This window comes from Leptidea sinapis, chromosome 3 (assembly GCF_905404315.1).
Source record: "Leptidea sinapis chromosome 3, ilLepSina1.1, whole genome shotgun sequence".
Lineage (NCBI taxonomy): Eukaryota > Metazoa > Arthropoda > Insecta > Lepidoptera > Pieridae > Leptidea > Leptidea sinapis.
Window position 1 is genome coordinate 2,841,986 of NC_066267.1, and position 72,089 is coordinate 2,914,074.

General features: G+C 35.1%; 1 protein-coding gene across 2 annotated transcripts; it reads left to right on the forward strand.

The window, feature by feature from the left end:
- The first annotated feature begins 3,171 nt into the window (after positions 1–3,171).
- Positions 3,172–32,147, forward strand: LOC126979375 (neuroligin-4, Y-linked-like). Of its 2 annotated transcripts, XM_050828624.1 has the most exons (12): positions 3,172–3,721; positions 6,157–6,348; positions 12,393–12,539; positions 15,193–15,381; positions 15,578–15,728; positions 17,457–17,588; positions 18,566–18,733; positions 19,758–19,947; positions 24,716–24,867; positions 26,669–26,784; positions 28,809–28,964; positions 29,612–32,147. In XM_050828624.1, the coding sequence occupies exons 1-12, from the start codon at positions 3,442–3,444 to the stop codon at positions 32,044–32,046; spliced, it is 4,308 nt and encodes a 1,435-aa protein (XP_050684581.1). In that variant the 5' UTR covers positions 3,172–3,441; the 3' UTR covers positions 32,047–32,147. The 2 variants fall into 2 exon arrangements, with proteins under 2 accessions (XP_050684581.1, XP_050684582.1); XM_050828625.1 differs by lacking the exons at positions 26,669–26,784; positions 28,809–28,964; positions 29,612–32,147 and having other exon boundaries at positions 24,716–25,333.
- The last annotated feature ends 39,942 nt before the right edge of the window (positions 32,148–72,089 follow it).

Below are 72,089 nucleotides of genomic sequence, written 5' to 3' on the forward strand. Positions count from 1 at the left end.
ATGTTTTAAATTATATTAATCTATTGTATTATATAAATAATAAAATTGGTCTTAATGCCAGTAGCATGGAGTAAATTGAGAAAGTTTTCACTTGATCGGTCATAGCAAGAGAACTTTTTATGATTATTGAATTACGACGTATTAAGTTATGCATAATTAAGTAACTGATTTATTACTCTTAAAAGTGTATTTTGTCATCACTACATATTATAAAACAAAGTCCTTCACCGCGTCTGTCTGTCTGTCTGTTCATGATAAACTCAAAAACGACCGCATCGATTTTCATTCTGTTTTCACCAACGGATAGCGTGGTTCTCAAGTAAGGCTTAATTATACAATTTGTTAAATTTTTGAATATATTCAACGGTATTTGTTGGAGGGTCAGTGATTTTTGAACCCTTTGAGATATAACAAAATAATGTATAGTGGAATTGTATATCTTATATAGGTCTACAGATAAGTCCGCGATCTTTAAAGATAACATACTATATCCATGTAAATACTTTAGTAAATTGGCAAAATCACTTGATGCTTGCCTATTCCTACAATCAAGGAACGGTTGTACCTTATAGAATACCCTTCAGTATGATCAGAAATACGTATTTGTTGATTTTTAAGTAATTACATAATATGATTACACATTTACGATGCCATTTTTTCAAATTATTCCCGAATACTTACATCATTTTTTTTTATTGACAGAACAGCGTCTGTCGGTCAGCTAGTTTATCATATTATACAGTCGTTTAGGTGAACTAAGCCAATAATTCTCAACGTGGATTACGGTAGGCGGGGCAAGTTTGCTCCTTTTGCCCCATACCCTTGATGGGGCAAAAGGAGCAAATACCTAGCCAAACAAAGGATTATAATGTTTACCAGACATCAAATAAGACTTTTTGACAGTTAACTGTCTCGTGCCATAGGCGAGTCAACATATCCTGAGCATGCCTCGTGCAGAAGCGTAACCCGTGTCGAATTGTTTAAAGACAATTATTGGCGGAATTAACACTTAAGAAAACTTAAAACTTGAATAATTATGAATTTCCGCAAAGTAACTCATTCTTCAATATTTGTTTTAATTAACTGCTACTTAAAATAACAATGAAATTGACATTTGTTTCGATGATTTAAAATAATCAATGATTTTCTTAGCAAGATGAAATAGAAAATGGTTTCACATAGTTCTGTCCAGGTATCCAGACTAGATGAACTTAAGACTAAAACTACAGTAATAATTACTGCTAATTAATAATTGCTCATATTCTTTTCAAACGAATCACATTTAACAATGAAATTACTCAAAATATTATCTTTAATTTGCAAAGTTGAATAACCCTTAACTATACTAACTCATGGTGATTTGGGAGGTCATTATAAATGTTGTGATATTCACCATTAAGATGTTCCCTCGCTTAGAGCCAACTTTGAACGCAATAGCCACGGCATGATTATAAAAAAAATATTCAATAACACAAGAAATTTGTACTTTTGTCTTATGAAGAGTTTCTGAGATGAGATGAGACTGAGTTCTATTTTTTTATGATAGATGAGGACAAACAAGCATACGTGTCACCTGGTGTAAAGTGATCACCGCTGCCCATACTCTAATAGGAATCACAGGAAATATATATATTTTTTTATACTTAAAGTAATATAACATTACCAAATTTCTGTAGCTGTTCGGGTTGATTCCAGTGGCCGTATTCCACCTCCGGACATTACGTGCAAAGTACCACCCACATCACGTTGACGTCTGGTATTCTACAACCGCGCGTTTTGGAGAAATTTCTTGGCTCACACAGCCACGTTGTGGAATCTAGTACCGGCTGCAGTTCCCGAACCAATACGACTAAGGTACCTTCAAGAAAAGAGCATACCCCCACCCAAAGGCCGGCAATGCATTTTTTGACACCTGTTGTTGCGAATGTCTATGGGTGGTTGCCTCACCCCATCCCGTGATCTTCTTGCCCGTTTGGCCCCTCTTATATAAAACATGAACATAATTATAATTGTGCATAAATTACCCTGGTATATCTTTCTCTATTAAATAACTCTATCTTAGTCGTCTCGATTATCCGATATAGCGTTACACAACAGAGCATGACAGCTCAATCTCAATATTCACAAAATAATATGTACTCCTAAAGAACATACTCGTTAAGATTTCATCTCAATTGGCTGAGTGTAACTTAATCAAAATTCAGTTACAAGATTGGACCTAACATAATAAACGAAATAACTTTCTTACCCAGTAAGTCTAATAGAAGCATTCAACTCACTCTACTTTTAACTGGAGAACTCCTACTAGTTGCTAGAAACATTCTTGTATACTTTAAGTTAATTTAAATTGCCAAAATACGTGAGATACCTATCTAGTACATAGTAACGCCTTTAATTAGTTTAAGCTGTAAGTAATTTGTAAAAACGTTATAAACTATTTAATAGTTATTTGTGGAGGCTTTTAAATGGTCCATATTATATAAACATTTTGATATGTATTTGTATTGATGGTTGTTAGCCACCCTATGAAAATAAAATAAAAATGAATGATTATTTATTAATAATAAAATAAAACAAAATCTTATTGTAAGTCACATTATTATAAAATGATGCTTTAGATGATGATTTGTTTTGCCATATAAATAATATCCCGGGCCCGCTCATAGAATGAATTTTCATATGTAATTAAATGTTATTGACTGTATTATATAGGTATTTCTGAGTAAAAAACAACAGGTTCCGGATACGTTATCACTAATATTTCATACACTAAAACCGTCAACGAAACACGCTGCATCTTACCAATGGGAGGCCATTAAGAAATAGGCACCGTTGTGCTACCCATAATCTAGCCGGCATACGGTGCAAAGGAGCCTCCCACTGCTTACTATAAAGTTTTGCAACTTAATTTCCTATAAAAACTTACCTACATAATTCAGTTCGTGGCAAGTCATAACAAACAAATTTTTAGTGCGATACTATTCTAAATGTTATCTAAATTAAATACGAAACTCTTTGCATTGTTGGGACTTTAACTTATAGCATGTGGAACTTGGTGACTCACAAAGCCAGTACGAAAAATACAACTTCAAGATATCCGGGAATTTCTCGCTCGTCTCGCGCGCATTCCTGTATATTTTGGTATTAGAATCGCGCAGGGACAGTTTGGATTTGATCCAGTAACGTGCGGGCGCGGCGTCGTGTCGTTGGTTTTGATTTAAATCAACTCCTAATTTTAGGACAATTATAATACCACTAAATATTTACGTGTTGAATAACAGTGAGGTGATTTTGAGTCCGTTGATAAAAGTAATACAAAGCTGTTAAGTGAAGTGCAGTTAAGTGACAAAAATGTGTCATTGTGGATTTTTGAAGTTTTAGAAATAAAGGAAAGTAAATATGAACTCTTTGCAAAAAGAATAATGATACGAGTAACATAAAATGGCTGGTCGGAATAGATCGCCGTTTGATCGTAATTTGTTTATTTGTATTGCCTTCTCGCTTTTGCTGCCGATGGCAGATGAAGCGAGGGTTTACGATGATGCCCGAAGGTTTCCGAGCGATGAAAAGCGGTTGACCCGGGAGGTGTATTTGCGACAGGGTGTTCTGAGAGGGCTGATAGTGAAACCTGGACGGCAGTACGATCTGCAACCAGTGCAGATGTTTTTGGGTGTACCGTATGCAGCACCACCGGTTGGGAGCCTGAGGTTTATGCCACCAGGTAAACTTTAGCACCTTTAACAGAGGAACTGTTATTACCCGTGGGAGGCTCCTTTTCAAAGGATGCCGACTAGATTATGGGTACCACAACGGCACCTATATCTGCCGTGAAGCAATAATGTGTAAGCATAATTGTGTTTCGTTCTGAAGGGCCGCCGTAGTTAGTAAAATTACTGGGCGAATGGACGAGCGCCATTGTAGCGTCGCTAAGAATTTTTGGTTTTCTCAAGAATCCTGAGCGGCATTGCATAGTTATAGGCAGGGCGAATCAATTAATATTAGCTGAAGGTCTCGCCCCTTACTGTCATAAAAAAATTCATTGGCATTTAGTCTGTAGAACTATCTGAACGTACAGTAGACCCGACTGTACGCTGTTTTTCACTTCTCTTCACGAGATATTTTCCGAAGAGCGGTTTATCTTGATTTCCACCTTCACACAACTAAGATATCATTCTCACTATTCGTATGTGTGGCATTCCTCTACAGTATGGTTTTAAGGTAATTTTCTGACACATACAACCAAAGTGTGGAATGGGTTTTCTTTCACGTTGTTTCTAGAATGATATGACATTGATAACTTCAAAAATAAGTGCGAATACCTTCCTATAAGACCGTCATCCCACCTGTGATTCCTCTGGTTTCACAGGAGGTATCACCTAAGAACATCAGATAACACATTTGCTCGTTTTCCCTCATCATCCATAAAAAAGCTAGTCGTCCACGTCAGTACAGCCACCACATCAATATCTGCCGCAAAACAGAGTTACTAATCCAGCTGTGAATTGCTTTGACGATTGTTTTTTGGAGAGGAGGAAAATACATTTACGTATTGAAGACCCCAAAACAGGGCCCATAATTTATGTCGGACTCGGGTGTAAACACAGGTGGTGTTAACCGACTAAAAACCTCCTCTATGCTGTCAACTCTGAAGGCTTTTCCAGTGACTACGCAACAAAAGTCGCGGGGCGTCTCCTAAGGAGAGACCGGACCTCGGACCGGCTTGTGGGAATTTGAGAAGACAGACATAACGAATCTATAAGGGTTCCGTTTTTTGTCATTTGGCTACGGAACCCTAAAACCAGTCGACTGTGAGTTGGAGTTGTACACGAATGGCTCCGTACCTTCGTACAAGATATAACAGTATGCATTTATTAAATACTTTTGTGATATACCTTTAAATTGATATAATTCACTTGAGAGAATTCAAATAAAAAACTGTGAAAGGTAAATAACTTTTACAATGCAGGTAATTATAATTACTCTGTTTATTTTGACTGATCCGCTCTCGTAGTCGACTGGAGCCGACTTGATTTGTTCGAGTGTTACAGCTAGTATCATTTGCGGGCTTGCTTTATGAGCAAGCAATTAAATATTCCCAAAATAGGTGCTCAGCGCGCCAAAAGAAGTATTGACTTCTAAAATAAATAAAAAAATAAAGCAAAACTCAAAAGAGCCACGAGTGACGTAGATGCAACAGTAGGCTCCGTAATGCTCGCTTAAATGTCATTTCTTGTGGTGACGTCGTGATGCGGATCATTCCTGCCCGTAAAGTAGAGTCGAAGGATTCGATGGTTGGTCCACGCGTCATGCTCGTGAACGGGCGAAACACATCACAGTGGCGTGAATATCCTGTCATCGTAAACTCTGCTTCAGGTTAAAATAAAGTAATTATATATATTAATAAAATACAGTATAAAAATAATAATATTATAAAAGACAAGAATACAGCGACTTTCCCTTAATAGAGACATTAAGAAATGTGTTAATGGAAACATTTTTAGTTTAATCTATCTAGCAGTTTAAGTTAAAATACAATTACTTATTAGCCCAAGTTGAGTTAATTATATTATAATATTCCCTATAGGAGAAAAAAAAATATTTAAATAGTTATACACATTTACTATATGCTCGCATTAATACCTTTATTCATTTATTTACATTGTGTGTGTGGATTGAAGCATCTACTGTCGATACTCAATAATTCTTGTTAATTTTTTATATTAATTTTACATTTTTTTTAACTCACTTATGTCAGTCATTGTAAGTAAAATAATGTGTAATACGATGAAGCTTAAAAATTTTGATTTAAAATAATGGCAATGAGTTTCTTGCCGCTTCGTCGTATTAAAGTTTTTCCGCAGTGGCGGTAAATGGTAAAAAGTACAACTACTATGACAAAGTGTAATTTTCATCTAATTTGACCTAAATAAATAAAGTATTCTTAAAGTTCTTAAAGTTATCCTTGTATACAAGCATGAAAGTGTCGAGAGAAATTTCCAATATGTTTTCAAACACGGACTAGTAAACAATAAGGACTCCGTGTCACCTTATATAACAGTGTAGCACCAAAACAAGCCGATTAACTTGTAAATACATGCCCCACTCACACACTCCCACTAATATAGCTATAGACAAAATTATTCTTTTATTTTCCAGTGAGTGCTCCGCCGTGGTACGGAGTCAAAATGGCGACCCGTTTCGCGCCAGTGTGTCCCCAGTCACTCCCGCAGATCAAGAAAGGAAACCCACCATCGCTCGGCCGTCAGCACTACATTAACAGACTCAAGCCATTCCTGAAGGACGAATCAGAAGACTGCCTATACTTAAACGTCTATCTGCCTTACAGGGGTATGATCTTTCCTACTCAAATTCAAATACAATCTTAAGGGCTTCACACACGCCAGCTAAAATGTACATTAAATTCCGGGATGTACAGCTTTAAATTATCATAGTGTTTCTCACATACAACAGGAGACAATAACCAGTGGGAGGCACCTTTGCACAGGATGCCGGCTCGATTATGGGTACAAAAACGGCGCCTATTTCTGCCGTGAAGCAGTAATGTGTGAGCATTACTGTGTTTCGGTCTGAAGGTCGCCGTAGCTAGTGAAATTACTGGGCAAATGAGACGTAACATCTAATGTCTCGAGGTGACGAGCGCGATTGTAGTGCCGCTCGAAATTTTTGGGTTTTTCAAGAATCCTGTACGGCACTGCATTTTAATGGGCAAGGCGTATCAGTTACCATCAGCTGAACGTCCTTATTTTCATAAAAAAGGAAATATAATAATCGTCTCGATTACCCGAAAAAGCGTTACATAGCCGAGCATGACAGCTCAATCTCAATACTCACTTGTGGTACGCATAATCCCCCACTTATATACTTCAGGCGAGGAAGCCTACAATACAAAAATAAAAATGTTGAATTTGTGTTATTTTCATCATTCCCATTAGCACTTCGATGACCTCTAGTTAACAGAACAGTCACAGTACACAATCGAACTGAATATAAAATCGTAGTAAATAAATAATGGTGTCGGCGCCTGTTACCGGTAACCCCATTCCGCGAATAAACACACGCCAATCAACAGTCGTGTTGAATACTGTATTCTTAAAATACTTCTGTGAAATTAACATCGTTTAAATGAACTTACTAGTACATGTGTAATGGCTACTCTTTGGCTAGATCATTCTGTCCAAATCTCTTTAAGATTAGATTGTCGGGTGGAAATCATTATATTATAATGATGTAATTAATGTTAACGATGGAATTTACGGCTTGATGGAGGAGAGGCAATAAACGGAAAATAAGAAGTAAATACCTAAGATATATATATAGCTAATTTATAAAGAAGTTATTCATAAAAAAATACCTGTTGCATAAAGCAAATTGGAACATAAAGATTTTGTACAGGCCTCTTAATTGTCAAGAAAAAAATTTTTTGTCTAAGATCATGTAACGAGATATAAAGAAGTGAAAATTTCAAGGTAAGTTAAGTAACTACAAAGTTAAATATTGTTTTTATTTAATTAAATCTATTTAAAGTAAAGTAATACATTCAAATTCAATTTCTGTTTGAAATACGATATGATATCACTTATTGGAAGTCAAAACTACCACCCATTCGAAAAAGTATGCCTCAGACCTGGGAAAAACGAGCGCAAAAAACTCTGCTTTTTTTCATAAACAAATGGTTACAATGCAATATCGTATAATTATAGTTATTATTCAACAGCCTGAGGGCGGTCGCTTCATTCCCAATGGTATTATTAAGAAAATTTATATTATAGTAACCACACCACACAAACGATTTTAACAGTTCTTTTGAATTATGTTATATATTTTGTAATGTACATTTTCTGGGATCTTGTTGTAAAGACTTACTAACTCGACTTTGGCTAAGTTGGCATTATAAGTTTATGTTTGTTCCTGGTACTAATATTATGGTTACGATAGTTTCTAGAAAATTCACTTTTGTGCCTATGTACAAACATAACATTATTAAAATATATAATATTAATAATAATATATACATAATTGTAGAATAATAAGACACATATTTACAATACTAAATATGATTACATGAAGTTAAAACTATCACTACTGGGAAGCGTACCAAGAATACTGGCAGCATTTCCACGTCGGATAGCTAGGCTTATCCATTCAATTAAGTGATTATACTAACAACAGACTGAACTCTATATTTTTAACTTAATTATAGTTTAAATCACTAAGTTAAATTTGATGAAACAACAGCGAATATTTGCCATTCCTACAAAAAATAACTTTTACAAATAATATAATATAGATATGTTATACATGTACACAATAAAGTCCAAATAATCTGAGTTCTCGAGTTATTATGAATATAAAATTTGTAACCAAAATTTATGAACGATGCGGGAATCAAACCCGTTCAAAAAGACATAAGAGTTAAACAAGACATACCAAGACTTACGAGCCATGAGTCACTCGAACGTTTGGCTCAGTTGGTAAGAGCTTACATTTTCGATAAATAACATTGGTATTAATATGATAAATTACTGGTTTTGATCTTGTTGTTGTTACAGTACGACTGTAGCACAGTTTCAAATTTAATTTGGCGTCCAAAAACTCAATCAACGGAATTGCTGTATCCAATGGAAAACTTTACAACCTCTAAACTGCATATGAAGTCCTGGTACATGATGCAATCATGACAGATGATTTCAACCGCTATGAAAGACTTTAGTTACTATCACCGTTACCATACTTATGTTCTCCTGGTGTCTGTGTCGGGCTCATGACGTCAGAATATATTTAGGGATACTCGCGCCATACATAAGAGAATGTTTTCTTCAACTATGATCGCCTGGTACCAAAACACTGTATAATACTTCCTATATAATGCTCTCGCCGGCTGAATCCTATATACATTACCTGTTTGTGTCTCTATCACCACGCTATTTCGTTTCATATAGTTCAAATCACTACGAATCTAAACAAGTTTCACTTCAAAGCATCCAGTGTTTGTTATTATGAAGAAATACCCTCTAGCCAGACTGGTGTTGCATTAAAATAGGATTGCTATATACTTTAATCACCATACCAGTGGGAGGCTCCTTTGCACAGGATGCCGGCTAGATTATGGGTAACTATTTCTTATGTGGAGCAGTAATGTGTAAGCATTCCTGTGTTTCGGTCTGAAGGGCGCCGTGGCTAGTATAATTACTGGGCAAATGAGACTTAACATCTTATGTCGGGGTGACCAGCACAATTGTAGTGCCGCTCAGAGTTTTTGGGTTTTGCAAGAATCCTGAAAGGCACTGCATTATAATCAAATCAGTTGCACGTCCTGCTCGTCTCGTCCCGTATTGGTATAAAGAAAAACATGATTTCACTGTGAATGTTTCAAGCAGTAGGTAAACAGTAATCGTATCACGAAAGTTTCCAAGATCCCATCTCAGTGAAACAAGCAATATAAAAAGTACTTCAGAGTCATTATGAGCAGAAACTTCGGGGGCGAATAAAAAATTCATTAGGAATTCACCTTGTTGCTTACTTGCTTCGAATTTACAGAGAAAATACTTTCTACATCTCCCTTACAAACCTTTAGTTGAGTTATAGTTTGTATAACATTTACCCTTACTAAGTTTAAGCAGAATATGTAATAGTACGTCTAGAAGTTTAACGGCCCAATATTCAGTCTATCCCTTACTTGAGATAAAAATCGTAACTATCGTTGACTTTTGTGTCCCATTAAACTTATCGACGGTAAATCACCTTAACCGTACACGCTGTCTGTCAATGGGTAAGCTGACGATAAGAATGACTTATCGGGTATATTGGGACAGCTTCAGGTTATTGACAGCTAATTACTGGCAGTAGAAGGTAGCAATTTATCTCTATCTGTAGATAGAATATTGGGAACGGCCGTTAGAGTGTGTCATTTGATTGGTGTTAACGAATTTACAAGTGATTATGGCCATGATCGGTGCCGGTTAGAGATAAATTACTACCTTCTACTGTCAGTAATTAGCTGTCAATAATCTGAAGCGGTCCCAATATACCCGATAAGTCATTCTTATCGCCTTATATTGGGACGCGTACAAAAAACGGCAAAACTCCGAAAGTGCCGGCAGAAGTGAAAACTTGAACATTAACGCTGTGCATTTTTGAATATTTTCGAATGGTAAGGGAATAATTTCACATGAATTGCTTTAGTTATCAATATAAAAGTACTAGCATTTATGTGATTAAATACAATATTCATTTATTGCGCTATCGTACTCAAAAATGACATTTTATATTTCATAAAAAATTTAACACTTCAGAACTATTACAATTATTTTACATTAAAAAGTTTATCTCTCAGAAAAATCAACTTTACCAACGACTGTCTTACAAATTATCGATCAGGTCACGTGTCCTGACGCTAGTTTAACATTTTATACCCATATCAAGAAAAGTGCACAACACCAGAAGTTTTCACTTCAAAAATTTATTATTTAAATAGCCTGAGGGCGGTCGCTCCATTCCCAATCTATGGAATCATTAAGAAAGTCATTTATGTTATTGTAACCCTTTACATAATCTGTTTCATTGTGAACTGCCAAAATAATGTGCTACTTAATGTTCTAAAGTGATATCCATTGAGAAATACATATCTGCATGTTATTTTTAGATCATTCTAAATACTTACCAAAATAGCCAAGCAGATGTTGTTGTGAACTACGAAATACAGAATCTGTTTAAATTTAAATACATTGAGTGATAATTGCTTAAGTAGCGTTTTGGAAATGCTTGCGAGCGTTGCCCTCGATCGATAATAACTGCATTCAACTAAATAAATAAATTAACTTTAAAATAAACGCCTTAATAGAAAGATTTTCTGTAAATATAAATCTTTTTAAAATCTGATATAAATATTTCAATTGGAATTTTAACATACAAATTACAGAGATTTTAATCAATGGATTTACTAGGTACCTTAAGAGGCATAAAAGGCATTTATTTTCCCAAAATTGATTTCTTTAGAATTCTTTTTGATGTCATTTCTAATATTGCTACCTCTGCGGAAACAAATGGCGCTCTGAGAGAGAAGAAGCGGTGCAAGAAACCTGGGATTCTTTTATTGCGCTCTTTTTAATAAATAATGCAATATTGTACTGTCATTGTTAGATTACAATATAAAAGCGTGTAGACAATGTGTAGAAGAGCGAAGAAATTCTTTAATGGAGTATCTCCATTCCATCAGGACTATATAAAGCCATTATCACATATCAAAAGCAAGCAAAAAATTTGACTGCTAACTGTTAATATATTGGTTCCCCAATTCCAATCTTATCTGTCACTAATGTCAATGTCACACAAGTTGTTTTGAGAAGTATGGCATCCTTTTAAAAATATAAAATAAAATATGATACTCTTTTTTGGAAGTCCGTACTCTTAAATTACCTACTTTGAAATCAGATATACTACTCTATTTCTTCTAGTAAAAGTTGGCGACCGGCAACCCTACTTCAAACCAAAACTCAATAATACTTGCTTATTAATTAACAAATTAAAAAATTATATTTAATTCTCAACTTTCTCTACATAAATAAAACTTTAAATATTTAAGTACATGTTCCTTAAGTTCAGGCGGAGGAAGTCGCGGACAAAAGTTAGCTATAAATATTTTTTAAAACCAAGATTTGCCACAACAGTTTCCTACCTACGTTGATAATGAAATAATTATTCATTTTGATTATTTGGCTTACAAAATAAGAGAAGCTTTTGGAAACAATATTTTTATTATAATCTATATAACAGCGCCATCTATGAATACATCAATCAACTAAAATAATTTCAAATAAACAAACCCTCTAAAGGGTGGGTTGTTCTTGGAGCTTGAACACTTGAGCTAGTTCAAAGTCATACTCATAGATGGCACTGAATTAAACCTAATTTTTTAACATTGTTTCCTACTACTTTTTTAGTGTCAGTACTTTACGGACAATTAATATGAGGCTCACTTGTCGATAGGTGATTAGCCAGGCGGTTAGCTAAATTATTTTTTAATACGATCTAAGCCAATTTTTTTCTCAACATTTAGTACGAGAGGGAGATTTACAAACGTAAGCTACAAGTGCTAGTAATTTTTCACTAAAACATTCCTATCTTCAAAATTCTAATTTATTTAATATATTTATTTAAAATAGGATTTTAAATCACTCATTCGTCAAAATGTCATCAATAACGTTTTCAAGATCATTCAAAAATCACGAGTAGATATAATAGATCACAAAATGTTAAAAGACTATTTATGTGGATATTGCAGATAAAATTAATTAAAGTACCTAGTTTATAATTAACATGCATTTTTTGTGTATAAGTGTGTCAATATTATTATTACTATTATACATTTTCAGAGCAAAAATCAAAGAAGTTTCCTGTGCTGGTGTTTGTGCACGGCGACTCGTTTGAATGGAGTTCTGGGAATCCATACGACGGCAGGATACTGTCTTCCTACGGAAACGTGATGGTGGTCACCATTAACTACCGGCTCGGTATTCTAGGTAACGTATTGAACATCACGGCATTTGTTGATATTTATATACAGAACTAGTAAATTATAATTAAGTTTTTGGATCTATAAAACAAGGAATATGCTTTTTTAAGAAGCACTTTGTCTTTCGATAATCCCTTTGTAACGATCATTTTTCTCAGAAACGTTTAGAGTTATAAAAACTTAAATTATCATTTGATAATACGGTCTTTACATTGTTTTTAAAAGGCACTCAACATCAAAAATCATAGCCACTTTAGGCAGTTCGGAAATAATTTGTGCTATCAGAAAAAAACTGTCGTCCACGTTACGTAAGTAGTACCAGACTTCATAATCTACAGATATAGGATCAAATAATTTGGTGATGGCGAGATTTCTCCATACAATTTAAGAAGAACACGAAAGTCTTTACTTACCTACAGTGAACAGTAGACTCCTAATTCTCATTTGACAGCTGTTACCTACATATGCGGGCTAGGTACTAAATGCTCATTGGACCGGAAATGATTACAACATATCGTAATTGGTCTAATACATGGGGACACTAAAAGTTTTGCACTTCTAACTAATCGGAACTATTTGAATTTCAAATGCTATATTTTTTGAAACGTTGGAACCTTCTTAGTAAGAAAAAAAACCATTGGCGGCAAATCATTTGTCAATGTTTTTTATCACACATCAAAGTTCTACATATGCAACGCGAATGGAATTAAGTCGAAAAGATTTTAGAGCGATGAATTTTTATGATTTTAAAAGTTCTCTCTCTCCGCTAGACTGTGTCACTCGTCTTCAAAATGATTTTAGGAGAGAAGCACCTTGCTTGGAGAGAGGTCGGGTTTCTATACATGACGAATTTCGAGAAGGGCGGCCTTCAACTGCCGTCAACTAAAATAATGTGGCTACTGTTAATCGGCTAATTGAAGAAAACCCGCGGATTACCTATGAGACAATTCGAGGACTATTGGGGATTGGTATGAGTCAAATTCAGAAATTAATTTTATACGAATTATTGAAAGTTCGGAATCTTTCTTTGTAGTTGGATCCCTCATGAACTAACAGCGGAGCAGAAGCGGGCTCGCGTGGAATGGTATTCACAGATGCTAATGAAGTACGGCCACGGACATTCTAATGCTGTTTATGATATTGTCACAGGAGACGAAAGGATTTATTGTTTTTAGCCCAAAAAAAAACAGCAATCTGGTTAATGGGTGCTTGAAAATGAGAACAGACCAAGAAAAGTGAGGCAGGCGTGAAACGTTGGTAAAAAAATGATCGCATTTTGTTCTCAGCTACGGGTCCCATGAGCACAATTCCACTTGAAGATCAAAATAGTGTTAATGCTGAGTGGTATTCTAGCATTTTTTTACCCAGGGTGTTAAAAAAAAGTTCGCGGACGACGACCAAAAAGCCGCGTTCTCCTATATCATGACAACCCTTCTTCACACACGGCCAACAAAACTAAGTCATTTTTAGCTTCCGAAAAAGTACAACTCGTCACCCATTCTGCGCAATGCTCCGACCTAGCAACCTGTGATTTCTGTATTTTCCCCCAAGTCAAAGATTTGATGTGAGGTTTCAATTTTACCAATTCCGAAGAAGCAGTGATAGTGTTCAATTAGCACGTAGAACACATGCTTTCAGATCTGTGGTCCTCCTGTTTTAAAAAATGGTTCGATCGCATGGAAAAATGTTTAAAATGTAAAGGAGAGTATTTTGAAACGCAATAAACATAATATTTAGGTTATAACATGTTTTTTTTAAGTTACGCAATACTTTTAGTGTGACCTACGTAATTTACAAAATGTGAATAATTACTACTGGCTACTATGGATACTTCGAATTGTAAATAAATAATAATAAAGGTAGTGTAATGTAAGAAATTATTGCGTGTAATTTAATTTTAATTCATCGTTTATTTCACGAAAAGGTTATTTTTCAATTAAAATTCTTAAAAAATGAAAACTATTATATTATCGGTCTTCAACTCATATAAACCCACAATTACATCGTATAAACTTCTAATTATTGGTCCTTCAAGGATCATTAGGAAGAAGAATGTTTTAACAAGTAGCCCTTTCAAGAGATAAAGATATCAAGCAGTCTAGAACTATGTTATTGAATGACTCATGTAATGGAATAGAAATAGGGCTTTATATTATAGACAATAATTATAGAATTTGCCTTGTTTTTAATCTCATTTTCCTATTTAGTTCCGATTTGCTTATATAATAATAATAAAACCGAGACCATAAAGCGAATATCGAAACTTTGATGTTGTGAAAAGCTTTTGAATGTGCTCTCCTGTGACCACAAAAGTTTAGATATGTTGCTCACATTTTCTTCATGAAAACTCCAAATGCGCCTTCACTAAGAACTACTGACTGAAGTGAACATTATAAACTTTGGAATGGTAAATATTTTTATACAACTCCAAAAATTTACAAGACAATGTTGTATAAAATATTTCTCTAAATGGGTTTTAGCTATTTACAAAAATACACATAATATAAATCAAAAATTATGTACCTGCAGACACATACATAGGTATATTATAATGTCGCTGAATTATCCACTCTCAAGAGCGTTCATTGCGAAAAGCTTAAACAAGTTTGTAATTTGATGAATATGAAGGAGATCTTCTATAAGACTAATAAAATTTATAGGTTTTATGAAACCCAGCCTTACCGAGCATGTGTACGGGAATAATGGCTTGCTGGATCAGTTAGCTGCCCTGCAGTGGATAAAAGACAATATTGAAGATCTAAATGGAGACCCCACCTCTGTGACACTGATGGGTCATGGTACAGGGGCTGCATGTATAAATTTTCTGATGCTGTCACCTATATCTAATGGTAAGGTTGAATCTATTTGTAAAAAAATACCCGTCAAGGGATTAGCATTATCTACTTTTTAAATACCTACTTTTGTAAATTAATTTCTGTTATGGAATTTTCTCCATCTCGATTTTTTTATGATATCAAGGCACGAGACGAGCAGGACGTTTAACTGATGTTTTCAATAATAATAACATTGGTTGCTATTTGATAGGTTTATTCCACCGTGCAATACTTATGTCTGGGTCTGCGCTATCTGACACCGCAATGACTAAGGACCCGGAGCAATATACTCTTCAGGTTGCCCAGAGCCTCGGATGTAATCCAAGTTCCAAGAATATGATGAGCTGCTTACAGAATAAAACGTGAGTTAAATTTGTAACCAGCGCTTCTAAATTAAAATTAGTTATGACGTTTCTCAAAGACGAAGTCAAATAAACTTTATTCAACTAGGCTTAAACTAAGCGCTTTTGAATAGTCACTATTACTTATATACTTCTTTTAAATAACTGAATCTACTAGATGTTCGGTAAAATTGAGCTCGTGAGAAGAACATCCAATAAACTCAACGGCCACTCTTCAATCAAATGAAGTATTTTACAATGGCTGTAATATACATTACAAATGACGCCGCTCTCGTAAAAAAAAGCTTGAATGAAAGTCTGCAATCAATAAGTTTATAAGCTATCCATTTTAATAAATTTTTGTAGCGATTATCATATATAATACTTGGTAAGATTTGATTTATGTATTATAAAAGAAGTGAGACACTTTTAAAGACACTGTAAAATAAAAACAAGCAAAATAATACTTTTAATCTACCGTATCTATCACGGGGAGGTGTTTGACCTGATTTCTGCCGACGAATTCCATCTTCGCACGATACCCCACGAATTAGGATATCATCCCCACCATCTGCATGTGTGGTTTTCTCCTTCACAGTGCGGTTTCACGGAACTTTCTTCCTCGTACAGTCAAGATGCGGAATACGCTTCCTTATTGTTTCCAGGACGATACGGCATGGGTACCTTCAAAAAAGCGCGTACACCTTCCGGCAACGCTCCTGTGATTCCTCTGGTGCTGCAAGAGAATGTAGGCGGAGGTGATCTCTTAACATCAGGTGACCCGTAGGCGCGTTTGTGCTCTTCTTCCATAAAAAAACATGCTTCCTAACGGGATCCTCATCTTTTACTGCCTTACTGCAACATACTGCAATATATTGCTTGGCTGATTATATGATGCTTGCGGCGGCGTCGTGTGCTGGATCGTCTCCTTCCATCGGGTGCTGCTTGTGGTGTTATTTCGCGTTATTGTCGTAAATTAATCATTGTATTTGTCGGGTGGAATTACTAATTGTGACAGTAATCACAACCATCATGTTCACGAAGCATTGTGAAACAAACAATAATTCAAGCTCTAAAGGTTTATCGCACATTGCAGCCAATATACGATAATTTTTATTTATAATAATAATAATAACAATATTGACACACTCTTACACAAATTATCTTGTCCCAAACTAGGCATAGCCTGTACTATGGGTACAAGACAACGATATATTTAATACAATATACTTACTTAAACATACATAAATACATATAAACATCCATGACTCGGAAACAAACATCCATATTCATCATATAAATGATTGCACCTACCGGGATTCGAACCCGGGACCTCTAGCTTAGTAGTCAGGGTCACTAACCATTCGGCTATATCGGTCGTCATACATTTAATTCTTTATTACTTTTTATGAAATAATTCATATATTGGATGTAGCACCTTACAAACTAATTTGTTATGTATATTACAGAAATTGTAAAATACTCTATTTGATTGAAAAGGGTAGCCGTCGAGTTTCCTGTATGCTTTTCTCACGAGCTCAACTTTTTCCGAACATTATATAGCAACATATTTACAGTGACTATTCGCTGGAAGCGCTGAGTTTAAGTTTGACTTTGAATTTTAATAATAATTTAGAGTGAGAAATTGATGTCATGCATGTAAAATTGTCCTTTATTAATACTTTATTATTTGGATATAGGGAACGTTATAATTGTGTCTTCAACTACACAATCATATCAATATTTCAGATTATCAGAAATAAAGAAAGTTCAGATACTGTCCCGGAAGTTCGAGACTCCGCTTGGGCCGATCGTAGCTGGTTCATTTATACCCAGTGAGCCGGGGAAGACAATGGAATCATTTCCCAATCTGTTGAGCAGGTACGTATGAAATTTTTTTATGATATTAAGGTACGAGATGAGCAGGACTTTCAGCTGATGGTAATTGATACGCCCTGCCCGTTACAATGCTGTGCCGCTCAGGATAATTGAAAAACCCAATTATTCTGAGCGGCACTACAATTGTGCTCATCACCTTGACGCATAAAATGTTACGAGTAAGTCTCATTTGCCCAGTAATTTCACTAGCTACGGCGCCCTTCAGACCGAAATACAGTAATGCTTACAGATTACTATAAGTAGGCACCGTTGTGGTACCCATAATCTAGCCGGCATCCTGTGCAAAGGAGCCTCTCACTGGTTTGTTCACATTAGACCCTGTCCACATACACAGAACGATTGCAATCGGAAGCCAGAGAAGGGACTCTGTTATTTATCACTTGCCTCGCTACACATATTAATTCTATTTTATTCCATACGTTTCTTTATTACCCCGGGAACTATAAAATTACGAGATATACCGTAATTTAGACTTTCCCCGTATCCATGACATATTTTTATGGAAAAGGAGGACAAACTAGCGTACGGTTACCAGATGATAAGTGATCACCGCCGCCCACATTTTTTGCAACACCAGAGAAATCACAGGAGCGTCGCCGGCCTTTTTTAAGGTCTTATCATTCTGGAAACACCTTACAGGGAAAATCATTGCACAGCTTGGTTGTAAGTGGAAGAAAATTCCTTGAAAACCGCACCGTGGATGAACGCGACGCCTCCAGATATCAATCATATGCAAGATGAAAAACTGTTGTTAGTTAAGATTTAAAACTGTAATAAACATACAACCAGTACATTCACCAGTGGGAGGCTCCTTTGTACAGGATGCCGGCTAGGTTATGGGTACCACAATAGCGCCTATTTCTGCCGTGAAGCATTAATGTGTAAACATTACTGTTTTTACAGACCGACATTTGCATCTTTAATATTCGTTAGGACTTAGTGACAATTTATTTTTTTAGATACCAACTCCTTAGCGGAGTCACTGAACTGGAGAGCTACCATGAGTTTGGAGTCATAGAACTTGATCATGGGATATTGGAGACACAGAGGGATGAGTTCATTAGGAAGTATGCAAAAATAGTATACGATGGTGCTGAGGATTTGGCGTTAAAGGAAATCCTTAAGCAGTAAGTAAAATTGTAGAACTTTGATAATGTGTCCAAGTTTCAAAAAAGGGTATGTTCATTTTTTATATAAGAGGTGGCAATCGGGCAATAGACTCTCCTGGTGGGGAGTGATGAGGCAACCGCTCATGGAGATCTGCATTACCAGGTATCAAGAGATGTTTGTCAGCCTTAAATCTAGGATTATGCTTAAGTTTGGAAGTCCCTGGCATATCGGTTCCGGAAAACCGCAGCCGGTAATTGATAACGCATTATGACGCAATGTTAAGTTACCAATAAAGGTGCGATGTCAAATGAAATGCTGAATTGAAAAAAGAATCCAATTACGAAAACGGTTTTGTTTAATCATTTGTTTCAACGTGACTATGCTGCTGCCATCCGCCAGCAACCCAGAAAGCAGAAAGTGCTGAGGACAGAAAATGGAAGCGGGCACGCCCGCAACGAACCCGCTTGTAGAACTGTGTCGAAGCGTCTGACCGACAAGGATGGCTTCATTAAGGTGGAGCGGAAGAAGAAGAGGCCTCCTAGTCATAACCAATGTGGCACAGCATCAATAGGACAGAACCCACTCCTGCGTCCCGTAATCCCAGCGACGTATATCTACGTCTCTCGCTTTCACCACACCACCAATACCTCCCACATTGTTCAGTACTTGGTGGAGAAGACAAGGTTCCGGTTGGGGGTCGAAAAATTGGTGATGCGTCACGCAGTAGACTTCAACTCTTTTGTTGTTCGCGTCCCGACAGAACATATATCGACCTTCCTGGACGTGAAGCTGTGGCCGAAGGGGGTCGTGTTCCGCAAGTATCGCGGACGTCACCGACCGCCGGAAGCTACCGAACCCGCGTCTCACATCGCCGCGAAAATGTGACGTAGATTTAAGTTATATATAATATGTATGTTAGACTATAAGGTATTTATTTTATGGACCTTGTAGCCTGAAATAAAAGAATTTATTATTATTATTATTTGCCATTTTTGGAGATGGTTTATTAAGATTTGTGAAAATATGTTTTTTGGGATGCAGATATTCACCATCAAAGTTAGACCCGCAACGTTGGCCCGTGGAAACCAACAGAGATGTTATATTGAATATGTTCAGCGACGCCAGAACCCTGGCTCCTATGATACGACTCGCTAACTACCAGTCGAAAGCGAACAGGCAGTCATATTTCTATGTGTTTGGACATAACTCTGTTAGCACAGAATATGCGCCGGTGAGTATTATATTCAATCTTGTATTTAATTGATATTTTTTTAAGTGGGTACATCAAGTTTTTTATTACTTCAGTAATATCGTTTGTTTTCAGTTGAGTAATTAATCCCAGAAGTGAAAACCGACTTTAAAACATAACAAATTGTTTAGATTTGCAAGAGCGACATCTCAAGTCAATTTCCTAATATGCAAATATTGGAGTTGAGTAGGTTATCAACAGTAAAGTAAATTCTGTAGATGGAAGCCACAACCTGAGAGTTGAACAAACCATACAAGGTTTCATGAACGATACGTCACTCGAATGGTTGGCTCAGTTGGAAAGAGCGCTTGCACGGAACGCGAGAGGTCACGGGTTCGAGTCTCGCATCGCTCATAAAATTTTGTTTTCAGTTTTATTTGTGTAGTATCAGTTGAGTTTCCGTGGTAGGTCTTGTCATGCTCACTTCAATGTTTTGTGTGCTTATGGCTATGGCGAGGAAAGCGATGGCTGCTCTAAGCTTCATGCTCTTGAACGAGTGCCGCTGGGGGTCACTGGTCCATTCTATCATTACGAACTTTGTTTTTATTGGCAACAAATAGTGAAGATTCACATAATTTATACTACTTATTATGAAATATACTACTATTTTAATACTAGTAACTAAAAACAAATATTTTATACTATAACAATGTTTTTTAATAGCTTAATTTGTTTAGGTAAGCACCGTTATTGTAGATGGGTGGTAGTTTTTCACGTTCAATAAGTGATTTTAAATCCTATTTTGAATAAAAATATATGAATTTGAAAATTTGAATTTGAATTTGTACGCCATTCATAAAACTGTTCAAATATTTCTTTTATTATATGAGTAAACGCTTTTTATTTCGCTTTGATAGTTATTGAGTAAATCCGTTTCAGTACAAGTAAGAATTAAGCTACCATTTTGTACATAGCAGTTATGTAGTTCTTAGAAATTTTAAAGAACCCAAATGATTTTAGTTGTCTTTATTGTTAATTCCACCAATATTTGTCTTTAAACAATTCGACACGTGTTTCGCCTCTACTCGAGGCATCCTCAGGACGTGTTGTCTCGCTAAAATCTGGCAAGAGACATAGTCATCAGTCTCGTCAAAACTAAAATCATTTGGATAATTATGGATTTCCGCAAAGTAAATAAACTTCAATAAATTTTAAAGAAGCCTATTACGGTTACGTTTTTCTCATCCAAAATACCACAGTGTCTGAAGACGAAGGTTTTCAACCAGTGTGTGTTGCCAGTGATAACTTGTACGCAGACGTGGTAGCTTACTATGGGCCTGATGAGAAAGCTCATGGTCGCAGAAATGAGGAGATCCGTATGAGAACCAAAGTCACCGACACAGTCCAAATGATTGCGAAACTAAGGTGGCAATGGGTAGGGCACATAATTCGACGGGCATAAAAGTCCTCGAGTCGTCCACGTACCGGAAGACACAGTGGTAGTAGGCCCATCACAAGATGGACCGACGATCTGGTCACGATCGCCGGATTACCTTGGATGAGGGCAGCGCAGGACCTATCATCGTGGAGATCTTTGGGGGAGGCTTTAGTCCAGGACGGTTACCTAAAGAATCATTCTAGAAAGAAAAGATCATCTAAACATATAAATCGTGCTAAGTACGAACTACGTTTTAACACAAGTTAAACTTTCCAGGTAAAATATTATATTCCAATTGCTACAAGAATTTTTTCAAATGAAAAAAGTTATCCACAGGTGTAGCGCACAATGGCTGCTTTGAAATAGAAAAGTTTTTTACGTTTGAATTTAGATATTTGTGGAAAAGTTTCCGGTTTTGGCTGTAGTATTAAATACATTACTTCGAGCTTACCGTTCGTTTCAAACGTGTTTCGCAGCATTCTAGATATTTGTATTTTAACAGAAAATCTGGGTTCGAGTCCCGGTCTGTCATTAAAAACTATTCTTTGATAAGTGTTTTATGACACTTATAATATGTGTTATAACAATAAGATCAACATATTACATAGTTAAATAAAATGTCAAGTTAACATTCATCAAACTATGTCCATAATAGTATATAGTAGGTATCATGTACTTTCCTCTCAGAAACAAATTCCAATTGATGTTCAATTTTAAGTAATTAATTGTAGGCTGCTGCTTTAGATAAACGAAATCTTATCATGAAATCCTTTTCGTCGTAGTTGTATAAATGCACAATTTTTTCTTTATACCATCATGGACGTTTCAAAATAATGTGGTAATCTTATGCTTTCACTGTTCCATATCATTCTTATCAAACGCTGCATTTCCTACTAATATCTTCCCTTCCTTGGCGCGCGTCCGTGTAGAATGGGATTGGGACAGGCTTGCCCTGCATGTTTCAGTATGACAACTTTCTGTTAATGATTATTCTCATATTAAACATTTTATTGAGATAAAACTACTAATCTATTAATATTTCTTCTGAATTGCAATCAATAGTTGCTGAGTTTGTTCTCACGACTCAGCTGATATATATAATTAGTAATCGTAATTGTAATGGGGATTACTTCATGGAGTGCAGTTTAGTCTTGAGAGATAGGATAGTTTTTATTTCGATTTGGAACCCATAACTTTTTTTATTTCCAATACTAGCTGACCCGGCAAACGTTGTTTTGCCATATAAAGGTAATAAAATATTGCCTATATTATAGCCTGTACATCATTTTGTTCTATTGTCAATAGTTTTTGCAGCGCGCGCAAAAATAGGTTTTCGATTTTACACCTTGTGTTACAAAATAGCAATTTTATTACGGATCCCTAATTTTGAAAAAAAAAAACATAGCCTATAGCCTTCCTCGATAAATGGACTACCCAACACTGAAAGAATCATTAAAATCGGACCAGTAGTACCAGAGATTAGCGCGTTCAAACAAACAAACAAACACTGCAGCTTTATAATATTTTTCCAATATTAGTTGTGTGGACATATTTTCTATGAGAGAATTTATTGACGCACGGTTTGATAGTTCTGCTGTGAAACAACTTCATTATAATAACAGGGATACAGACAGACAGTATTTTATTTATTACGTACAGAACAATGTCTGTCGGGTCAGCTATTAACAATAATATTCTTTTTAAGTAGTGTTTATGTTATCAAAATAACTAAAAATACGTAGAACTCCAAATTTTAATATTAAAAACAAATGATAAAACGTACAAGCTTGATTGAAACCGCTGTTTGATCTCTTTGATTTTAATTAAATTTGATGGTCCACAAGTAAATATTACTCACTCACAGCCTTCGTATTATTTTCCCTTTGATGGAATATCCAGATCAGTCCGGAAATATACCCTTCACGGCTTTCAAATTATTTGTGAGTTTTTCCATTTTATCTCCAAGTACATTGCGAATTTTGCGGTCATCTGGAAGGCAAAGACAAATTAATTTCGTTGAATCTGGGGATCATCTATAAACCTAGACAATACTTCAAGCCGGCTCACATTCTAGTGGTCTACAAAGTGCAGGTCTGGCCACATAGAATTGCTGTCATCTCTAGTCTGACGCACCCCAGTATCAGCTCGATCCATTTGACCGCGTGAAACGCAGATCTGCTTGAATTGTTGGGACCCAGTGCTTTGTGAACGGCTGGATCACTTGGAGGTTTCTGTAGAGCTATTTGACCTGATTCCTGCTACCATTCCCAACATCTTTTACCTGAGGGAGGCTCCATTGCACAGGATGCAGACTAGATTATTGGTACCACAATGGTGCCTATTTCTGCCATGAAGCAGTAATTTTTAAATATTACTGTGTTCCGGTCTGAAAGGCGTCGTAGCTAGTGGAATTACTGGGCAAATGAGACTTAACGTCTTATGTCTTATGGTGTCGAGCGCAATTGTAGTGCCGCTCAGAGATTTTGGTTTTTTCAAGAATCCTTAGCGGCACTGCATTGTAATGGGCAGGGCTTTGCAATTACCATCAGCTGAAAGTTTTGCTCGTCTCGTCCCTTATGTTCATAAACAAAATTTTTGGATGTGTGGCGTTCCTCACCTTCAAGGAACTTTCTGCAACAACCGAAAGTTACATTAAATTACACAAAAATACATTACATACACTAAAAAAAGAAAAATATACATTTCTATTATTGTTTTAGCTAAACCAACGTTATCTAAAATAATACTTCGGGTTAGCTTAAATTATAATTAAAATGTAACTTTTACGCAAAATCTAATGTAAAAAACAGTTACACGCGTTTTAATCCTTTAAAAATTGTTTTATTTAAATGTGTTACACGCGGCAAAGAATGTGTAATAGTAAAAGTCTCGCGGTAATAAATAAAATATAATTTTAAAATTATTTTATATTTTTTTTATGACAGTAAGGGACGAGACGAGACGTTCAGCTGATGGCAATTGATGATGACGATCTGCGTATTACAATGCAGGGTCGATCAAGATTCTTGAAAAAAAAAAAAAAAATCTGCGCACTACAATTTTGGTTGTCTCCTTGAGACATAAGATGTTGTCTCGTTTGCCCTGTAATTTCACTAGCTAGTGAAATTACAGGCCGTAGCTACGGCGCCCTTCAGTCCGAAACACAGTAATGCTTGCACATTACTGCTTCACAGCAGAAATAGGCACCCTTTTTGTACCCACAATCTAGCTGGCAACCTGTGCTAAGGAGCCTCCCACTGGTAGATAAAAATTATACATAAACAGTTTTTAGCAAGGGACCATTTAGATGTAATGTAATTCTTGGTCTGCCACAATAATAAAGCAACATGTGAATATATTCTTGTTTTTCAGCTGAACAAGAGTGTACATGGTGAGGAGATGCCGTATGTTCTTGGAATTCCGCTAGGGGGCGCTCACACACACTTTCACGCAGAGTACACCGAGAGAGAAAAACTTTTAAGCGAAGTTGTGATGAGGCTTTGGACAAATTTTGTGAAAAATGGGTAAAACTCGCTGTTATTATGAAAATTATTGCTTGAATAGGATTTATTATAATATTATCGTTCAAAGAATGTAGGAGAACCTCGATGATTTTTACATATATATGTCAGCAATGTGTTAACAAGCCAACGTCATGAACTGTCATAAGATATCCTAATTAATAATTACATTTATTAAACTACTGTTACTCATTTTTGTATTAATAATACTATTTAATATAATTATCACTGACTAACTATATATAAGAGTATATAATATTCAGATCTTTAGTCCACTTGATTTGTGTAAGTTATTTGGCACTACAGCAGTGCCAACTAACAGTTGGTAGTATCATCACGGTAGACGGCCGTGCCCTATATAAGCCAGAGCGCTAAGTATAGGCATTACTTATAGTGAATTCCTAGGGGTAACGCTGCCCAGATTGTGATTATTAGTGGAAACTGTAAAATACACATATTTCAATTTTGTTACGTGCGTTTACCAACCCCTTCTACATATATAAGGAGGTAACCGTCTTCGCATCTTCGTCTATAGTTTCTATGATGCATTTGAGGTTGATATTTTGGACAAGAAAAAAGAAAAAACAAATTTGTGTGCGTACAAAGTACACATTGAAGTGAAAGCTGCATTGTGCATGAACGTCTTAACTGCATATGATGTCCTGGTAGGATGACACATAATTTCAACCGCCATGAAAGACATTAATATCACTACTATCGTATGGTATTTATGTTCTCCTCGTGTCTATGTAGTAATACTTCATGCACATGATGATCATCTCTTCTTCAACTATGTGCGCCTGGTACCAAAACACTGTTCAATGCTTCCTATCTCATTTTCTTCCACGTTAAATATTATGAATTTATGTGTCTGCCTCTTTTTACTTTTGCACTTTTTCGTTTCATATAACTCTCCTAGGTGGCGCTGCTAACTGTTAACTGTGTCTTTGTCTTGTGTCAACCTAACTCATATTTTGCAAATATTTTATAACTTTTGTATTATAAGCAGTACATAAATAATTTTTTACGCTAATTTTACCTAAAACACGTCAATTTAGGTAAGAAGCAGCGTCTTGCCCTCATTTATTACCTGAATTTTATAAGCTTAAATGAATATATATCTATTCAGTAATAAAGTAGTCGTTCGGGAATAAAGTAGGCTCAACTCTTAACCTATCAAAGTGAATAAGTTAAAACTGAAACAAAAACATATTTCTGAATGATTATATAATATTTTTTTGTAATAAAATGATGTGGATAATATCGTATTTGTGTAAACAGCTTTTACATTACCGCTTTATAATTGCCAATTTCTGAATTAACTAACTAACTCACAATTAACATGGATATTAAGTTTATTAATAAGTTATCCTGATGAGATAGACATATGCCATCACGGACTTTCTGTAGTTACATTATTTTCTTATATCTCAAAGGATTTGGACAGCGTTTTCGTTGTAAGCTCCCAGACGGCTTAATTTTCTCGACACGTCCTACAAATACTGTTAATGTATACAAAAAACGTAACAAATCATATACTTACACCTTTCTCGACAACCACGCTATCTATTGGTGAAAACAGCAAGAAAATCGGTGCAAATCTTTTTGAGTTTATCGCGAACAGACGGACGGTCGCGGAGTATTTTGTTGTATAAAATGTAGTGATTGTCAATGACAGTTTTCTCATTGGTTAAATATTACTGTTAGTAAGAATCGTTTTTACATAGTATCAATAATTATAATATGATTGTATCTGGTACTTTTTCTAATAAATAAAGCTGCTAACAAAGAGATATCTTCACAGATCCCCAAACACACAGAGCGTGAACGAATATCAGACATTAGATAAGAAGGTGTGGAACCAATACAATGTGGAATGGCCCGAATATAATTCGGTTCATCAACCCTACCTAAGAATTGGTAAGAGTTTAATATTATTAATAAAGATATTATACGCATACAATAACTATTAATATAATTTGAAAAGATGTGATTAAACTTGAAAATCTTCTACATAAATGTTCTGTCTATATCTATGATATATTGATTTAATTCAAAATCAAATATATTTATTCAAAATAGGATGTGAAATCACTTATTGAAAGTCAAAAAACTACCACCCAGTCCAAAATGAATGTCTCAGGCTTGAGAAGAATGGGCGCAACAAACTCAGCGGGCTTTTTTTCATCAAAAATATGTTTTACAATTAAAGTAACATTGTACAATTAAACTTATTATTTAATAGCCTGAGGGCGGCCGCTCCATTCCCAATCTGTGGTATCATTAAGAAAGTCATTTATGTTATAGTAACCTTTACCACACAAACGTTTTTTAACAATTCTTTTGAATAACGTAATACTTTTGTTTTGAACATTTTCTGGGATCCTGTTGTATAAGCATATACATCGCCCCACAAAAGACTTGTTAACTCGACTTAGTCGAGTAGTAGGCATTATAAGCTTATGTCTGTTCCTGGTGTTAACATTATGGTTATGACAGTTTCTGGCAAATTCACTTATGTGCCTATGAACATACATTACATTATCAAGTATATATTGAGAAGCAACAGTCAAGATGTTAATTTCTTTGAATTTTGCTCTCAATGATTCCTTGGGGCTTAGGTTATAAATAGCGCGAATAGCCCTCTTCTGCAGCACAAATATTGTTTTAATATCGGCAGCGCTGCCCCACAGCAATATACCATAGGACGTAATACTATGGAAGTAACTAAAGTATACAAGTCACGCCGTATCTATGTCAGTTAATTGTCTAATCTTTTTAACGCGTATGCTGCAGAACTAAGTCTGTTCGCCAATTCTTCAATATGGGGGCCCCATTGTTATTTGGAATCCAAAGTAATTCCAAGAAATTTAGGTAACATTTTTGACATTTGGTACGGTAAATTTTATATATTTCGTTTTCTTGCTATTTAACAACAGGTTATTAGCGCTAAACCAGTACACTATTTTAGATAGAATATCGTTCACTTCGTCATACATGGCTTGGTTTCTTTTCACTTTGAAAATCAGTGAAGTGTCGTCCACAAACAATACTTCCTTATGTTTTTTCTCTATAAGATTAGAAAGATCATTTATATAGATAAGGAAGAGGAACGGAACGAGAATAGACCCTTGCATCCGTTGTTGAACGTCCCCTAGTAAAGCCAAATTGTTTCAAATGAAGTAACTTATTGAACGTCATAAACTATCACCCATTCAAAATAGAGTGCCTCAGACCAAAGAAGAACCGTCAAAAGAAACTCAGGCGGCTTTTTTTTTATAAAATATATGGATTACAATATACAGTGTCACCAACTTATCTGTGAACTGATGTGTATCGCCATTGTCGTTTCAGTGTTGTAATTCCAATGTGCACAAAATTCGGGACATATTTAACGCTTAAAATTCAGAAGTATCGCTATTTTATTTATGTTTTATTAAACACAAGGAACACTCGAAAGTAGTAGACACTGACAGTCGAATGACATTTCAACATGGCGGCCGTAGTTCCTATTTTTGCCACTACACAGATAAGTTGGTATTACTATAATATCGTACAATAAAATATATTTATAATTAAAAAGCCTGACGGTGTCCTCTCCATTCTTGCTGTATGGTATCAATAAGAAAATAATTTATGTTGTAATAATCTTTCCCACACAAACATTTTTAACAATTGTTTTAAATTTCGTAACACATTTGTTTTGTACCTTTTCTGGGATCATATTATTGCATATACATCGCCCAAAAATAACTCAACCGACTAGAAGGCAAAACAAGGTTATGTTTGTTCCTCGTGTTAACATTTTGATTGTCACAGTTTCTAGCAAATTCCTTAATGTGCAAAAATATAGAACATTATCAAGAACATATTGAGATGTATCAGTCAAAATGTTTATTTCTTTAAATTTTTCTCTTAATTATTCTTTTCAAACTATGTTTCAGATATACCACCGTCAATCAAAAGCTTGTATAGATCGAATCACACGAGTTTTTGGATCAACTCGTTGCCGAAAAAGTTGCAACATTTTGTTGTGGATCCGCTTTATGAATTCCCAGTTCCGTCCACGACAAGACCTAAAACGACGCACAGGGCTATTGGTACGTTATTTTTTTATTATTTTACGAGACGAGCAGGACGTTCAGCTGATGGTAATTAATACTTTGTGTCAATTACAATGCAGTGCCGCTCAGGATTCTTGAGAAACCCAAAAATTCTGAGCGGCACCACAATTTTTATTTGGGTACTTTGAGGTTCTCATTTACTATAGACAACCATGTGAATCAGGGTCTTCCTCGTCCTCCGGGTCTGGTTTCTATATCTAGCACTTTTCTGCTCATGTGGTTGTATGGTCGCCTCATAACGTGTCCGTACCAACGCAGACGGTTCTCCTGCAGTTTATCTGGGATAGTTCTGACTTTGAAGGTGCCTCTTATGTGTGTGTTTCTGACCTGATCCAGCCTAGTTACACCATCTGCCCTGCCAATATCTATCAATCTAAAGGGGTTAAATGTATTCGCAGCATCTGCCAATTACAATAATATTGATATTCGTGTATATATCATATCCACAGTTAAATTTACTATGGCTTTTGCTTTTTGTTAAATAAAAAAAAAACTAATGTATCTAAATTACACCATTCCTTCAATAAGTAGGTTCCCAGCTTCTTCAAAATCATTTTTAAAAGTAGAATTAAAATATGTATTAATAATATATTTTACTATGTCACTATATTTTATTGTTACAGATACAGTCAGAAAAATTTGGTCACCGCCGGTAATAAACCAACCTCATTATTCTGAAACAGCGTTTGGCAAGCTTCGACCCTATTCACCCCCACAACATAAAAGTGACACTGACGCGATATATAGAGAAATACAGTCTATAAAAACACCATCTCGTCCAATCCCGCCCAGCTTAATGGAAAAAACCGCTCTCACGACCGCAAAACCTACGATAAATATGGCCATTAAAACGTCCAGCATGACTGTAACTCTCATTATATCGCTCTCAATTTTATTTTTAGCTGTGAACATAAGTATATGCTCAGTACTGTATTTAAGAAAGAAGAAACTGCAAAGAGATCGATCGCTTCAATGTACTCGTCCCTCCCGTGCTGAAATGGGCGAGGTAGATGTAATAGGGCAGAAAAGTTCTAAGGATGACAAAAGCACATTACAAAAACTCAAAAACGGCTGCAGTGTTATTAGAGCTATGAGTAATAAAATGCCAAAGAATAGTAAAAAAGTGAAAACAAAAGAAGTTTGTAAGACACCTAAGTCTGATGATTCCGGAGGCTTTAGAGAGCGATTCCAGTTAAGAAGACATTTGTCGACTAGTACCCTAGATGCTCATACAAAAGTAAAAGATTGGATCGCTAACGAAGTGATGCATAGATGTTCACCCAATATTTTAAGAAAATCATATTCTGAAACACAACAGAAATCCGTTAAACAATATACAAGATCAGAAGAATTGTTAACTGAAAGTCAAAAGTTAAATAAAACCTCGGAGAAGCTCGATAAACAGCCCCTTAATTCACTTTCAAACAAATTTTCCTTAAAAAATAATACATCTGAGAAAACCACATCAACGTCGGCTCTTGATTCACAATCATCAATAATTAGCAACAACAAAACAGAAAAATCAAACGATTCATTGAAAAGTAAAGAAAGTGTAAAGTCAAAAAAAGTATCAGTAGCAGTTGACGCTACGCCGTCAGCTCGTACAAATTCAATATTCTCTCAAGAACCAATAGAGCATTCGAAATCGGTAGATGATGTAGGAATAAATCCAGATTATATTGATGGAAAGATAAAAGATATTGTTAAAAATAACAAAGAAATACCTGTCAGCGTGCATATTTGCAAATCTCAAAGTGATAACGTATTCAAAAATGAATTGACACTTAGTTTAAAACCAGAAACTACTACACTAAAAATTTCCCATAAACATTCCACTTCCGACCCTGTCACTAACGTGAATTATGAACAAGTAAAGCAAAAAATTCAAAACAATTCCGAGACAATCAATATTCTACCACCAGTAACATTCAGGAACGATGTAAACGTGACATCATGTGAAGGTAGAATGCAATGCCAGCCTTTATCTGCAGAAGAAGCATTAATGACAATTAAGCGGAGGAACTTTCCAAAAGTACTTCCTGACTTGCCAAAGTGTCAGAAGAGACTTTCACTACAGCCAACGACTTTACAAACTTTCCGTAGTTATTACGAAAGCTCTGAAAGTCAGACTGAGAAGCCCAAAGTTCCACCTCAACCTCCACCACGAACTACAACTTTAGAGCGTCGCCTCGCTTATAGGAATAGAAAATTGCTATCCTCATTCGAAACTCCAAATAATAAGAACGTGTCGCAAAGTGACGCATGTAGGAATAATAATTACGAAAATATAGACGAAATATCTCCTTATTATGATATCAACAAATTTATATCAAGATCACTAGAAACAAATAAAATTCAATGTAATCAAACAAATATCCCGTCTCCATTAAGAGAATATCCAAAAGTAATAATTGCATCCAGCGATACACCATTCATACCAGAAACAAAAATAATACTGAAACCTTCACCAAGCCACGGAGATATTCCCTTGAACACGCCTAGGGTAAGATTACCCGATGATTTTCACTCTGCATCAGTGTCGTCATTTTCATCATATTCTTCTGATGAGGATGACGAAGAAATTAGTAAATATTTTGATGATGAAGAAGATAAATTAATTCAGGAACTTGTAGGTGGTGTAGAGTCTCCAACTGGTATGGATGTTTTGGATTCAAAAGGGCCTGATACAATATTAAAAAATATTGAGATAATACCTGTTCAGCTTAACACTGTCCCACAACAGCAATGTAATGATAATTTCATTTGTATTACTGATCTATATTTACCAGAAGTGAGTGGTTTTGAGGAAACAGCTCGAATAAAACCAAATTTCGGTTTGAACAAACTGAAGAACAGGAGTGAAAGTATAAACCGACCACCCGAAAGGGCAATGAAAGTGAAACACAAACCAACTATAAAACCAACAAATATCTTGGGTAGAGTAAAGAGTAGTAGTGGTAGTAGTACGATAAAAAGTAATCCTAGCAAATTAGAACATTCTACTTCTGGATCGTCTAATGATACTGAGACAAGTACAGGGACTGTTAAAAAAATTTAAAAACAAATAAAGCGAAAAATTATATAAAATATTTAATAAAAATAAGCGACTAAGGTACTAAAGTTAACTTGCATTTATAATTAAAATAGTTTTATACAAAATGTTGTTCTTTTATTATTCTAGAAAATAAAACAATTTTTTTATTATTTTTATGAAAATAAGGGACGGGACGAACAGGACGTTCAGTTGATGGTAATTGACACGCCGTGCCCTTAATAATGCTATGCCACTAAGTGTTCTTGAAAAAGACAAAAATTCTGAGCGGCAATACAATTGCGCACGTCACCGTCATTTACCCAGTAATTTCACTAGCTACAGCGCCGTTCTGACCGAAACACAATAATGCTTACACATTGCTGCTTCACGGCAGAAATAGGCGCCGTCGTGGTTCCCATAATCTAGCCGGCATCCTATGCAAAACAGCCTTCCACTGGTATAGCTGTCCGTATGAAATGTCATAAAAAGGTTTCATGATATAGAAAGACCATTATTGGTACTGTATTGTTACCTTTGGGTAACAGACCACTGTCTACCATGCTCTTTTGATATGTCAGAGGGAGGTAGATACTTATAAGGTAAAAAACATATCAACTTACCTTGACCTATTTACTTACCTTTCATATATAATATATTTTATACGATTAAAAACGGGATCCCTGGACTCTATTGGGATTGCTCTAGACAAATTAAAGCCAACTATTAAGTGTGCTTTACATGAAGTGGTGGTCACACTATGGTAAGTCGTGCCATCGGTGAATTTCAAGACACTTCGAATGCTGGGTTCAGTCGTCAGTCATATAAAATTAAATGAAAGTCAATCTACTTTCGATAGATGAGCCAATGCACCTTTTGTCTTAGAACACCAATAATTGGGGTATAACGTATTAACGTCAAAAAAAATGGCCGAAAGAAATGAAGATGCTCGCTAGGATATCGTCAAAAAAGACCTGAATCTTGGTGCTTATTGTTAATTATAGACGTCTTTAAAGTACAGAAATATTCATTCCACTATTAAAAAATAATTCACAATTGAGGACCACTACAACAAGCTATATTACAAAATAAATATACTTTCATTTGTAACAGAACTTTTGGTCAAACTAGGGTATAATAAAATTAAAATATTTATATAATTATTATTTATAACATACTTTGCTTGACTAACCCCTAACAAATAACTAAAAATAAAAAGTAAACACGTAATGATAAATTTTAAACAAATTGATTAAAGTCAAGCTATTCAGACTTGTTAATTTCAGTCAATTGAATCTATTTTTATGTGATCCTGACAATTAAAAGTAGTATGTAATTTAACAGTTGATCAATAAAATTTAACCGTGTTAACCCTATTGGAGTAGTAATGATACTATATGGACGATGATATCCAACAGAAAATTTGCCTTAATTGATTCATCTCACTGTATTTTATTTCAAAACATTAGAATTACATTAATTTACACCGACGAAATGACGGCATGATCCATTTTAAATTGCAAATTACTTGCTCATACAAAATTGCTTTATTCTGGAAATTGGTGACAAAAATCCAAGAAAAGTATCCATAAAAGTTGTAAAAACTTTTGTGCTCCCATTAAAAGTTGTATAAAATTTATTAACGATCATTAAGTGCTTAGCTACGCTGCGGCATTGAATTTTACTCTGTATTTCTTTGTTAATTAAAATCATTTTAGCGTAAACATTTTCACACACATTTTGTATATTAAATTTGTACTTTATGCATTGCAACATAAAGCTTACATTTTGTTTGTCATCAAGAATTTTATGCTTCTCAGCATTTTGATTTCTATGATTTGAATTTTTAAAAGATTTCTTCCTTATTATCACTGCGGTTCATTTGTATCAAAAATTTTTTTGGTAGGTTCAATATTCTAGTGGAAAACAGGGGAATACGAAACCTCTATTTAGTCAAAATTTTGTAGGTAAATCGGTCTGAGCTGCATTTGTCCCTATCGCACTCTTCGGTGGAAGGCTGGAAGTGAGGGGCGTTGGTTGGCCAGTCCACTTCGGACTGGCCAACCAACGCCCCTAATAACTTATGAGTTATACATATAATATAATACTCGTATAGTAAATCGCCCACATACTATGGGTTTGCTTGTCGATTTAGTAGAATTTATTTATGGATAATGTTCGTGAATGTGATATGTAATGTATGTATGTATGACATAATATAGTTATTTTTCAAATACTTAAGTAATTTATTAAATCGTTATTTCTGAAGTTTCTCTTCTTATTTCGTGAAGTGTACAAAAATCAGTAATTTCATTTTCTATTCCATCTTTCGTATTAATTTCTTCAATTTTATATTGCATTTTACCTCCACAATGGAATCATCATTTATGAGGCAATCATGAGTAATATAAAAAAAAACATTAATGGTTATCCTCGAACCCGCTTTTGACATTTTCCAGTCCAGTTTACTACGAACGTACAGTAGTACCGCACATAGCACAGTTGTACAGATTTGGGAGTATAACAATGACTTTAATAATTCCGCAATAATTGAGATTTTTCGTCTTAGCTTACAGACTTTTATAAAATTTTACGCAATCATACGCTTGCGCCTCTCTAAAGCCTACAATTCACTTTCGCTCTGAACAATTGTAGAAGCTCTTCAGCTTTTTAACAATAAATTTAATTCATACAGAAGAGACATATCACTTATCGGACTCAATTTCTAGCTGACCTAATAATATTCTTATCATCACCAGTATCAGTAACTTTTTACTTTGCAGTCCAACAATACAGCACCGGTCGCTGAGCTACATACACTTTTGTATGAACTTTTTGCCCAAGAACCATCTGCAACTACTGCTATCACAGGAAATCAATCTTTATCCAATACTCTGTTTAAAATGCCAAGCCGTTTTTCTTCTACACCTTCTGCGATCAAAGAAGTGGCACTGAGATAGTGGCACTTCCTTGATTGCATATTGGGTATATTTAGCGTGCTACAAATTTCATTTAACAGCTGTGAATATCCATTTCCTGAACAGAAACCTACCCCAGATTCCTTCCACAAACGTTTTATTTATACTTTGTTACAAATTTAGGTTTTCATTATACACTATTTCAATATTTATATACGACAATGTCATTCTTCCTATCTACCCCTTTGTATGCATAGATCTTTATAACTACGTAACGGATATTGATGCGGTTTTTAATAGATAGTAGATGTAGTGTTGGTAGGACCCCCACAAGATGGTCTGGAATTTGGATGAGGGCATCGCTGGACCGATCGTCATGGCGATCTTTGGGGGAGGTAAATCATCCAGTTTTGGCTGAATGATAATGATGATGATGATAGCAGAGAAACGTAGTTTATGTATTAGGAATTACCATTCCTAATACGTCAACTACCTACATCTTTTATTTTTTTATTAACTAGATTGCAAGGTACCCCTGCGATCTAGTTAATTTCTACCATAGACATTAGAGAATCTTAGTAAAAGCAGTTTTGACTCATAACTTAATATGGCCATACATGTACAGCACGTTATTATTTATATAGTGCTATTGCTTATTGATGTTATTTCTAATGTAATAGACACTACTATTCTTCAGAAACATATGGAACGAAAGCTCCTGAGAGAGAAGAATCAGCGCAAGAAACTCCCCAGCATTCTTTTTTTTGCGCTCTTTTTAATGACATATTCAATGTTCATACATCATATATTATACTGTCATTGCTATTGCTATAAAATAATCATAGTCCGAGGCTGTCGGATCACGAAGATAGTCAGCTGTATATTTCTTATATCTTGCTTAATCTTCAAGAAAAGTTTTTATTTTTGATGTCCTTTCAACAAATTATTTTTTACTAATGTAAAGGTCATATGATAGGGTTCGAAAGCGAATTAATAGATCTAGATTTCATCTCATATTTTTCAAATTATTATTCGTAAAAAATATTTTTCAACGATTTTATCGAAAGAAAAGTTAATAAATAAGATTTTATTTTACATGCCATAATATATATTTCCATTTTCTGATTTTTTATGCTAATATTCACACATTTAGGGGGTTCCCGATAGGATCGTAATGTTATCGTTGTCAAGAAGTAAGCGCTTTTACAACATTCGATTTATATTGTTCAATTATAACAAACAAATAATATATAACGACAATATGTGGGATGTTTATAACGTACACAAAGTGGGAGGCGCCATTGCACAGGATACCGGCTAGATTACGGATACAACAACCGCGGCTGTTTCTGCCGTGAAGCAGTAATGTTTCGGTCTGAAGGGCAAATTAGACTTAATATATTGTCTCAAGGTGACGAGCGCAGTTCCGCTCAGAATTTTTGGCATTTTCAAGAATCTTTAGCAACACTGCATTGAAATTTGTAGGGCGTATCAATTTTCATCAGCTAAACGTCCTGCTTGTCTCATCCCTAATTATCATAAATAACATATTGTTCTTACTAGTATTGTAAAAATTTAACCAGCATGCGAATGTGCTCGTCATTTTGATAGATTAGCAGTTAGCTCATTAGTAAAGTCAATAATAGTTAAGATGCCCTTTGTACTGAAACATTAACGGTATATCATACTGCTGCTTGATGGAAGAAAATGGTACCAATGTGGTGACCATCTAGCTGATATTCTGTGCAAAGAAGACACTTTCAAATTCAAATTTAAAAACACTTTATTCATGTAGGTCACGGAAATGACACTTATGAACGTCAAAAAAAAAATAAAAATATTGTTTCTTATTGAATTTACCGCTACTACGTAAAGGGTTGAGCTAATGAGAAAAAGTAGCAAGAAACTCATTGCCACTCTTTTAAGTCAAAATTTACATTTTAATTGGTTTACAAATCATCTCAATTAATAAAATATTCAAATGTCAAAAACTGAAAGGCTTACAAGAGTAAGTCAAAAAATAAAGAAAAAAAAAAAGTAAATTAATGCATAAGCATTAATTCTTTAATTAATCTTTTGTTTATAAAAACAAAAGAGTTATTGAGTATAGTTTATGCATCAATCCACACATACCGTAAATAACTGCCGCCCGAACCTCGCCCCACGTTGCCGCCACAAGCAGAGGCATTTAAGCGAGCATGACGATGCCTATCACGAGAAATCTACCGAATAACAAAACAATGTTCATCTACATATTATGCAATACTTACTAAATGCCTCTACTTACAATTTTGATTCAATTTACATAACTCATAATTATTATTATTATTCTTATTAAAATAAAGTACCCTTTTGTATACAACTTTTTCTTTAGCACTGATTTATATTTATTTAAAGGTAAGTTCTGAATCAATAGGGACCTTATTATAAAAACGTATACCTCTGAATGAACTTGTGACTTTTTAAAGTCGACTTACATGAACAGCAAGCCTATCCCTATTTCTAGTATTGACATTAATTTACATACTAATTTTTTATTTGAATTTATATTATTTTTTACATAAACAAGGTTTTCATATATATTGCGATGTCAGCTTCGGCAGCTTGTCCCCAAAGTAAAATACCGTATGTCATCAGACTATGAAAATAGCTGAAGTAGACCAGCCTCGCGGTATTTTCATCCGTAAGTTGCCGAATTTTTTTAACTGCGTATGCTGCAGAACTAAGCTTTTCCGCCAAATTCATAATATGAGGACCCCACTGAAGTTTGGCATCTAAGGTAATGCCTAAATATACGGTTGTATCTACAGGTTTCAACTCATCGTCTTTTACTACATATTTACACAATATTTGTGTCAACCTGTCTAACATTTTTGTTTCATCAAGAAGGAGATTATTCGTAGTGAACCATTCCACTACTTTGGAGATAGCATTGTTCATGTCATCAAAAGCAGTATGCTGTCAATGTAGTTTAAGAAGTAAAGAAGTATCATCTGCAAACAATACTATCTCATGCTTATTTTGTACAAAGTATGGTAAATCATTTATATATACAAGGAATAGGAATGGCCCAAGAATCGAACCCTGTGGAACGCGCATGGTAACGGGAGATCTAGTTGATCTCTTAATATTCACTTCATCCATCTGAACCCTGTTGCCCAAATAAGACTTCAGAAGGCTAAGTGCTTCTCCCTTGATACCATAGTGATGTAGTTTTCTGATTAAGATTTCATCATGAACACGGTCAAATGCCTTGGATAAATCACAGAAGATACCAACGGCATCCTAACAATTATCCCAGGTTTCAAAAATTTGCTGAATAAGCTCAACACTAGAATCTGTTTTTGAGCGACCCTTTGAAAAACCAACCAAAAAAACAAAAAGCGCTCATTAAATTGTTACCATAAATGGTTAAGAAATTGTTGTAAAATAAGCTTTTCAAATATTTTACTTAGCGTCGGTAGAATAGATATTGGTCTAAAATTTTTGGAATCAGAAGAATTGCTTATAAATCTAATATTACACTTAGCACTTACCCAATACAACCATTAACAGCTTCGCTAAATAATAATTTAGGTACACGTTCATTAACAATAAATAAATATCTTACTTTCGATTTGAATGCACCTTTCAAGTATTTTCTTTGATTCATGTGAGTGTTACCCATTTAAATAATTATATTACGCACCTAGGGAGAAAAGTAGGTCTTCCTATCCTCGGAATATTGACAATCGCGGGTGGCAATGTCCTACTTATCTCACGTGGTGCGTATGCGTTTTTTTTTCCCACCTGGATGAAATGCTCCCTTTTAGTCCGTGATACGAGGGACAAAAGTCGTCTTTCCCCGAGAAAATCGGCCACCTTTGTCCCTCGTACCAGGGACTAAAAGCGAGCTTTTCGTCAAGGTGGGAAAAAATACTTTTGAAGGGATTAAAATGCGTGTAACTGTGTATTTGTGTTTTTACGTAAAAGTTAAATTTTTATTCTTAAGTGAAATGTAAACTGTAAAATGTACACGCGTGCATCTTTCTATTTTTTTATTTTTTATTAACACTTCGTTTGTTAATTGAAGTTGTAAACTCTCCTGTGCACCTTTGCACAGGATGCCGGCTAGATTATGGGTACCACGACGGTACAACGACGTGAATCATTAATGTGTAAGCATATTGTGTTTCGGTCTAAAGGGCGCCGAAACTAGTGAAATTACTGGGCAAATGAGACTTAACATCTTATGTCTCAAGGTGACGAGCGCAGTTGTAGTACCGCTCAGAATTTTTGGGTTTATCAAGAATTCTGAGCGGCATTGCATTGTAATGGGCAGGGCGTATCAATTACCATTAACTGAACGTCCTACTCGTCTTGTCCCTTATTGTTATAAGAAAAATTCTATGAATTGTAATCTTTTTTGTTTTAAATTAACACAACCTTTCACGATATCATTGATCGTATGTTGTAAAGCGGACGCAGAAAATGCTTTGAAGGAATACGGGCTCAATTTGAACCGTACTTACCGTTACGTAAATTTCACCTCCACAGTAAATTTATGTGTTGGCATTTTGTATGTTTCCTTGCGACGATTGGGTGTATGTGGCCTTATTATCTTTCAGGTGACGTTGCGACTAAGCGTGTGGTATCTGGACGATATGTCAATGTCGGAGAGTTTCATTACAGTACAACAATATATCGTGTAACGAAATTAGATTCTAATGTTGATATTATTATGAATTTTTGTATTTATAGAAGGTTTCAACTGTTCTCGTATAGAATAAAACGAAACAGTGGATTAGAAATATAAGAAAAACCCTCGAACTATATTATATTCATTACGCATGCGCAGACATGCGTAATGGATATAATAGTAGTAATGGTATAATGGTATGGTCTTCTTTTAACTTATTTAGTAAAACGGCTTTACTCATGATTTATCGGTTTGGGTAGCGACTAGTTTTGGACCATTCGGAGCTCCTTCATCAGTGTGAGTGTGGTAGGTTCGCGATAACGTCCCACCTCTTACTGCGGACTTGGGCTTGTAGTGTGCGGCTTGACAGGGCGGGGGGGCGCGGGGGGCGCCGGTGGTGATAACGAGCACGGTATCACTGACACTATGTCACTATTGGTGTCCACGGGTGCACAAATGTACTCACAATGTCCACTACGTGATCATCGGCACTATCGGTCTTATTGCATTTTCTTTTCCTTAAATATTTGTGTATATAGTTTTAATTTACTGTTAGTTTTCCAAATAAAATAAAATAGTATATCCTTATATTTGAAAAATTTATTAACACATACAAACTTCCTTGAACAATATTTGTAATATGTTTTTTAATGAAATTTTCAACGCTACGTATTTCTTTAGAGCAGCTTCACATTAAAAATTGGTCTCCGCTGCACTCCAACAAGGAGGCAGGTGTAGTCGCAAAGTGCTGCAACTAATACTACGCCCAAGTGTGCATACTCTAGCCAGTCTCGAACAATGTTTGACGTTGACGTGCCACGTGTTCTGTTAAACTTTGCTAATAATTAAAACTAAAATGCCGGGTACCCAATTCGGCACGAAAGCAGGAAAACTATAAAAAAATACTACACGAAATAAGAAAGACACTGATTATCATCAATAAGTATTTTGTATTTTATTTATTTCAATGTAAAATAACACGAAATGTAACAAAATTTGAAAGATGCCATTGAGTGTCAAGATGCCACGCACACAGGCATCTAAAACCGTAATAAATAAGTTTTTGTTCTTAGGTTCTGCGTTATCGAGTTGGAGCGAAGTGGAGACCAATCCTTGATTTAAGAGCAGTAGCATTTAAACATTGCAAAATAGTTTTCGTGTATTTAGTATTCTTATGTATACATATGATGATATATCATTCATTAGTAAGATTTTGAGTAAGTAACAAAACACCACAAAATATTACGTCATTCAGTAAAATGCTCAACCCTTTTCTAATCATCACAGTTTATAACCAAATCACGTATACCTCGGTACGTGTTAATCATTTGCTAAAATGAAAACGGCTCTCGTAAAGGCTAGAGCGCTTTTTATAATTTCCTCAACGGAACGACCGGAAAATCGGGAGAATTGAATATTAAAGGTGCGTTTCGTTTTGGATTTCCATTTCGTGAGGAGAATACTTAATGTTACCTGGATTATAAGATCACAGATGATTGATGTAAATAACAATAATGATCACGTACGTTCATTGAGACTGAAATCTAAACTGGAAAGTTCAGATTGTGAGACTTAAGCCCAAATTGGACAAAATAATTCAACGTATTCGCTATGACGTTACTATTTATACGTGTACTGCTCGCATAAATTATATTTATTCGTACTTGTATTCAATTTTTGTTTCTAAATTACGACTTATGTCGCAGGTATATTGTCAAAGCTATGATATTATAATTTCACTAGTGATATTATAACTAATAAGTAGATTGTCAATCGACTTCATTTCTTACAATTTAACGCATAATCACTTAATTCTGAATTCTGTTTTTATTCAATAAATTTTAAATAAAAACCACTAATAACAAAATAATGTCAAGTTAAAGTTGATATACATGTATATATTATTTATATAAGTAGGTAATATTTATGTTGGCTAAACAAAAAAAAAATTATAAAAAAACTTATTTATTTCGGTTCCCGTTTTATTAAAGTAAGTATTACATAAGAGGAAGCTTATTGTCGCTCAGAAGGCAATGGAGAGGGCTATGTTCGGAGTTTACAGTTTTAGGAGAACCAAAGTCACTGACATAGCCCCAGATGTTTGCGAAACTGAAGTGGCAGTGGGCAGGGCTCTAGCTCGATGTACAGATGGCCGTTGGGGCAGTAAAGTCCTCGAATTCCGACCACGTTCTGGAAGACGTAGTGTTGGTGGCCCCCACAAGATAGACCGACGATTTGGTCAAGATTGCTGGAGTAGGTTGGATGAGGGACAGGACCGATCGTCATGGCGATCTTTGGGGGAGGACTTTTTCCAGCAGTGGACGTCTACCAGCTGAAATGGAAGTATTACTTTTCCATGAATTGTATTATTTCTAATTCTATCCCCCCCAATGATAACTTCTATGCACAACTCTAGATCTTTATGCAAATTGAGATTTTCTAAAGATTCATCATTTCGACCTTAAGTCTTAATTGCATTGTCACCTGCAGAATTTAATTAAGTACAACAATGGTCCGGATGAACTTAATATAAAGTTTCGTTGTCCGTTTCTAGGAGGAAAACGAGAAAGTTTTGCGTTGCAGATGGAGGTGCTAAAACTTTGCGTGATTTCTGTACTAGACGAATGCTTTTGTTGGATTTCTATTCGACTATCGAGCATGGTGAGCAGTTAACTTTCCACTAAGGACTTTATTAAGGGACATGAAATCTAACATGAACAACTTTCAGCTTAGTCATTCATTTCTAGTTATACAAATAAAATTTGAAACCCAAATTTATGAACTTTGCAGGAATCGAAACCCGCGACTTCTCGAGATTCATGCGAGCACTCTTTCACTGAGCCAACCGTTTGAGTGACGCATCGTTGATAAATATTGTACGCTTTTTCAACTCTCAGGTTGTGGCTTCATCTACAGGATCTACTTTACAGTTGATATCATCCTTATCATTGTTAGTTGTTTTTATTTTTATTTCTTATATGAGATGTACCTACCAACAATAACTCAACATTTACAATTTATTTGCACTTATATGTTAGTTCTAGGTCGGTTATTCTAATTAAGTACATTCAACATTTTAAAAAAGAAATGATCAAGTACCTTGATTATTAAGTCTGATATAAAACTATACAACATGAATATTTATTATTGTGAAATTACAAAAATAGAAATGACGAACAAACTTTCTATCGGGGTCGTATTTTTTCTAAGACCCTTTTCACTATGATTTAAACGTGTCATGATAAGTGTTAAGATAATCGTTGCAAAAAATTTATGCTGTAAAATCTAAGTATATTATCAATCCTAAGTGTAAAATATATAAAGTTTCTCCTAAAATCTTAAAAAGAAATAACCATTGGGTAAAACACCGCGCAAGGATGTCCATTAACCATTTTAAGGTATGTATGAATGAAAATGAGGCACGAGACGAGCAAGTTGATCAGCTAATTTTAATTGATACGCCCTGCCCATTACAATGCAATGCCATTTAGGATTCTTGAAACAACCCAAAAATTCAGAGCGGCACTACAATTGCGCTCGTCACCTTGAGACATAAGAAGTTAAGTCTCATATCATGCCCAGTAATTTCACTAGCTACGGCGCCCTTCAGACCAAAACACAATAATGCTCACGAATTACTGCTCCACGGCAGAAATAAGCGACTTTGTGGTACCCATAATCTAGTAAGCATCCTGTGCAAAGGAACCTCCCCACTGTATTGACTAGCCAATTGTGGAGGAACGCCACATATCTAGAATTTAAATAACGACAATAATATTTTTATAAGAATTAGGAGGTAACAACTTGCGCCAAATCAAGTTAAAATTAATCTAACTCCTATGGAGTTTAGCCGGACGAAAGAGAAAGACAAACAAAAAAATTTCTCTTACACAAATAAAATTTGAAAAACAACATTATATGAACGATGCGGGACTCGAACCCACGACCTCTGGCGTTCCGGGCCAGTGCTCTAACCAACTTAGCCACCGTTCGAGTGGCGTATCGTCATTGGCACGGAACTCCAGAGGTCGTGAGTTCGGGTGCCGACTCGTTCATAAAATTTTTTTTTTCAATTAATTTTATTTGTGTATTAATCCTAGGAGTGACGGTTATCAATTTATAAACATAACAAATTGTTTATATTTCTCGTAGGTAGTGCGGTATCTAGTTGGAGCACAGCGGAGACCATTCCTAAATCAAAGTAACATTACCTTAATTTATCAACGGAACGACCATACCATAACTAAAAGATGAAATGATACCATAACCTTTATAACATTATGAAAGGCAGCTTAGAGAAAGACGAATAATAGTTAATATATTTCTTAATTCACCGACAGATCTATCGTTTATCACGAGGGATCAAGCCGGTGATTTATCTTGGATACAACAGGAATTATATTTGTGTGATGATGTGTCTCTTATATTTCTTGTTCTCATTTATTTCTATTTATCGCTTCAGTACCTAATTATCTTTTTATTTTACTGAAAATTGCAGGACATAACCTTAACCTCTGAACAATACTAAAACTATACTTCACTTTAAATAAGTATGTCATAAAAATATTCCTTAAATCAATATATTATAAATATGCTCACACAGTTTGTCTCCACCTGCTATATATTCGAGGTATATTTTCAGGTATAACATTATACCAAGGTATAATAACATTATGACAGTAAGGGATGAAACAAGCAGGACGTTGATATTGATGACAATCGATACGCCCTGCACATTACAATGCACTGCCGCTTAGGATTCTTGAAAAACCCGAAAATTCTTAGCGGCACTACAATTCCTGCGTTTGTCACCTTAAGACATATGATGTTTAGTCTCATTTGCCGAGTAATTTCACTAGTTACGTCGCCCTTCAGACCGAAACACAGTAATGCTTACAAATTACTGCTTCACGGCAGATAAAGACGCCTTTGTGGACGCCCATAATCTAGCCGGCATCCTGTGCAAACGAGCCACCTGCTGGTATGCAAAGGAGCCTCCCACTGGTATTTGTAAGGTCGATATATTTAATTGTCGACAATAATCAGTCCAAATGATTTGAGTTTTCTTTAGTGTTAATTCCGCCAATATTTGTCTTTAAACAATTCGACACGTGTGACACACACAAAATTTTGGCGAGTCAACACGTCCTGAGGATGCCTCGTTTAGAAGCGAAACACGTGTCGAATTGTTTAAAGACAAATATTGGTGGAATAAAAACTAAAGAAAACTCAAATCATTTGGATGATTATGGATTTCCGCAAAGTCCCGCCTACTTCAATAAAAATACTTAGTCTTCTTCTCGAAAAGGCTCGAAAAATTAAAAATGAACTGGCAAAGCATATTATTAATAAGCAATAATTCCTTTGTTTTTTAATACATAGCCAAGGGTTTAAGACCAATGACAGATATTGATCTTAATAATACTATGTGTGTTTATAACCCAACTAACTCCGTTAACACATTGCGCTCACCTCTTGGGACTCATTTAGAGCAACTATACTAAGCCCTGAGACAGTTGACTTGAAATAGAACTGGATAGAAAATAATATTATACCATAGGAAAGCTAATTTCGGTTATCGCTTATTTTGTTAAACTGGGAAACTATTTTACTTTTATGAAAGAGGAGTTGTTAGTGGGCAGCTCACATAGCTCGACGGACAGATGACCGTTGGAGAAGTTAAGTCCTCGAATGGCGACCACGTACCGGAAGACGCAGTGTAGGAGCCTACCCCCCATGAGATGGACCGACGATCTGGTCAAGATCGCCGGAATAGGTTGTATGAGGGCAGCACAGGATTGATCGTCGGGGAAATGCTGTCAGGAGGGCTTTGTCCAACAGTGGACGTCTTCCGGCTGATAAAAATTATGAAAGAGGAAAACTAACAAACTACTTTGGGTCAAATGATGTTATGTGATACTGCCCAACTTCTTATAACACCACATAAATTATAAGAACGTTGCCGACCTTGGAAAGTGTCGAAAAAATATATCAAAATAATAAATATATAAATATATGAATTCGAAAACTAGTAGGAGAGTTTCTAGCTATCACGCCATCGTAGCTTGCTCATCAGATACATGGACATTACTTCAGAGATTTAAAACTTTACCTACTAGTCATAAATTCTGAATCCACTTTGATGTATTTCATTATTCTTAAATAACCAGACAATATATAAAACAAAATTCATAATGAAAATCCATTGCAAATGGCACTTTCCTACTTGAAGTCTTTTTCTGTTATAAACAGAAAAAAAATTTTTCTTTTAATCCAATAAATATAATTAAAGACGAGTTAATACTTAACTACTTAAAGACACTTTTGAAAATAATAACGTACCTTTAAAATGAAACATAATTAAATTCAAATAGGAAATTAAAATTGTTTAGTAAGATAATGTGAAATTTAACAGCTTTGGACGTAATCACGTCCAGACTTAAGAAGCATAGAAGAACAGCTGATCTCTCATCATTGTGAGTATGACAGAGCATGTAGTAGTCTTAAAATAAACAAAAAAAAAATTAAACATTGAACATGAATGTCGTAAAAAATATTTGCATACACCGCAAACATGGTCAGACCGAATAACTCATGTTATGAAATAACAAAATTTTCGGAAACACACTAGATCATACTAAAATGGTATACCTTTGAGTAAACTTAAACCGTATCTATATTTGAAAAAAGTGAAGAAATTGAGAAGAACTTTAAAATATTTACTAGAAACGTTTTTAATAATGTAGCTGTACAATTGTGTCTGTCAATTTATGATTACAAAAGAATCTTGTGACGTAATAGTGTAGCGAGAAATCGTGAATTGTGTCTCCACTTTCACGAAGAAATTTTGGTTTATTAATAATGTTCCATCAATCCCTTTCTTGTTGCCACCCAACCCTTATTTATATTAAATAATAGAAATTATACTTACTCCGACAAAAAACTTTCCTCCCATTGTCACAAAAGGTTCTCAGCACGGTCCGTATTTGATTTTAATCCCTTAATGCGGAGAATGTGTCCAGTATGTGGAAAATACCAAAGTAAATTCAGGATAAATTACGAACATTTATAATTTAATATGCCGGGCGTAATTTTTTCTCATTCTTGCGAAACAACGATACGAAAAGTGAATTAGGAAAGTGACTTGCGGTTTACGAAACAGGTAAAGGCTTTTTGCGGGAATTGCTTTGTAATCTAATATTAATGACATCTTAAGATGCGATGCGTATTCTGTGTTACAAAAAAGTCTGGTCAATTTTGTTTAAAACCTACAGTTAAATTTGTTTCGGTACCTACAAATAGTAATAGATTAGATAATAGTAATAGTAATAGATTTTTCGAGGAAAGGCGGGTAATTATCTCAACAATTCTGCCTGTTCGGTTCGTTTTCGTCTCGGAAATAACTTTTTAGAGGGATCTGGAGGCATAATTGTTGTGTTTTTTAATTTCGTTATTATATTGACCCAAGCATAACATCAGGAGTGATAGCGAAGTCACAACCTGAGAGTTGAACAAAGCATACAAGATTTTATGACGATACGTCACTCGAACGGTTGGCTCAGTTGGAAAGAGCGCTCGCACGGAACGTGAGAGGTCAGAGGTCGGGTTCGAGTCCCGCATCGTTCGTAGTGTTTTATTTTCAGTTTTATTTTTGTAATTAATCCCAGAAGTGTGAGTTATCACTTTAAAATATAACAAACTGGTCGGATTGATATCTTTCAGTGAGAGTAGATTCTCACTTCAGATTCAGGAGCAGTCAAACCATGGTAGAGACCTGCCACCGAAAGGTTTTTGTTTTTTATATGGAAAAGGAGGATATACGAGCGTACGGGTCACCTGGTGTTAAGTGATCACCGCCGCGAGCATTCTCTTGCAACACCAGAGGAATCAACACCCCGGAACCACCACACTAGGAAGCTCATTCCGCAGCTTTGTAGTGCGTGGAAGAAAGTTCCTTCAAAACCGCAGGACCACCACACATCCAGATGGTGGGGTTGATATCCTAATGTGTGACGTGTCGTGCGAAGGTGTAACTCAGCGGCAGGAATCAGGTGATAGTGAATCGACCTGATACTGGGGCGCGCCCGACCAGAGATGACAGCAATACTCCATATGTGGCCTGAGCTGTGCATGAGACCTGTGCTTTATAGAGCGTAAGAATGTGGGCCAACTTGAAGAAAATTTGGCTATGCCTAGATTTTATTAGGTGAGGCTATAAGGGAAGTGTTGTCAAAGCAAACTTGAGTCTTCTGGGGGTTAAATTGTACAAGGTTCAATTTACCCCATTCCGTGACCCGATAGAAGACACAAGTTTCTCGGCACTGCTCGACGATTTCCTAAGACAGACCTGCAAGGACCGTGTATAAGGCATCACCATAGCTGTCTTCTACAAGCAATGTTTATTTTTTATAAATAATATTTAAGAAAATATTTCATAATAATTGTTAATAATATGTTTAAAAATTATGTAAATATAATTATAACTAAACAGGCACATGAAGCTGCATAAATGCCTTTATAATCGGCGCATCGTAATAATTAACAATCTCTTCAGCAATTACGCATTCTTTTGCGTTGGATGGCATGGAAGCCGTCCACCCTCGCATCGTCGAATATTCGTATTGCCGAAGCACTGCAAAAGCGGGAATATTGGAGGTGTGCAACATATCATTGATATGTAGGAGAAACAGTGTAGGAGATAGCACAAAGCCATGGGGCAGTCCACCATTCAAGGACTGCTGGAGGGGGGAGGGGTGGCCTCCGGTCATCAACACTAACCTTTGCGAAACATAGCGGCACTAGGTAGCTACTTCATCTTTTATCATCATTATTCTTTTGACGCCCCGGGGAAGCACAGGGCGAAGGTGCCGAGGATAACGGAATGAAGACTTCCTGAACTTACAGTTTCACATCAGCAACAGCCTCAACAGCGGCATCTAGATTGCCAAGCGAAGAACAAATCTGCCTTCAAGCATAGAATGCAAAAAAATATCACATCTCATCTGAGTTTACCGAACACGCGGCGGCAACATGAAAACGGGGCTATGTTAGGCGTGTGTATGGCATTACTATTAATTAATATCGTTCAAAGAGTTATCACTAGCTGTCGAAGCAACATAATACTTTGTATCAATGTTTTTTTATCAATATTTGAAAGTACAAGTAAATACAAATTGGGAAATTCAATGAAACATAAATCCCAAAAAGAGACATAAAAAATCACTAATATAACTTGTCTTTGAGCAAAAGCTAGCAAATATTTCCTATAAAAATGAAACTTGGAATATTTTGTTCACAATAAACAAAATACAATTTTGTATAGAAAGAAGTCATTAATCATTGAATGGTGGAAGAAATTGGAATTCCGGCAAGGTAATGAACCTGTTTCTTTACTGATATTTACCAAAAAGAAATGTAAGCAGCTACTGAATTTTATCTACTTTTACATAAGCATCGATAGTTTTGTAGGCTAAAGCAGGTATTGCTTCGCCCTTGAAATACTGCGCATATATATTAATACTGCAATTTAGTCGTACGTGGTAGAAAGTTCTTTAAAATCATCCAGTGGAGGAACTGTACATTCCGATGATGAAGATGATATTAAAGCCAGTAATTCGAGACTGTTGTGCACTGGTTTTTCTTTTTGGTAATTATGTTGGCCATATAGTAAATAATTACAAATCTTGAACTATGCCAAGGGATCGAACTTTTCCAATGTTTTGAAATGAAATTCGTGTCTGTAGCTCACTTGATGGTGGAAGATGATTCACTGATCTATCTATCAGGGTAGCTTTTTATAACATACCCTTTTATTATAACATCATTGAATTATCGGCAAAAGAGTTTTTAAGGTTTAAGTTTTTTAATTTTACCAGTGGGGGGTACATCCTTTGCACAGGATGCCGGCTAGATTATGGGTACCACTTCGGTGCCATTTTCTTCCGTGAAACAGTAATGTTTAAGGATTACTGTGTTACGGTCTGAAGGGCACCGTAGCCAGTTCACTAAAATATTTCACTAAATTCGTGGACAAATGTTTATATAAAAAAATACACAGCAAAACCCGAAACGTGCAATATTAATTATTATACAGCATTGGTTAATGGTCCCACAAGGAACTCAATACATATAAGTTATGGTGTGAGTGATAATCTCATTCATTCTGCAAAGTATTGAGCGCGCTTCAAAGATGTTTATTCAATAGTCCCTCATCGATGTTATGTTAATTAGTTCAAGTCTTGTAACATCCTGAAATATATTCTGGGCCACCTCATTATTCTCGTAAGACTAAAATGTAATTCTTTGATTATATTGATATAAGTTAGTAGTAGCAATAAAACTTGTTCCTAGTTTTAGAGGACGCTTTTTCTCAGATGAACAATCATCTAGGAAAAGATTGCTCAGCGTTGTCTGCTTTCACAAGCTTTTAGATGGATTAATCAAAAGTGGCTGTAAGTGTAATATTTTTTAAACGTATTGAAACAGCATATTCTAACACCGTTTTGTATTTGACTCCTGTTTCCATTGCATAGTATTGTTTTCGTAATGTATAACAATATTTCATATTTTCAAAATTTCATTGAAAGTGTTTTTAAAATTATGCGCAATTAATAATGTGTACTGAGTTTTAGGTATAAAAATAAAGCTACTAAATAGAACTATCTACTGTTTGAAACAGATTATTTCCACTTATTTTATAAGCGACAATGTTAAAAATATATTTAATTGTTATATATTTAATACGAGACGACTGCTTTGTTTGTATATATAACTGAATCATATTTATTAAGAAAAAGTTGCATTTATAATTCTTATTTATTTAAAAATTTCTTTATTTTTCAGTTTGTGTCTATTTTGAGTATATTTGGCTCCTAGAGGAATGGTAGTAAATTATTTATATAGGTATAACTAAAAGTTAAATGTTAAGTGTATGTTAACGAAATTTCTAAACTCTTTATTTCTATGAAAATCAATCGAAACGCATCATTGAAAACCAAAAGCTGATAGCTTTTTAATAAATAGAATCAAATCATTTTCTTAGAATATCATAATCGAATTAAATCATTTTCTTTCCTTCTTAAATGCTAACGATTAAACGGTTTCGGAAAATTACAACTCATATCGACTTGTCGTCGACGACTATTTGTCATCGTCTTACGACAGCCTATACGAGCGTTAAATTGGAATTTGTGTACATTTTTCTAAGCGCTATTCGTGTATTTCGATACAAGTGCGGAAAGAATGTCATTACTTCACAGGTTCCGGTTCATTGACCCAAAAAATGCAGAAATGTAACTTTGCGGGAGTTTTCGTTTCTTTTTTCATAGGGAGAACATGACAGGGCAAAGGATTCTATGCATTCAGCCAATTCAATAACAATAACTGTAGCAACGTTGACATATCATAATAAATGAATATGATATCATTAATGTGAAATATATAAATAAAAAGTTGCTTACTTAATTACTGTTAATTATTTCCAGAAAATATTACAATCATTGTAAAAGGTTTAATTCAATTACAAATTACCACTGCATTAATTAAGACAGTATTAAAATATTTACAATTTTAAAACTAAAAACATTATAATAGAACAATAAAAGTGTAATATGTAAACAAAATAAAGCACGTTAATATGACAATAAGGGTCGAGACGAGCAGTACGTACAGCTGATGGTAATTGATTCGCCCTGCCCATTGCAATGCAGTGTCGCTCAGGATTAGTCCTGCACAGTGCTACTAGTTAAATAAACAGCACTGTGCAGGACTAATCTGGGTCAAAACGTAGCAATTTCAAGGCTCTGTAGGCAGTGAGTTATATGGGCATATAACTCACTGCCCAAATCTCAGCATATTGATTTGTACTTATCCTTTGACTAATATTAAAAGAAATTAATAAAATTTCCACAAGTTTACCAGTAGGAGGCTCCTTTGCACAGGATGTCGGCTAGATTATGGGTACCACAACGGCGCGTATTTCTGCCGTGAAGCAGTAATGTCTAAGCATTATTGTGTTTCGGTCTAAAGGGCACTAAGGTGCCCTTGCTAAGGCAAGTGAAGTTTCTTGGCAAATGAGACTAAACATCTCAGTTTCTTTGGGTTTTTCAAGAATCCTGAGCGACACTGCATTGCAATGGGCAGGGCGAATCAATTACCATCAGCTGTACGTACTGCTCGTCTCGACCCTTATTGTCATATTAACGTGCTTTATTTTGTTTACATATTACATTTTTATTGTTCTATTATAATGTTTTTAGTTTTAAAATTGTAAATATTTTAATACTGTCTTAATTAATGCAGTGGTAATTTGTAATTGAATTAACTCCTATTCATATTATTACTATTATTTAAGTATGCATGTAGTGAGTGTAATATGCTCAAATAAATATTTAAATAAACGTTGTTTGTGGCGATACAAACAAGATGTACTTAATGGTAGAAAATACAAACGCTTTGTTCAAACGCTGTAGGAAACTAATATCAAAACATATCAGTGTTCAGTACGTGTGCGGCCATGTTGAAACGCTCAACATGCGAACACAATGTCGTCTTTGTGTATCGAAATCTGTACACTAAGAAACAGATAGATTCTGTACAACTTAAACTACATCTAACACTGAGACATTTCAGTCCTATTACAGTGAGATTACATTTATGAATACTATGCACGACAGAAAGACTAGTGTCTTATAACTATAGCAGGAATGATTTAAATTAGGTAGAATGATGCTAAAGGTAGATTTGAATTGGGTATAATTTAGGATATAATAAAGAGACGGTGAATCGGGGGTGAGATATCGATGTTCTAGAATACTCTATGAGGAAAAAAAATGATATAAATATAGGGCTATGTCCCCAGGCCACTCATTCACATGAACAACTTAAATTATAGAAGAAAAGGAAGAAATCTTCTAGAATTAAGAAGAATGCTGGGATTATTGTGAGTACCCGAGTTGAGTCAGCGCATAGTTCCCCCGTCGGTGCCTCGCCGTCGTAGTTCAGTTAAGCCCGTCTTTCATTATCCTGGTTCCCTCCGGTAGGGTTCAGATTCTTCGCGGATCCCTTGTTTACTACAGTACATGAAACTGACGCGCCGAGTTAGGTTCTGGTTCGGATCTCCTCCGCCATCGTGTGGATGGATGAAACAATTTACGTAATTCGTTTGTACGATCCTCGCCGGTCACGTTCCAATGTGTTTTTGGGTTTCGAATTCATTATAACATATAAAATGTTTCTTAGACGATATATAGTTAGTCGGCAAAGCTCCTGTGATTCATCTAGTGTTACAAGAGAGTATGGGCCACGATGATCAGTTATCATCAGATGACCCGTCATTTACCCGTTTACCCTCTTCTTACTTAAAAAAAATTACAAAAGCATATTTTCGTGTGTCAGTGTCAGATAATATTTTAAAGTATTATAAAAATCGAAATCGCATCGAAATGCAATTTGAGTAAATTTCTCAGTTGTTTCGTTGTGTAGCATGAATCGAATTAACCGAGTAGTAGGCATAACAAGTTTATGTTTGTTCCTTGTGTTAAAATTATGAATGTCACAGTTCCTAGCAAATTCCTCAATGTGCTTATGAACATTTAGAAAATTATCAAGAATATATTGAGTAGCAACAATCAAATTATAAATGTTTTAAATAGTGTAATTATAAATGTTTATTGTACGATATCACATTGTAATCCATATTTTTATATATAAAAAAGTCCGCTGATTTTTTTGCGCCCGTTCTTCCCAGGTCTGAGGCAGTCTATTTTGAATGGATGGTAGTTTTTTTACGTTCAATATGTGATTTTGAATCCTATTTTGAATATAAAGTTGGTTTTAATATTAGCTCCATTGCCCCGTAGTAATATAGCATAGGACATAATACCTACTCTGAAAATAAATAAATTAGTCGCGCCATACCAATGTCAGTTAAATGTCTAATATTTTTACCGCGTATGTTACAGAACTAAGTCTATAAGCCTATCCTTCGATATTGTGAACCGTTGGAATCAAATATAACATTTTCCACTAAAATTACCGCCTCTTAAAAAACATTCGCATCTTCACTCTGACATTTGAACTTTAAATTTTATTTACGTTTAGCTTTCTAGCTATTTATCAATTTAATTCGCTTTACACTATCTTGAACAGAATATTGTTTACTTCGTCATACGTAACTGGTGTCTTAAAGAGTCATCTGCAAACAATACTACCTAGCGATCTTAGCAAGGTTAGGTAGATAATGAAGATCATTAAAGTAAATAAACAAGTGGAACGGTCCAAAAATAGACCCATGTGGTACCCCATTACTAAGACTCCTCTCAGGAGATCAACGATTCACTGTCAATTAATGAAATATTGTACGAGATAGTTGAAATTGTAATGACTGTAATAAGAATAATTAATTACAAATTATAGGAATCGACACAATGACATATTGTGTATTCAAATAAGACATCTTGGGCTTAGCCTGTAAAAGACAACGATACATTTAATACAATACACATAGATAATATGGTACGTATTCATCCAAGACTCCAAAACAAACAATGTTTGCTTTAGCATAAAACATATTTCCCAAATTAAAACAATGACACTCCTAAGCGAGGGGTGCAAGAACATGAAAAGGCTTTACAAGTAGGGTAAGCTTCTCTTAAATATATTTTTACATAACAAATCTTCATTTTAAGTATCTAATACTTGAATTCATTAACATAATATATCTACTTTATTTATTTAAAGTGTTCATGCATTGTTCATAAATTTAGATCACAACTAGGCCAAAGTCAAATAAACTATATAACCTATAAACTATAAAACCCAAAGAAACTGAGCGGCACTACAATTGCGCTCGTCACCTCGAAACATTAGATGTTTAGTCTCATTTGCCAAGAAATTTCACTAGCTAAGGTTACACCGAAACACAATACGGCAGAAATACGCGCCGTTGTGGTACCCATAATCTAGCCGACATCCTGTGCAAAGGAGCCTCCTACTGGTAAATTTCTTTACCTACCAGACCTACCAGACCTACCAGAGCCTGAAAATTTCTACGTTTTGACCCAGATTAGTCCTGGATAGATAGCACTACATTGCCAACTTACAACGATTCTAATGCTCGGTCTTGATGTGAGTTGATCTCTTTACGGCCGTTCCCATATGCAGTCTATCTTCGTTGACTTTTCTGTCCAAATAAACTTATCGACGGTAACTATAACGTCACAATTCGTCCTCGACATTCCTTTGTACGATCAAAATATTCGATTATTAATTTTATTATTTTGTGTTAAATAAAAAAATATTTGTATTTATTAGATAATATTTTTTCAATCTTATTGTATACATAATAATATTATATAATATCATGTGTTTTCTAAATAATTTTAAGCCAATAATTTTTAGGTAGATTTTACTTTAAATTCCATGGAGTTATACACAAGTTAGTTGTTAGGTTTCATACACGAAAATTAATCAACGGGACCATGTTTTTAATTGAAAACTTTTTGTACAAATTTTTTGTACGAAATAACTATTGTAATGCACAACGAAAATATTATTATCAATAGATAAATTGTATTTAAAATAAATTAATATCTTTAATAGAAACGTATTGTGTAAATAAATAGATAACGCAATTAAAATCATTTTTAACTGAAATAAGTTATTGTTATTGAATTGGCTGAATGCATAGAATCCTTTGCCCTGTCATGTTCTCCCTATGGAAAAAGAAACGAAAACTCCCGCAATATTACATTTCTGCATTTTTTGGGTCAAAGAACCGGAACCTGTGAAGTAATGACATTATTTCCGCATTCGTATCGAAATAGACAAATAGCGCTTAGAAAAATGTACACAAATTCCAATTTAACGCTCGTATAGGCTGTCGTAAGACGATGACGAATAGTAGTCGTCGACAAGTCGATATGACTTATGACTTGAAATTTTCCGAAACCGTTTAATAACCGTTTAATCGTTAGCACTTTAACTATTAGTGTAATTAATGATTAAGAAATGTATTTTGTAAACATTTTCACGTTATCAATGTGGCAGTCATGTACTTTATAATAATTATGTAACAGCAATCAAACATATTTATGCAAATAATAACTGTAACTTCGACTTTTAAGAAAGTAAGAAAATTATTTGTTTTGATTATGAGATTCTAAGAATATGATTTGATTCTATTAAAAAGCTCCAGCTTTTGGTATTCAAAGATGTGTTTTGATTTATTTTTATCTGGTCTGAATTATTCTTTATAATAATTCTTTATAATCTTTTTCTTCACTAATAAGAGTTTAGAAATTTCATTTTCTCACTCCTCTTCTTTTGTTCATTAGGTTAAATATTATAATGTAAAATTTACATTTAATTTGTAGCTACACACTATGAAAGACGTCGAATAAAAATAATTTACTTCCATTTCTCTAGGAGCTGAATATACTCAAAATAGACTCAACTGAAAAAAATAATAATATTTAAAAATAATTTTTTATTTAAAACAAATTAAAAATGCAACTGATATGTTAATAATAACCAGTGGGAGGCTCCTTTGCACAGAATGCCGGCTAGATTATAGGAACCACAACGGCGCCTATTTCTGCCGTGAAGCAGTAATGTGTAAGCATTACTGTGTTTCTATCTGAAGGGCGCCGTAGCGAGTGAAATTACTGGGCAAATGAGACTTAACATCTTATGTCTCAAGGTGACGAGCGCAATTGTAGAGCCGCTCAGTATTTTTGGGCTTTTCAAGAATCCTGAGCGGCACTGCATTGTAATGGGCAAGGCGTATCAATTACCATCAGCTGGACGTCCTGTTCGCTTATAAAAATAAGTGACAAAAATCTATTTCAGACAGTGGATAGCTCTATTTAGTAGCTTTATTTTTATACCAAAAACATTATTAATTGAGCATAATTTTAAAAACACCTTCATTAATATTTTGAAAATATGAAATATTGTAATTCAATACCGAAAACAATACTATGTAATGGAAATAGGAGTCAAATACAAAACGAAGTTAGAATATGCTGTTTCATTACGTTTTAAAAATATTACACTTACAGCCACTTTTAATTAATCCATCTGAAAGCTTGTGAAAGCAGACAACGCCAAGCAATCTATTCCTAGACGATTCTTCGTCTGAGAAAAAGAGTCCTCTAAAAATAGGAACAAGTTTTATTGCTTTTACAAACTTATATCAATATAGTCAAAGAATTACATTTTAGTCTTACGAGATTAATGAGGTGCCGCAGACTATATTTCAGGATGTTACAAGACTTGAACTAATTAACTAAGGGACTATTGAATAAACATCTTAGAAGTGCGCTCAATACTTTGCAGAATGAATAGGCATTATCAGAACAGAGATTATCACTCAAACCATAATTTATATATATTTAAGTCCTTGTGGGACCATTAACCAATGCTGTATAATTAATATTGCACGTTTTGGGTTTTGCTGTGTATTTTTTTATATTTACATTTGCCCACGAATTAAGTGAAATATTTTAGTGAACTAGCTACGGCGCCCTTCAGATCGTGACACAGTAATCCTTACACATTATTGTTTCACGAAAGAAAATGGCACCGTTGTGGTACCCATCATCTAGCCGGCATCCTGTGCAATGGTAACCCCCACTGGTAAAATTAAAAAACTTAAACCTTAAAAACTCTTTTGCCGATAATTCATTGATGTTATAATAACCCTCCTTTTGTGTTTAAAAAGATACCATTATAGATATATCAGTGAATCATCTTCCACCATCAAGTGAGCTACAGACACGAATTTCATTTCAAAACATTTGAAAAGTTCGATTCCTTGGTATAGATCAAGATTTTTAATTATTTACTATATGGCCAACATAATTACCAAAAAGAAAAACCTGTGCACACCAGTCTCGAATTACTGACTTTAATATCATCTTTATCATCGGAATGTACAGTTCCTCCACTGGATGATTTTAAAGAACTTTCTACCACGTACGATTAAACTGCAGTATTAATATATACGCGCAGTATTTCAAGGGCGATAGGACATACCTGCTTAAGCCTACAAATCTATCGATGCTTATGTAAAAAGTAGATAAAATTCAGTAGCTGCTTCTATTTATTTTTGGTAAATATCAGTAAAGAAACAGGTTCATTACCTTGCCGGAATTCCAATTTCTTCCACCATTCAATGATTAATGACTTCTTTCTATACAAAGTTGTATTTTGTTTATTGTGAAAAAAATATTCCAAGTTTCATTTTTATAGGAAATATTTGCTGGCTTTAGCTCAAAGCCAAATTATATTAGTGATTTTTAATGTCTCTTTTTGGGATTTATGTTTCATTAAATTTCCCAAGTTGTATTTACTTGTACTTTCAAATATTGATAAGAAAACATTGATACAAAGTATTATGTTGCTTCGACAGCTAGTGATAACTCTATGAACGAGAGTCATTAATATATAATAGTCATGCCGGTCACACGCCTAACATAGCACCCATTTTCATGTTACCGCCGCGTGTTCGGTAAACTCAGATGAGATACGGTATTTTTTGCATCCTATGCTTGGAGACAGATTTGTTCTTCGCTGGGCAATCTAGATGCCGCTGTTGACGCTGTTGCTTATGTGGAAATGTAAGTTTAGGAACTCTTCATTCCGTTATCCTCAGCACCTTCGCCCTGTGCTTCCCCAGGGCGTCAAAAGAAAAATGATGATAAAAGATGAAGAAGCTACCTAGTGCCGCTATGTTTCGCATAGGTTAGTGTTGAGGACCGGAGGCCACCCCTCCCCCCTCCACCAGACTACAACAGCGGTCCTTGAACGCTGGAGTGCCCCATGGCTGTGTGCTATCTCCTACACTGTTTCTCCTACATATCAATGATATGTTGCACACCTCCAATATTCCCGCTTTTGCAGTGCTACGGCAATACGAATATTCGCCGATGCGAGGGTGGACGGCTTCCATACCATCCAACGCAAGAGAATGCGTCATTGCGGAAGAGATTGTTAGTTATTACGATGCGCCGATTATAAAGGCATTTATGTAGCTTCATATATCTGTTTAGTTATTATAGTTATAATTATATTAAGATAATTTTTTAAATTATTATTAACAATTATCATGAAATTTTTTCTTAAATAAATTATTTAAATAAAATATACATTGCTTGTAGAAGACAGCTCTGGATGACGCCGTATACACGGTCCTTGCAGGTCTGTCTTAGGAAATCGTCGAGCAGTGCCGAGAAACTTGTGTCTTCTATCGGGTCACGGAATGGGGTAAATTGAACCTTGTACAATTTAACTCCCAGAAGACTCAAGTTTGCGCGTTTAAGAAACCATTTTTTGTATCACTACTCTGTGAAAACACTTCCCTTAGAGCCTCACCTAGTAAAATCTAGGCATAGCCAAATTGGCTTCAAGACGGCCCAAATTCTTACGCTCTACAAAGCACAGGTCTGGCCACATATGGAGTATTGCAGTCATCTCTGGTCTGGCGCGCCCCAGTATCAGCTCGATCCATTTGACAGCTTGCAACGCAGAGCAACTCGAATTGTTAGGTGAACTAGGCGTTGTGTAAAGACGTTGCTTTATTATATGTCTTCTCCCGCATTTATCACGGAGACTGTTCCGAAGAGCTGTTTCACCTGATTTCTGCCGCTGAATTACACCTTCGTACGACACGCCACAAATTAGGATATCATCCCCACCATCTGGATGTGTGGTGGTCCTCCAAAGTGCGGTTTTGAAGGAACAAAGCTGTGGAATGAGCTTCCTTGTGTGGTGGTTCCGGGGTGTTGATTCCTCTGGTGTGAGAGTATGCTATTGAGAATGCTGGCGGCGGTGATTACTTAACACCAGGTGACCCGTACGCTCGTATATCCTCCTTTTCCATATAAAAAAACAAAAAACCTTTCGGTGGCAGTTCTCAACCATAGTTTGACTGCTCCTGCAGAATCTACTCTCACTGAAAGATATCAATCCTGATCAGTTTGTTATATTTTAAAGTGATAACCCTCACTTCTGGGATTAATTACAAAAATAAAACTGAAAATAAAACACTACGAACGATGCGGGACTCGAACCCGTGACCTCTCACGTTCCGTGCGAGCGCTCTTTCCAACTGAGCCAACCGTTCGAGTGACGTATCGTCATAAAATCTTGTATGCTTTGTTCAACTCTCAGGTTGTGGCTTCGCTATCACTCCTGATATTAGCTTGGGTCAACATAATAACGAAATTAAAAAACATAACAATTACGCCTCCAGATACCTCTAAAAAGTTATTTCCGAGACGAAAACGAACCGAACAGGCAGAATTGTTGAGATAATTACCCGCCTTTCCTCGAAAAATCTTACGTTACGATTTAATCGTTTTTATTAATGAATACTGGTATATTACTATTTGTAGGTACCGAAACAAATTTAACTGTAGGTTTTAAACAAAATTGTCCAGACTTTTTTGTAACACAGAATACGCATCGCATCTTAAGATGTCATTAATATTAGATTACAAAGCAATTCCCGCAAAAAGCCTTTACCTGTTTCGTAAACCGCAAGTCACTTTCCTAATTCACTTTTCGTATCGTTGTTTCGCAAGAATGAGAAAAAATTACGCCCGGCATATTAAATTATAAATGTTCGTAATTTATCCTGAATTTACTTTGGTATTTTCCACATACTGGACACATTCTCCGCATTAAGGGATTAAAATCAAATACGGACCGTGCTGAGAACCTTTTGTGACAATGGGAGGAAAGTTTTTTGTTGGAGTAGGTATAATTTCTATTATTTAATATTAATAAGGGTTGGGTGGCAACAAGAAAGGGATTGATGGGACATTATTAATAAACCAAAATTTCTTCGTGAAAGTGGAGACACAATTCACGATTTCTTGCTACACTATTACGTCACATTATTCTTTTTATCATAAATTGACAGACACAATTGTAGAGGTACCTCATTATTAAAAACGTTACTAGTAAATATTTTTAATGTTCTTCTCAATGGCTTCACTTTTTTCAAATATAGATACGGTTTAAGTTTACTAAAAGGTTACATTTTAATAATCTTTGTTTAAATCATATAATTTATCAAATATTTTCTTAGAACCTACAGTAACCAGCACCTCTAAAAGCTGTATTGATAATATTTTTATTAATTATAAACCTATTTCTCAATCAATAATTAGTAAACTGAGCTCAGACCACTTTGGTCAATTAGCCTCTTTTAATATTGAAGGAAACAAATGTACTTCAACTAAAAAGTTTATGTTTGTTTCGGTAAACAATAGGCGAATGGAGAAATATAGAGGCAATGTTTCAGAAACACTCTCAAACTTGTATTTGAATTATAAAAGTACTCCAAATGAGATGTATGGTAAGTTATTTAAAATAATTAAAACAGAGTTTGCTTCTATATTTACTTCAAAGACAGTCAACTCGGGTGGTCTCTTGTCATTTAACAACTGGGCAACAGCTGCTATTCATAGGAGCAGACAACGGTTATATGAACTATATAGTGAGAGATCATCATGTAATCATGATGTATCTTTCCTTGTATATGTGAAAAAATATTCAAAATTATTTAAGAAAGTATGTACTATTGCTAAGTCAATGCATCTTAGAGAAATAATTAAAAATGCTTCAAATAAAATAAAAATGACTTGGAAAGTTATTAACTGGGAATCTGGAAGAGCGAAAGACTGCAAGTTTGAATATAATCTATTAATAAACAATACTAAAATCCACTCTGAGCAGGAAATAGCTTCTGCTTTTGATAAATTTTTTTCTGACATTCCATTTTCCATCTCAAGCACCCTTGTATCCTCCACCAGTGTTGCCGAGTCAAGGCCTTTTGGAAAATGTTAAGGAATGTAAACAAAATTTCAAATTCAGTGTTGTTAGCCCAGCAGAAATAATTAAATCTTTCAGATCCTTCGAAATGAAAAAAACTGCTGATATATGGGGCATATCTGTAAAAATAATAAGTTCTGTTATTGACGTCATAGCACCATATCTACTACGCACTAGTTTTTAATAGCTGTATTGAACATGGCGTGTTTCCTGACCTTCTGAAGTATAGTAAAATTACACCAATATTTAAATCGGGACTCACTTCTGACCCGAATAACTATCGCCCTGTTTCGGTGTTGCCGACCCTTGGTAAAATTTTTGAAAAAATTATTTTAAGCCAAATGCTTACTCACTTTAACACTTATAAGTTACTTCATATAAAGCAATTTGGCTTTACTAGGGGACGCTCGACTACGGATGCAGGTGTTGAACTCATCAGGAATATTTTTGAGGCCTGGGAGGACAGAATGCACTTGGTATCTTCTGTGATTTATCTAAGGCTTTTGATTGTGTTCAACATTCAACGCTGGTCAGGAAGCTATGCCACTATGGTATAAGAGGATCTGCACTCGATCTTCTGATCTCATATTTAAATAATAGGATTCGGAGGGTCGAGGTGAATGGCAGGAGATCTCCTGGGACTTCTCTCGGTATGGGGGTACCACAAGGGTCTATTCTTGGACCCTTCCTCTTCCTAATTTATATAAATCATCTACCTAACCTTGTAGAAAAAAAAGACAAGGTGGTATTGTTTGCGGATGACACTTCACTTATATTCAAAGTGAAACGAAGCCAAGTTTTATATGACGAAGTAAACAATGCTCTATCTGACATCGTATACTGGTTTAGCGCCAATAACTTATTGTTAAATAATCATAAAACCAAATATATTAAATTCACCGCGCCAAATTACAAAAATGTAGATGCGAATATTTTATTAAATGGAGAGGTGGTAAAACCAGTGGAATCTGCTATATTTCTTGGCATTACTCTTGATTCCAAATTGCAGTGGGGCCCCCATATTGAAGGATTGGCGAAAAGGCTTAGTTCTGCATCATAAAGAATCATTAAGAGAAAAATTTAAAGAAATAAACATTTGACTGTTGCTTCTCAATACATTTTCGATAATGTTTTGTATGTTCATAAGCACATTGAGGAATTTTCTAGAAACTGTGACATTCATAATGTTAACACGAGGAACAAACATAAACTTGTTATGCCTACTACTCGGTTGGGTCGAGTTAGTACGTCTTTTGTTGGGCGATGTATATGCTTCTACAATATGATCCCAGAAAATGTACAAAACAAATGTGTTACGAAATTTAAAAGAATTGTTAAAAAACGTTTGTGTGGGAAAGGTTATTATAGCATAAACGATTTTCTTAATGACACCACGGACTGGGAATAAAGCAAACATCCTCAGGCTCTTTAATTATAAATGTTTATTGTACGATATTACATTGTAATCCATATTTTATATTAAAAAAAAGAAAGCCCGCTGAGTTTCTTGCGCCCATTCTTCTCAGGTCTGAGGCAGTCTCTTTTGAATGGGTGGTAGATTTTGACGTTCAATAAGTGATTTTAAATCCTATTTTGAATAAAAATATTTGAATTTGAATTTGAATATGATCTGGTGTGTTTCCGAAAATTTTGTTATTTCATAACATGAGTTATTCGGTCTGACCATGTTTGCGGGGTATGCAAATATTTTTTACGACATTCATGTTCAATGTTTAATTTTTTTTGTTCATTTTAAGACTACATGCTGTTTCATACTCACAATCATGAGAGATCAGCTGTTCTTCTATGCTTCTTAAATCTGGACGTGATTACGTCCAAAGCTGTTAAATTTCACATTATCTTTCTAAACAATTTTAATAATATAATAATTCAAATTTCATATTTGAATTTAATTATGTTTAATTTTTAAGGTAAGTAATTATTTTCAAAAGTCACTTTAGGTAGTTAAGTATCAACCCGTCTTTAATTATTTTTATTGGATTAAAAGAAATATTTTTTTCTGTTTTTAACAGAAAAAGACTTCAAGTAGGAAAGTACCATTTGCAATGGATTTTCATTCTGTATTTTTCTTTATATATTGTCTGGTTATTTAAGAATAATGAAATACATCAAAGTGGATTCAAAACTTATGACTAGTAGGTAAAGTTTTAAATCTCTGAAGTCCTGTCCATGTATCTGATGAGTAAGCTACGATGGCGTAATAGCCAGAAATGTTAGCTCTTTCTACTAGTTTTCGAATTCATTTGTTTATATATTTATTCGACACCTTCCAAGGTCGTTAATGCTCTTATAATTTATGTGGTATTATAAGAAGTTGGGCGGTATCACATACCATCATTTGACCCAAAGTAGTTTGTTAGTTTTCGCCGGATTAGCCGGAAGATGTCAACTGTTGGACAAAGCCCTCCCGACAACATTTCCCCGACGATCAATCCTGCGCTGCCCTCATACAACGTATTCCGGCGATCTTGACCAGATCGTCGGTCCATCTCATGGGGGGTAGGCTCCTACACTGCGTCTTCCGGCACGTGGTCGCCATTCGAGGACTTTACTTCTCCAACGGTCATCTGTCCGTCGAGCTATGTGAGCTGCCCACTAACACCTCCTCTTTCATAAAAGTAAAATAGTTTCCCAGTTTAACAAAATAAGCGATAACCGAAATTAGCTTTCTTATGGTATAATATAATTTTCTATCCAGTTCTATTTCAAGTCAACTGTCTCAGGGCTTAGTATAGTTGCTCTAAATGAGTCCCAAGAGGTGAGCGCAATGTGTTAACGGAGTTAGTTGGGTTATAAACACACATAGTATTATTAATTAAAGTTGGCCTGATATATACAATGTATAAGTGGCTACTGCATGTTGTTGCGACTGGATCAATATCTGTCATTGGTCTTAAACCCTTGGCTATGTATTTAAAAACAAAGGAATTATTGCTTATTAATAATATGATTTGCCAGTTCATTTTTAATTTTTCGAGCCCTTTCGAGAAGAAGACTAAGTATTTTTATTGAAGTAGGCGGGACTTTGCGGAAATCCATAATTATCCAAATGATTTGAGTTTTCTTTAGTATTTATTCCACCAATATTTGTCTTCAAACAATTCGACACGTGTTTCGCTTCTAAACGAGGCATCCACAGGACGTGTTGACTCGCCAAAATTTTGTGTGTGTCACACGTGTCGAATTGTTTAAAGACAAATATTGGCGGCATTAACACTAAAGAAAACTCAAATCATTTGGACTGAGTATTGTCGACAATTAAATATATCGGCCTTACAAATACCAGTGGGAGGCTCCTTTGCATACCAGCAGGTGGCTCGTTTGCACAGGATGCCGGCTAGATTATGGGCGTCCACAAAGGCGTCTTTATCTGCCGTGAAGCAGTAATTTGTAAGCATTACTGTGTTTCGGTCTGAAGGGCGACGTAACTAGTGAAATTACTCGGCAAATGAGACTAATCATCATATGTCTTAAGGTGACGAAGTTTTTCAAGAATCCTAAGCGGCAGTGCATTGTAATGTGCAGGGCGTATCGATTGTCATCAATATCAACGTCCTACTTGTTTCATCCCTTACTGTCATAATGTTATTATACCTTGGTAGAATGTTTTACCTGAAAATATACCTCGATTATATAGCAGGTGGAGACAGACTGTGTGAGCATATTTATAATAGATTGATTTAAGGAATATTTTTATGACATACTAATTTAAAGTGAAGTATAGTTTTAGTATTGTTCAGAGGTTAAGGTTATGTCCTGCAATTTTCAGTAAAATAAAAAGATAATTAGGTACTGAAGCGATAAATAGAAATAAATGAGAACAAGAAATATAAGAGACACATCATCACACAAATATAATTCCTGTTGTATCCAAGATAAATCACCGTCTTGATCCCTCGTGATAAACGATAGATCTGTCGGTGAATTAAGAAATATATTAACTATTATTCATCTTTCTCTAAGCTGCCTTTCATTATGTTATAAAGGTTATGGTTTCATTTCATCTTTTAGTTATGGTATGGTCGTTCCGTTGATAAATTAAGGTAATGCTACTTAGATGAAGGATGGGTTTCCGCTGCGCTCCACCTAGATACCGCACTACCTAAGAACTATATATTTTTTATTACGGCAACTATTAGATGCCGTAATGCGTTGTGTACGTGGAATCTTGTGCCAAACGCTTCGTGCTATTTTACATTGAAATTAATTAAATACAAAATACTTACTGATGATAAAATGTGATCCCAGTGCCTTCCTTATTTCTTGTAGTATTCGTTTTACTAAGTTTTACTATGCAACCCGGCATTTCAGTTTCTATTACTAGCACAGTTTAACAGTACATGTGGCACGTCAACGTAACACATTGTTCGAGACTGGCTCAAGATCGCCCACTTGGGTGTAGTATTAATTGCCTCACTTTGCGACTACGCCGGCGGTATCTAGTTGGAGCGCAATAGAAACCAATTCTTAATTTAAGTAATGTAATAATCGGAGAGCAAATTTGACAATAATGATTTGAAACGAAGAGAATTAGTTTTGTTTGTCTTTCTGACTCTTCCAGCAAAACTCCCAAACAGCTTGATTGATTTTACCTTGAAATGGTGCAGTTATTCCAAGTTTAAAACTATTTGTCCTTATCTCACTTTTGGCACTACAGAATTATATGACAGAGTGAAATAATTTTAGGCTTGGAGTAACTTAGCACTACGTTCATAAGTAAGGCTGTAAGATTTTACAGCATAAAAATTTGTTAAATAGACATGTCATATCGTAAGTAGAGTATCTACAACATTTAACGATATCAATGATCATGACAATAACATTTTTCACGACACGTTTAGGTCATATAGAAAAAAAGACTTAGAAAAAATTATGAGCACGGTAGATAATAGTTTCTCTTACATTGTAACTAGTTAACTACCTACTTATTAATTCTTCCCTTTTATTTTTGTAATTTCACAATAATAAATATGAACATTGTATTATTTTATATTAGAATTAAGATGTAACTTAAGCATTTCTTCCTAAAATCTTGAATGCGCCTTATTAGATTAACCACCCTAGAACAAGTATGTTAGTGCAAATCAATTGTTAATGTTGAGTTATTGTTGAGTCAAGAAGTATATAATACAAGAAATGTGGCTAACAAAAAAAAAAAAACAACTAACAATTAACAACTGTAAAGTAGATCCTGTAGATGAAGCCACCACCTGAGAGTTGAACAAAGCGTACAAGATATATCAACGATGCGTCACTTGAACGGTTGGCTCAGTGGAAAGAGCGCTCGCAGGGATCGCGAGAGGTCGCGAGTTCGATTTATATAGTTAGCATAGTTCATACATTTTGGTTTCAAATTTTATTTGTGTAACTAGAAATGAATGACTAAGCTGAAAGTTTTTCATGTTACATTTCATGTCCCTTAATAAAGTCCGTAGTGGAAAATTAACTACTGACCATGCTCGCTAGCCAAATATAAATCCAACAAAAGCATTCATCTAGTAGAGAAATCGCACCAAGTTTTAGCAATTGCACCCCCATCTGCAACTCAAAGCTTTCTCGTTTTCCTCCTAGAAACGGACAAGGAAACTTTACACTGAGTTCATCGGGACCATTGTTGTACTTAATTAAATTCTGCAGGTGACAATGCAATTAAGACTTAAGGTCGTAATAATAAATCTTTAGAAAATCTTAATTTGCATAAAGATCTATCTGTTGTGTTGTGCGTAGAAGTTAAAATTGGTAGAAATAGAATTAGGAATATTAGTAATTCATGGAAAAGTAATGCTTCCATTTCAGCCGGAAGATGTCCACTGCTGGCAAAAGATCTCCCCTAAAGATAGCCATGACGATCGGTCCTGTGATGCCCTCATCCAACCTACTCCAGCAATCTTGACCAGATCGTCGGTCTATCTTAGAGGCCTACCAACACGACGTCTTCCAGAACGTGGTCGCCATTCGAGGACTTTACTGTCCCAACGGCCATCTGTACATCGAGCTATGTGCCCTGCCCACTGCCACTTCAGTTTCGCAAACATCTGGGGCTATGTCAGTGACTTTGGTTCTCCTAAAACAGTAAACTCCGAACATAGCCCTCTCCATTGCCTTCTGAGCGACAATAAGCTTCCTCATAAGTAATACTTACTTTTTTACATCTTTTATGAACCCCTTTATTTGAAATAGATTTTTTTATATATTTTTTTGTTTAGGAAACATAAATATTACCTACTTATATAAATAATATATACATGTATATCAACTTTAACTTGACATTATTTTGTTATTAGTGGTTTTTATTTAAAATTTATTGAATAAAAACAGAATTCAGAATTAAGTGATTATGCGTTAAATTGTAAGAAATGAAGTCGATTGACAATCTACTTATTAGTTATAATATCACTAGTGAAATTATAATATCATAGCTTTGACAATATACCTGCGACATAAGTCGTAATTTAGAAACAAAAATTGAATACAAGTACGAATAAATATAATTTATGCGAGCAGTACACGTATAAATAGTAACGTCATAGCGAATATGTTGAATTATTTTGTCCAATTTGGGCTTAAGTCTCACAATCTGAACTTTCCAGTTTAGATTTCAGTCTCAATGAACGTACGTGATCATTATTGTTATTTACATCAATCATCTGTGATCTTATAATCCAGGTAACATTAAGTATTCTCCTCACGAAATGGAAATCCAAAACGAAACGCATCTTTAATATTCAATTCTCCGGTCGTTCCGTTGAGGAAATTATAAAAAGCGCTTCTAGCCTTTACGAGAGTTTTTTCATTTTAGCAAATGATTAACACGTACCGAGGTATACGTGATTTATAAACTGTGATGATTAGAAAAGGGTTGAGCATTTTAATGAATGATATACATAAAAATAATAGTTTAAATGCTGCTCTCTTAGATCAAGGATTGGTCTCCACTTCGCTCCAACTCGATAACGCAGAACCTAAGAACAAAAACTTATTTATTACGGTTTTAGATGCCTGTGTGCGTGGCATCTTGACACTCAATGGCATCTTTCAAATTTTGTTACATTTCGTGTTATTTTACATTGAAATAAATAAAATACAAAATACTTATTGATGATATGTATTTGTGTATATATGTGTCTTTCTTATTTCGTGTAGTAATTTTTTATAGTTTTCCTGCTTTCATGCCGTATTGGGTAGGCGGCATTTTAGTTTAAATTATTAGCAAAGTTTAACAGAACACGCGGCACGTCAACGTCAAACATTGTTCGAGACTGGCTAGAGTATGCACACTTGGGCGTAGTATTAGTGCCGCACTTTGCGACAACACCTGCCTCCTTGTTGGAGTGCAGCGGAGACGAATTTTTAATGTGAAGCTGCTCTAAAGAAATACTTAGGGTTGAAAATTTCATAATAAACATATTACAAATATTGTTCAAGGAAGTTTGTATATGTTAATAAATTTTTCAAATATAAGGATATACTATTTTATTTTATTTGGAAAACTAACAGTAAATTAAAACTATATACACAAATATTTAAGGAAAAGAAAATGCAATAAGACCGATAGTGCCGATGATCACGTAGTGGACATTGTGAGTACATTTTGTGCACCCGTGGACACCAATAGTGACATAGTGTCAGTGATACCGTGCTCGTTATCACCACCGGCGTCCCCCCGCCCTGTCAAGCCGCACACTACGAGCCCAAGCCCGCAGTAAAAGGTGGGACGTTATCGCGAACCTACCACACTCAGCAGTGTGAAGGACCTCCGAATGGTCCAAAACTAGTCGCTACCCAAACCGATAAATCATGAGTAAAGCCGTTTTACTAAATAAGTTAAAAGAAAACCATACGCATGTCTGCGCATGCGTAATGAATATAATATAGTTCGAGGGTTTTTCTTATATATCTAATCCACTGTTTCGTTTTATTCTATACGAGAACAGTTGAAACCTCCTATAAATACAAAAATACATAATAATATTAACATTAGAATCTAATTTCGTTACACGATATATTGTTGTACTGTAATGAAACTCTCCGACATTGACATATCGTCCAGATACCACACGCTTAGTCGCAACGTCACCTGAAAGATAATAAGGCCACATACACCCAATCGTCGCAAGGAAACATACAAAATGCCAACACATAAATTTACTGTGGAGGTGAAATTTGCGTAACGGTAAGTACGGTTCAAATTGACTCCGTATTCCTTCAAAGCATTTTCTGCGTCCGCTTTACAACATACGATCAATGATATCGTGAAAGGTTGTGTTAATTTAAAACAAAAAAAATATTACAATTCATAGAATTTTTCTTATAACAATAAGGGACAAGACGAGCAGGACGTTCAGTTAATGGTAATTGATACGCCCTGCCCATTACAATGCAATGCCGCTCAGAATTCTTGATAAGCCCAAAAATTCTGAGCGGTACTACAACTGCGCTCGTCACCTTGAGACATAAGATGTTTAGTCTCATTTGCCCAGTAATTTCACTAGTTTCGGCGCCCTTTAGACCGAAACACAATATGCTTACACATTAATCTTTCACGTCGTGGTACCGTCGTGGTACCCATAATCTAGCCGGCATCCTGTGCAAAGGTGCACTGAAGAGTTTACAACTTCAATTAACAAACGAAGTGTTAATGAAAAATATAAAAATAGAAAGGTGCATTTCAATGAAATACTTTTTAATGGATTAAAACGCGTGTACATTTTACAGTTTACATTTCACTTAAGAATAAAATGTAACTTTTACGTAAAAACACAAAAAAGCTCGCTTTTAGTCCCTGGTACGAGGGACAAAGGTGGCCGATTTTCTCGGGGAAAGACGACTTTTGTCCCTCGTATCACGGACTAAAAGGGAGCATTGGGACATTGCCACCCGCGATTGTCAATATTCCGAGGATAGGAAGACCTACTTGTCCCCCTAGGTGCGTAATATAATTATTTAAATGGGTAACACTCACATGAATCAAAGAAAATACTTGAAAGGTGCATTCAAATCGAAAGTAAGATACTTATTTATTGTTAATGAATGTGTACCTAAATTATTATTTAGCGAAGCTGTTAATGGTTGTATTGGGTAAGTGCTAAGTGTAATATTAGATTTATAAGCAGTTCTTCTGACCCCAATAATTTTAGACTAGTATCTATTCTACCGACGCTAAGTAAAATATTTGAAAAGCTTATTTTCCAACAATTTTTTAACCATTTTTATGGTAACAATTAAATGAGCGCTTTTTGTTTTTTTGGTTTGTTTTTCAAAGGGTCGCTCAAAAACAGGTGCTAGTGTTGAGCTTATTCAGCAAATTTTTGAAACCTGGGATAATTGTCAGGATGCCGTTGGTATCTTCTGTGATTTATCCAAGGCATTTTACTGTGTTCATGATGAAATCTTAATCAGAAAACTACATCATTATGGTGTCAAGGGAGAAGCACTTAGCCTTCTGAAGTCTTATTTGGGGTTCAGATGGATGAAGTGAATATTAAGAGATCAGCTAGATCTCCCGTTACCATACGCGTTCCACAGGGTTCGATTCTTGGGCCATTCCTATTCCTTGTATATATAAATGATTTACCATACTTTGTACAAAATAAGCATGAGATAGTATTGTTTGCAGATGATACTTCTTTACTTTTTAAACTACATTGACAGCATACTGCTTTTGATGACGTGGACAATGCTATCTCCAAAGTAGTGGAATGGTTCACTACGAATAATCTCCTTCTTAATGAAACAAAAATGTTAGACAGGTTGACACAAATATTGTGTAAATATGTAGTAAAAGACGGTGAGTTGAAACCTGTAGATACAACCGTATATTTAGGCATTGCCTTAGATGCCAAACTTCAGTGGGGTCCTCATATTATGAATTTGGAAAAGCTTAGTTCTGCAGCATACGCAGTTAAAAATATTCAGCAACTTACGGATGAAAATACCGCGAGGCTGGTCTACCTCAGCTATTTTCATAGTCTGATGACATACGGTATTTTACTTTGGGGACAAACTGCCGATGTTAACACCATTTTCACACTGCAGAAGCGAGCTATTCGTGCCATCTATAAATTGGGACCAAGAGTGTCACTAAGGAAAAAAATTAAGGAAATAAAAGTTTTGTCTTTGACATCGCAATATATATGAAAACCTTGTTTATGTAAAAATAAATATAAATTCAAATAAAAAGTTAGTATGTAAAATAATGTCAATACTAGAAATGGGGATAGGCTTGCTGTTCATTTAAGTCGACTTTAAAAAGTCACAAGTTCAATCAGAGGGGTATGTATACGTTTTTATAATAAGGTCCCTATTGACATTGAGAACTTACCTTTAAATGAATATAAATCAGTGCTAAAGAAAAAGTTGTATACAAAGGGTACTTTATTTTAATAAGATTAATAATAATAATTATGAGTTATGTAAATTGAAACAAAATTGTAAGTAGAGGCATTTAGTAAGTATTGCATAATATGTAGATGAACATTGTTTTGTTATTCGGTAGATTTCTCGTGATAGGCATCGTCATGCTCGCTTAAATACCTCTGCTTGTGGCGGCCACGTGGTTCGGGCGGCAGTTATTTACGGTATGTGTGGATTGATGCATAAACTATACTCAATAA

Excerpts from the sequence above, each read along its gene's own strand:
- LOC126979375 (XM_050828624.1), top strand. The coding sequence starts at position 3,442 with ATGGCTGGTCGGAATAGATCGCCGTTTGATCGTAATTTGTTTATTTGT. Across the intron at positions 15,382-15,577 it reads GCTGTCACCTATATCTAATG|GTTTATTCCACCGTGCAATA; the intron begins GTAAGGTTGAAT and ends GCTATTTGATAG. Across the intron at positions 17,589-18,565 it reads TTTCCCAATCTGTTGAGCAG|ATACCAACTCCTTAGCGGAG; the intron begins GTACGTATGAAA and ends TTATTTTTTTAG.